The 62,061-nt window shown below is 46.6% G+C and overlaps 2 protein-coding genes across 2 annotated transcripts; one reads left to right on the forward strand and one right to left on the reverse strand.

The window, feature by feature from the left end:
- Window positions 1-15,352: 15,352 nt before the first annotated feature.
- Window positions 15,353-25,626, reverse strand: usp31 (ubiquitin specific peptidase 31). The gene is made up of 16 exons (XM_076038481.1): window positions 24,352-25,626; window positions 24,031-24,156; window positions 23,280-23,374; window positions 23,096-23,188; window positions 22,563-22,698; window positions 22,077-22,224; window positions 21,814-21,994; window positions 21,621-21,732; window positions 21,073-21,167; window positions 20,186-20,263; window positions 19,458-19,587; window positions 18,842-18,961; window positions 18,275-18,500; window positions 17,928-18,086; window positions 17,682-17,834; window positions 15,353-17,079 (listed from the first exon to the last, which is right to left on the reverse strand). Exons 1-16 carry the CDS (start codon window positions 24,874-24,876, stop codon window positions 15,605-15,607), a joined length of 3,852 nt encoding a protein of 1,283 aa, XP_075894596.1. The 5' UTR covers window positions 24,877-25,626; the 3' UTR covers window positions 15,353-15,604.
- A 5,162-nt stretch (window positions 25,627-30,788) lies between these two features.
- Window positions 30,789-59,878, forward strand: baiap3 (BAI1 associated protein 3). Its single transcript, XM_076038482.1, has 34 exons — window positions 30,789-31,006; window positions 38,697-38,839; window positions 44,918-45,005; window positions 45,845-45,928; window positions 46,336-46,443; window positions 46,888-46,947; window positions 47,414-47,480; window positions 47,674-47,887; window positions 48,020-48,064; window positions 48,781-48,858; window positions 49,015-49,120; window positions 49,203-49,310; window positions 49,384-49,476; window positions 50,487-50,590; window positions 50,700-50,817; window positions 51,092-51,216; window positions 51,646-51,736; window positions 52,205-52,261; window positions 52,355-52,452; window positions 52,555-52,606; window positions 52,700-52,851; window positions 52,955-53,078; window positions 53,604-53,744; window positions 53,861-53,956; window positions 54,521-54,736; window positions 55,155-55,223; window positions 55,339-55,418; window positions 55,870-55,978; window positions 56,284-56,355; window positions 56,460-56,543; window positions 56,855-56,975; window positions 57,215-57,338; window positions 57,425-57,630; window positions 57,840-59,878. The coding sequence occupies exons 2-34, from the start codon at window positions 38,706-38,708 to the stop codon at window positions 57,941-57,943; spliced, it is 3,528 nt and encodes a 1,175-aa protein (XP_075894597.1). The 5' UTR covers window positions 30,789-31,006; window positions 38,697-38,705; the 3' UTR covers window positions 57,944-59,878.
- The last annotated feature ends 2,183 nt before the right edge of the window (window positions 59,879-62,061 follow it).

A 62,061-nucleotide genomic window follows, 5' to 3' on the forward strand; every position in this document is an offset into this window, starting at 1 on the left:
CCACCACCACCAACCGACGGTGAGACCCGCCAGCGCAAAAATCACCGCAAAAGACGTTGAGCTACTTGATATTTTGAAGGCGTCGCTCCGAGATTTTGCGGTTTGAACCCGAGAACTCCGGCAGAACCACTCGGATCGTAGACCAGCCACCGCCTGTCTCTTTTTTTTTTTTGCGGGGAGGATCAGCCTAATAATCTTTGTCATGTTAAAAAAACACATTTGCATTCATTACTCCGCACGGGGAGAGCAGGAGTAGCAATCGGAGGTGTGGAAAAAAAGAAAAGAAAAAGGTCTCTCTGCTCCTCCCTCATGTTGGAAGAAGGTCTTTTCTTTCGCATCCCGCTTAGCGGTTTCAGCGTATTGGCGCGGCCCGTCCTCATTAGCATTCCCCCCCGGCGCCGACTGGGGGAGCTGCAGGTCATTAACGTGCCTGTCGGTAAATCCCGCACATTGTGTTCCTTAACCGCATTTAAATAAATAAATTGCCGCAATTAAACAGAAACACCGGTTTCGACTTCAGCCGGCGCTCCCGGAGACATATTTCACGCTCCATTCATCTGTTTGAACCTGTGCGTGAACAGAAAATAGATACTGTATTAAAAACCCCGCACTGGCTTTGTGTAAATGAGAGGGTTTATACTTCTCGCGCATGCTGCTGCTGCTTATCGTCATGAGGTGCTTTGACTTCGGCCTCGTTTTTATCACGATGCCAGCATTCTGTTCCTGTTGGCTCAGTCGGAACGCTTCCTGAATTTATTTCACAAATTCATCCTGGGAGGTGAAAGAAGAGGCAAAGGGAGGCGCTGGGATGATTGGACGCTGTTGCTGTTAGCCGCTACGTGCTGCAGTGCTCAAGCTTTAGTTCAATTTTGGAGTTTTCTCAAAACCCACTGGCCAGCAGTCAAGCGAAATAAAAATAAAAAGTCTGCACAGCAGTTTGTTGTTCTTTTATTGTGGAAAATCCAACCTGATTGTGATAAAATGGACACTACTGCAGCACAGGCTAATGTCTTTAGCAGCAGCTAGGCACACAAGTAGCTTCCTGTTCCTACTCTGTTGCCTTTCCATGTGGCCTTTTAGAAGAAACGGAAATGGAATCTGAGACCAATTAGAAAGACTTTGCGGTTAGAAGAAAAAAGGTTCACGATGGAAGGTGCCTGATTTGGTTGCTGCGCAGGCTTAAAAAAAAAATTAAAAAAAATCGCACAATGTTCTGATGAAAAAAAATTATAATTATTTGGCCTAACAATTCAACAAAATGAGCATGGCACAATTGTAAAAGGGTGTATAAGACTAAAAAAGTATGTGGTGGTTGTCTGGAGGACAGTTAGAACACTATCTTCGGCTAGCATAAGCTAATGTTGTCACGCACAAAAAAAGCCCTTCCAAATAATCAAAACTTTTCTCTTATGTGTTTGTCCCGCTTTTCTCTATGAAACCAGACCAAACGACCAGCCTGTCAGCCTGGCACTTCTCTCCTCTGCCACTCGTGAAAAAAAAAAACAAAAAAAACATTAAGATTAATTACACAACAGCCAGTATGCCGAAATGGGAAATTATATGCTCGCAAGAACAGCGCGCTGCGGATGCTCTGTCTCAGTTAGCAGGACAGCTTTTAAATTGCACCGCACACGTATTGAAGTGCTGAGCGCAGCAGACAAGGGATTGACCGTCTGGCTGAATAATACCTGACTGAGGGGTCCGGGATATGATGAGACTGATTAAAGTCACATTTGTCGCATGTCAGGCAGCAGTTGGGGTTTTTCCCATCTCTCAGATCGGTCACGTTATCCCAGCGAGCGGGAAAACACACCAACGCCAATCTCTGCAAGTTTAAGTAGTGACATGACAAACTCTGGCATTCCTGAGCATATCTGAACTACTTACAAGAGTTGGGAGAGTATTACACTTCTACAGGGTATTGTCTTTCATTTTATAACTATTATGTGAAATATTTTGAACCAGATAAATGACAGAGCCGCCTCCTAGCTTATGTTGTCGTCGTTCCACCCATCCCAAATGATGTGGCCAAAACCCCGCTCCATCTGCCGGCTCTGCCTGCCGTACACTCATCGCAGTGTCAGCATCACAGACGCTGCATGTATTAGAGCAAGTGCACGCACGTACACGCGTACACACACACACACACACACTCCCGCTGCGAACATCACCGCAGACAAATTCACGCTGAGGAACACCACGGGGACGGTAGAGGAAGGAGAAGCACCTGGTGTGTTATGTAATAAACAGGGCGCTATTGTTCAGCGTGCAGCTCCGGGTGTTGCTCCTCATTGGGTGTGAAGCGACTGTGCTGCACCGCCTCACCAAGGACAGATGACGGGCAGCTCGTGGCGGCGGCAGTGCTCTCCTCCAATCTTTGTTTTTCTCACTCAAATGCAGATCAGATTGGAATGCATTCGAATACTAAAGAAAGTCATTTGCTGCACAGTTTTAATCTCTGCAGGCACTGCACTGGGAAGGCTGTTAGTCTGGGGAGAGGTTCAATGAGTGATCCTACACTTGGTGGTGCTGATGAGTGGTGTTGTAGTCAAGGCCGCGCCAACTGGGACCAAGACTTTATCAAGACCTGAGAGTATCGAGATGGAGACAAGACCGAGTCCACCCAGTCAGACGTGTTCTCCACCAAGTATAATCATTGGTGCTGTATCTAATTCCTCTTTGAAGACTCTTATTCTAACACTAATATTCTCAGCAGCAGCCTCTGTTTGCACCTCATAGCGTCACCTCCTCAGCAAGCTGGCCTGCTTTGGAATCCTTGGAAATTTTCGGAGAGTGATTGAAAAAGGTCTCTGCTGGAGCTCGCCAAGACAGATGAGGGAGATTTCAGCGTTAGAAATCTGAGGGATGGAGCCGTCGCACAAGGCTGCAGTAATAAGGGTGACACTGGAAAGTTGAAGGGCTCACACCTCCGCACAATCGTATTTCCTGACAAATGGCGCTTTACAATATTCCTGCCCTTCACCGTCAATATTTCCCAGACTCGATAGGTCAATATCGCGCATCTGGCCAATAATCAGCAACATAACCTCATCCACGCCTCACCTCGCCTCGCCGCATGTTGCCGCAGCACAAAGAAGGATGACCCGGGTGTCAGAGCCAGATATAAGTATCAATCATCTGATGATGAACGAGGCAGCGGAGGGAAACTGAAAGGGCTCTGCTTCTGTGTAAGCGCTGATAACTCTCTCCCAACACACCTCGTCCTTCACCGGAATGTCAGAGCGAGGCTGCTTCAGAGACAAAGGAACGGCGGTGATTAAATTCCTGCCTTCAGCCACTTCAGGAACTCGGGCGCTGGGGAGGACGACGCCAGCCAAGGTCGGCCGCGTTTGGCATTCCGAAATGCGGCTCGCCACTCAGGTGCGATTCCGCCTGGGGGTCCTTGTTTTTTTGTTGGTTTTCTTTTTTTCCCTTCGATCACACGCCGGGGAGAGAGAAAAATATGGATTCTTGGACGTGGGAATGGGGAAGGAACTACGGAGGAGGAGGAGGAGGAGGTTTTGGCCCTGCGACTGTAATCTGTTACGATGACAATGCAGAAGATCAAAAGCAATGAGTTTGCCGACTGCTCGACAAAGTGCGGGCCGGCGCTGCGGCGAGGCTTTAACTATGATTCATTACTGTCACCGGATCCTCTATGAAAATAGAGGAGGTTGCCCAAAGGGGCCCTCGCTGGAATCCGGCCACGCTAAATTGCAGTAAATTGCCTCGCCGCCACATGTAAAGACTTTTTGTGGAGCGAACTTTGCCCGTGTTTTCTCCCCTCGTCCCTTTATTTTAGTGCCTATTAAAAATGGATGAAAATGAGTTTTTAAGATCTCTGCATTTTTATTTTTTATTTTTTTATTCCATGGGCGATCTGCGAGTTTACACACTCAAGGCACAGCGTGATATTTTATTCATCGGCGTGTTTCCTTACATCGTAATTATGGACTCCGACTGCCTCGCCTCAAGGTCACAGCTGACATTTCTTGTTTTTATGATGAAGCTATGTGCTCTGAATGCTCTCCAGCTCTGCGGGGGCTTCATCTCGTCCCCAGCACAAAGGGCCAAATGAACTCCTTCAGACACTCGGGCTTTCTAAAGAAGATAATAGTCGTTCGACCGCAGGCTGGAGTTTTTTTCGAGGGGGATACTTTGAATGTGAGTTTCCCCATCTGTCTTCAGCCATGTGTTCACTGCGATGCATCGTGCAATTTGCACTCAGGGATCAACTGTGTGAACTGATCCTACGGTGTTCAGCTTGACAAATGTCCTCGTGGTGCAGCTGGGGTTTAAAATGTTCAGCAGTTTCGCCCGGACAGTCACAGAGCAGAACCGAGGTAAAGCTTAAAGAAAGTGACCTGAGTCCATCACTTTCAGGCAAACCAGTCAGGGTTTGTTACTGTTGGAGGTTGGCGGGATGGACAAGCAGGTGCAGAGTTTAACCTGAATGAACCAGGTCGTCAGTTGTGTTGCTACTGTTCGGTTGACCTCGTCTTCCTCACGCTGTTGCGACTTCCTCCCTTCCCTCGGTCCCAACTCTCGGCACCACCTGCGAAACCCAGGCGTCCAATTTGTATTTCCACTTGTGCACAATTCCATAACAATGATTCGTTAACTGTCTTCAGCTTCCAAATGCGTTTCATGTGCACTTTTTCTGTGATCGGGGTAACAGCGTCACGCTGGTGAAAGTGAAAACCTCGGCTGACTCATTACTCACGACTCGGTGCTGTGCGACCGCCCATTAGTCCATCTCTGGGTACCGGCGGCCAGGAAAGGAAGAAAAAAAAAAAAAAAACGGCCTAAAAGCTTCATTTAAGTGGTAACCAAAAATTCACAGTGCACAAAAAAGTGCACGTATGATTCTTTAGAGTCCAGGGGTATGTATAATTAACTGAGCTGGGCTTCATTGTTATTCTCAGTGGTGAACAGGGGGCTCTGGGGGATGTCATCGGTTTCTTCCTCTTCTTCTTCTTCTCCTTCCTGTTCATTAGGCGAGCAGAGTGCATGGGTTTTTTTTCTTGCCGAGAACATGTCACAGGGCCATTAGGTGACTGGGAAAATGTCCATGTCACTGAAATACAGTACGTGGTCGGCCTCTCATTTAGCACTCAGCCTGGGTGTTTTGCATGTCAGTGGCATTTGAAAGGACAATGTGGGCATGACGGCGTTGAATGTTTGGCTCCGCCCTTTTTTTTTCCCATGTGTGGCCATCCACAGTGCAGTGGTCGAAGCGGCTCAAAATGGATCGGAGCCCAATAAGACTGGTTATGTCTTCCTTAGCAGGAGGACGACCTGAGCATGTAGCTTGGATGGTCCTTGCACCCTCTTGTTATATGTAAATATTAAATTATGCAAAAAGGTGGAAATACCATGCACAAACCAAGACAACAAATCAATACCAGCCACAGTGTTTTTAAAAGAGTCCAACTGAAACGGGGCGTGGTGTGAACCCACATGCAGCACATGCAGCGTAGTAGAGATTGCAATGAGGGGGAAGGTGTTGGTTCAGGAGCAGGCCCGGACCAACAAGGACCAGGGAACAGGCAGACAGACACCAGAGACGCAGAGGCTGTAGACGTGGTCGGGGACTGAAGGCTGGTCGGGTTGCTGGGGGGGCAGGACGTCAGGGAAAAACGGAGTCGGAACCGAGAAGGCAGGAGGCGGATTACCAAGAGCGGAAGCAGGCAGGTCAGAACACCAGGGAAATCCAAGCAGGATCGGGTCAGGGACAGGCTCGGTCGGCACCGGGTGGTCAGGCAGAGAACCGCTGGAAGGTCTTGCACGAGGACAAAGAACAATCTGGCAAAGAATGGGTGTGGAGCAGGAGCATATATACTGAGCTGATTGCAGATGAAGAGCAGCTGTGAGCACAGGTGAGTGGAGTGGCTGATGAGGTGGGCGTGGCTGGCATGCTGAGTGGAAAAGTACTGTGACCCACTAACAGAAGTGTGACACCAACATCATTAAAACATGCAATGTAAGCAAGCATCAACATTCGTCATTAGGCCGCCTTCATGTGACTGGTGATTTATCTGTGTGTGTGTGTGTGTGTGTGTGTGTGTGTGTGTGTGTGTGTGTGTGTAAAACAACTCCCGGTCCTTAAGTGTGACCCTGCACTTGAACACAAGTAGGCGGGGCGTCAAGTGAAAGGCCACTGAGGCTCATCATTATTTTTGTGCTGCAATATTTAAGCGAGGAGCTTTATGTCGTGTACATTGAAGTCAACCATTTCTGCATTTGTCAAAACAGACACTGGTGATATTGTATTAAAAATGGAGCCTCTTCTAATGGCGCCTCTCTGTCAGCCAGCCACGTCTGTCCAGAAACAAACAGTCTGAAAAACAGAAAAAATAATGAGAAATCCTTCTGCCCCGGAAAACACATAGCATCAGTTCCATCCGCTTTTGTTGTCTTGCTTTATATCTCTGATGTAAATATGCGGATGTGCAGAGACGTCACATTTACATAAGGGTACCTCAAAATAAATAAATAAACAAGTTGAAAAAAAAAGATGCTTTCATGTCACGTCGCTCCATTATTATTAAGCCACTTGCATCTTTGGAGACAGATCTGGCAGATTTGGCAGCCGTTGCCTCCTTCAGCGCTGCAATGAATAACATTTTGTGCCCTTGACAAGTGCCGTTTCTATTTCCGTCCCTTGTAATGCAGGTAACGATAATGAAAAAAACATTTCTCGTGGACCCCGGCGCCCATGCACGACTCGAGCGCGCCTGATGCCAGCCTCTAGCGTTTACTTTTTTCCTTTATTTTTTTCAGTTTCCAAATCTGAAGACGACTCTTGCGTGCGCGTTGTTCGTGTGCGGCAGGTGGAAGCAGGACAAAAGGAAATGAAAGTGCATGATGAAGTGTTGCCCTCCCAGACGTGACAGGTAATAAAGAATCCCGGGCCGAGCTTAACAAATACACCATTTCCCTAAGCCCAGAGACATATTAGCGCAGTTGGAGAATATTCATTCATAAATAAATAATGGTGAAACTGCTTATGGGAGCATCTGGCTTTACATTCGTATTAGGGCGCCGCACTCGCGAAAATCATGTATCACGATGAAGAGGATTTGCAAGCGCTCCTTCAAGCCTTTTGTTGCCGTGCAGGGGCGGAACACAGAGTGCCATGCATTGTTTATTTTCACAATCTCTTTATCTCGACGTGTTTGTTTTTTTTTTTTTCTTTTGCGAAATGTAAATGTGCATTTACGTCTCACGGGCCTCATGCACAGGGGTCAAGAAACTGCGAAAGGTGCGCAGCGTATTGGTTTTCACGTTGGAAAAGTTGCATCAGGACGAGGAGGAGGAGGGTTGAAGAGGTGGAGGAGGAGAAGGAGCAGGAGGGGAAGAGGAAGGAGTGGAGGAGGAAGAAGAGGAGGAGGGCTGGTCTTGTGCGGCTCCCCTCATGTTTGCATTTGTATAATATGCATATGCAAATACTGCTGCTGACCTGTTTGCTGACGGGTTCAGGCCTCTTATCTCCGGCCTTGATGGAGAAAAAGTGGGACAAACGCTGAGAGCAGGACGAAGGACGCATAAAAACATGCTCATTAAATTAAGAGGAAATAGATCCCAACTCTGAGATTCTTCATTAAGTTTGCCACTGTCGTCCAAGTCATGCTGGCACATCAGCTGATTACTGCTAAATGCAGTTAATGTCTCCGTAACAATGAACGTCAACAACACATTTCTTTGCCTGCTGGAGAAAGTTTGAAGGATATTTTTTTTTTTTATGTGAACCAACCATTATAAATCTAAACAGTACTTCTTACGTCAAACTGGGAGCACGACCCAGTCACGCAAAAAACACAATCACTACGGCGACATTAACAAAGTGTTTCCTGCGAGCGTGTTTTTCATAAGAGCAGGCCAAATCTATTCAAGAGCATAACACCGCTGTGATTGGATGAACCAGTGTGCATGTGTGCACGTGTGTGTGTGTGTGTGTGTGTGTGTGTGTGTTTGTGTACGTGCGCTTGCATCTATATTAAAATCAACTCACCGTTTGGGTGACTCTGATGGAAATCAGGGAGAGTGACGATCTCTCTTGGCACTAATCCGGGTGCTTTGGCTTTTGTGTGAGACACACGAGATAAAGACGGAAGGAGGTGACTCACAGGAATAATGTCAAATAATAGTAATGATAATGATAACATTTTTTTTTATATTTTTCTAAAATATTGTTTAAAAATCCAGGGGGGGCTCACCAGAGGAACCCAGGCAGAGGTTTCCAGGTTTGAGGAGAGGAAGGTGAGTCAAAGACTGGCATGGTCGGCAGGGGGAAGTTAGTTTAGGAACAGCCTGGAGGCTCAGGACGACCCGGCACATGGGTGAGTGTGGAGCTGGAGCCTGATTGCTGGAGATGGGCAGCGGGTGAGTTTGAGTTTGAGTGAAGGCAGATGTGCTTAGTTGGCAAGACGAGGTGGAGCGGTGGAGTCGTGACTCAACTGTGGAAAAAAATCCAACAAATCTGTTTGAATTTTTGTGTTTTTGAGGGATTTCAGTTCTTCAGTGTCACGTTATTGACTGCGATTCAGCAACACAAATATAAGAGGATGTCCCACACACACACACACACACACACACACACACACACACTTGGAGTTGAGAGTCGATCCACATCTGCAGCCTCTCCGCCTCCCCCCATCCCTCTGCTGATGACTTGGATCACTGCTCGTGCTGTCCGATGCTGTGCTGTCAATCTCCAGGCTGTCAGCTGCACTGACCCACCAGAACCCCCTCCCCTCTACCCCCCCTTCGCCCCTGCACCAGCCGTGCAACAAGAATCAAAAGCTTCTGCACCACCACTTCTCCTCCTCCTCCTCCTCCTGCTGCTGCTGCTGCTGCTGCTGCTTCTCCTTCTCTGTAGTGCGCTTCTGTTGCTCCCTTGTCCTGCTTTCAACATTATCCGGTGACGGCTGACTGAGAGGACGGCGGAGGAGGAGGAGGAGGAGGAGGAGGCGAGGAGAAAGGAGAAGTAGCTAACAAACAGGCGGTGTGAAAGTGAATGTGAAACGAAGCACGGCTTTGGCGGAGAAAAACAGGCGGCTAATTGGCCGCTACAAGAAAGAACATGACATATTAATGGTGAGAGTGAGAGTGGGCCGGCCAGAGCCTCGGTTTGGCGCGGCAGCTCGCCGGTTCGCTCAGATTTCTCTTCTCTGAAATCTTGATTGTCCATCTTGCCAGCCTCCGTCAGAGAGTCTTTCCAATTACAGTCTCAGACTGGAACTCGGGTTCTCGTTTGCAATCAGCATCATTTCAGTCGAGACCAAACCAGGAAGCATCTGTGGGAGCACCAGAGGGGGGAGAAAACAGGAAGTGAACGGGAGCCTTGCTGGTGCTACGGACATTAGCGCAGTATAGATGTTGCAGCTGGTGGCTGTTTCTTTCGTTTTGTTTTTTTTTCTTTCATGAAACTCGCCGCTATTCTTCGCCCCTGTACGGTTACAGAATAGTACGGTTGCCTGTGCTGCTGGTGTTCATGCATATCTTGGTTGGGCCCACGCCGCTGACCTTTGACATCAGCAGGGTATTTCCAGGATACATTTTCAGTGTATTTGAGCGCACGCGTCGATAAATGCCGCCCTGTGGGAGGAGCCGACACCGTTGCCCTCCTACAGCTCCGGTGCTGCAGCCATTATTCTTATCTCACGTGTGAGAGCTGCGAGGCCGAGACACTCCATAATCCGCAGTTACAGAGTGGTTCGCGTCGGCGACCTTTAGCTGTGCCAGCACGTGCGTATACACTTGAGGGGCTCGCGCCACTCGGCGAGTACCTCTCCGTCTCTGTCTCACCCCCCTGGTTCTTCCCCTTGAATTCCAACCGCCTTCTCCTGCCGCCCAAAAAAATCAATTGCTATTGATTTTTTTTCCTCTCCCTCTGTGGACTCTGAGGTGAAGTCAAAAGAGGGGACAAAAGGAGATAAAAGCACAAAGTAACTCCACTGTACTGAGAGGTGTGGAGTGATGGTGCACTGTAGGTACCGGGGGCATGTGGTGATCACTACTGCTGCTGCTGCCTCAGTAAATTTCAATTGACTTACAGAAGGGAGCTGCTGGTGAGCCGGCTACGATGCTCTGTGACATGAGTTTCCATGCAGATGACAGTTTGGATGAAGGCGACGGTGGCAGGCAACATTCTTTTGCTGCTGCTCACTCAATATGCTGATGACAAACACGGGTACGTCAATACTACCGGTCAAAAGTTTGGACACACCTTCTCATGTACATCCACTTCCTGTCTCAAGCTGACATGCATCACAGAACAGCATCCGAGACAATGAACCCGCTTCTGCGTGCGTAGGCCGAGGCCCGACGGGGTGTGCACGACGGATCAAAATGTCGACGTCTCCAGACATTAAAAATGAAATCATCTCCCTCAGAACGTGCGTCCCGCTGACACTGCGCACAAGATCTTTGGTGGAGATGCAGTAGCAGCAGCAGCAGCAGCAGCAGCCGCGGACGTGAAGATGCGGAAGATGCTGCTGAGCCGCAGCTCTCATTGATGTCTCGCCCAGCGGGAGCAGGAGGCTCCGCAGGCGTTAATCCATCTGCAGCTTTCCCCAAATAGCGATAAACAAAATGTTGTGCAGCGCTGCCGCTCATGTTGCTTTTCACTTATTTTCATTTTTTTCTTAATGATGCATCAGTGAGCCTCTGTGACAGCAAAGAGCTGCACGCTGCGCACACTCCCGCCGCTTGATTATTCATTACATGAAGGCTCCCTCTAGTGTCGGAACCACCACACTCACGCAGCAACACAACACTCCACTGGACACTTTCAGGAGTTTTCTTTTTCTTTTTAATCAGACTTTCCAGTTTGCATTTGCATGAGTAAAACCAACAAAGTATATACACACTTGTCCTTTTGCAGAAATAACCATTTAAAAAAAGTGCATACATGATGAACAAAATGAGAAATAAATTAACACCAAAGACTTTGACAATAAGAGAATTTGGTCAAAAGAAACCACTGAATGTCAGAACGCTCAACATAGATACATTTTCAAACAGAGACATGTGATGGAGGAGAGTGACCCTTATGAGAAATAAAACCTTAGAAAATAGTCAAGATGTTAAACGCAATGTTTTCCAAGAAAGAACTCAAAATTATGAAAAAAAAGGATGCAAAAATATGAACTACAACATAAAAAACACAGGTAAAAGACAAACACTGGACACTTGGTATGTATTAAGTCATGTTGTGTTCCTGTGCAGCTTCAGACACAGATCCACCACAGTCATCTGGTCACTGCAAAGCTCCTCGAAGCTAAGACAGAATCTGTTACAATTTCATCGTTACTTGTTTTTTTTTTGTTTTTTTAAGGCTTGACAAAAGTCCCGTCTGTCTGTTTAGTAGTGCTTCCGTCTAAATAAAAAAAATACAAAGACAAACAAAACAACAACAAAAATAAAAAAGAAACGTCCCTACGATTCGTTAATATGTGCCCGACGAAGTGGCGCTGGACTGGAAACTGGTGAAGCTGCTGCATGGACATGCAGCAGTGTCACTGTGGTGCTACAGCGTCAGCGGAGCAGAGCGACTTCCAGTTTGCTCGTTATTGCAGCCGTGCTACAGCGGCAGAATGTGGCAAAGAAAAGGCGGAATTTTAAAACGACTTCACCTCGCAGAAAACGGCCAGCGTCACGGGAGCCGCCGATGACGTGACCCGCCATCAGGAAACAAGGTGTAATTTATGCAACAACAAAAAAAAAAAAAAAAATGGAGCGGATGTTACTGTACACACTGCGATATAAAACTACAGCTCTGTCATCTTCCCATATTGCGTTTAGCTACATATCGTGACTTGAAGTGCCTTCGCACGAGGCTTCGTCAGCACTTTTGAACGTGGATGTTTTTCGAAGGCTTTTCTTCTCCTCCCTCCCTCCAGCACACACGCGCACACACACACACACACACTCACACACACACACGCACACACGCACACACACACAGATGATGAGGCTATATAATACGATGCCCGGAAACTTATCACATTGATAGTGTTAGTTTGTCTCTGCTGGTGTACAACAAGAAATCCTTAAAACAACGTGTCCCTCCCGTCCCCAAAGAGAGAAATGTATGAAATTAAAGACGGCAATCTACCACTTTGGTAGGAGCACCCAGAGAGCACAGAACAGCAGAGTTACAAAAAAGGAGGAGGAATGTGTGATACAAACATTGGATGCTGAAAGCAATCAGTAAATATATTTTTTTCATATATATATATATATATACTGTATTTCAACTGTACAGGAACAAGATGATGAAACATGATGTGCAAATGAAGCCAGGGGAAGAAAAAAAAAAGACCCAGCCATGCTCTGCCTCTTATACACAGCTGAAGGAAAGACTTTTGCATAGTTAATGAAATACATGCATTAGTGTTGACATGCCGCGCTGCATTCTTTTATCATTCTTACATCTGTACACTGGCCAGAAATTGTTAAAAAGGAGAAGAAAAAAAAATAGAGAGAGAGATTTTCTACATCCTCCATCAGCAGGACTGGACCTGAACGCATTATTGTCATACACTTGTGTGGAGTCCAGTACAGCACAGGAAGATCTTTGTTGGTATTTTGGAGCTCCGAAAAATTCTGCCACACGACACAGTTCATGTGACACCAAAAAAACCGATGAGCCATCCAGGAAGTGATTCAAACATCAACCTATTGCTAAGAGTAATAACTGGGACGGGCAGCCAAGCGGGGAAGACGCAGTGCAGGTGCACAGTGAGAACGCAGCCGCTGAAATCGGAGCAAAACACCAAAATAAGACGATTCTGTGTTTGAGATTATCCACTTTAGTGCATTGGGACCAAGCCTTACGATGCATAGACCAAAAAATATATATAAAATAAAATAAAAAAATAAAAATCGCACAAAGTGCCAGGCGTGAGAGGCCTCACGTCCTGGCGCACCAAGTTTTTTTTTGTTTTGGCTGAATCCAATAAAGGTTTTCTTTTGCTGACCGGCAGGTTGCTGAAGTCTGTGTGAGAACAGTGGTCCAGTTCTAAAGTGCACGACAGCCTCTGTGGGGGTCAAAGGGTTTGAGATCTCTGCCGGCTTGCGATCCAAAGTGACATGCAAAGATTCCTGACAGGAAGCGGAGAGGAGCCGCTGACGCTGGAGAGACTCGCTGCGACGACGGTGTCAGATTTTCGGTTGAATGGAACAAAAGACAGATTTTGCTGCTGTTAATCTAAATCTGAAGATTTAGATTACTCGTGTAAAAAAAAACAAAAAAAAAAACAAACGCTGTCCTGTGATCTTGTCAATAGTTCAATAAAGAAATGAAAAGTCCCAGACCATCTGTCACAGCTCTGGAAGAAAAGAAATATACCCCTTGTGATGTCACAAGGGGCAAGGACACCCGTCTCAAAAGAGCAATAAGACTCCTAATCACTTGGAAGATCGAACAAGACGCTTATTACCTTTTTTTTTTTTCCTTTTTTTTTTGCAGAAGGCTGTAACCACAGGGCTAAACATGCTTTTTTTTCTGGAGACCCAGAGAGTCTCTTTGGATTCTTCATCATTGGGAGGCTGCTGCAGCAGAGTTCAGGATGAACGAAGATGTGAGAATAATGTGGGACCTTTAAAAGCTGCTGATCAGCCCAAAATCTTGAAAACAGGCTCAACGTGTGCAGTATCAACTCCAAATGTGATTGTGATGCCACTGAGAAACATTTCAGCCGTTTAAAAGTTACACAAAGAACTGTGTCAAGTAAGTAAAAAAAAAAAAAAGAAGATCCACTTGCATTCACTGAAAACACACCTGCTGGTGTCGACTGTACGGTGGCTGCGACTTCAGGCTACTTTAAGAATCAGATCGGCTGTGATCGCAGTGCCACAGTGGGGGTCTCCTCGACTCTGACTGCTCCACATCTGCACATCAGCCACGCTCGGTGCCAGGGGAGCAGTGGGACCCGCTGCAGCACCAGGTGTGGAAAACAAACGTACCCTTTACCTACAGCTGATACTGTGATATGTCTCCAACGAAGAAATACTACATTAAAAATGTAATTACTGCGATGCTAAGTTGGCGTGTATCTATATTCATATATGTGCATATGTATGTATATATATATATATTCCTGACTATTCTAATGAAAGGAGTCTAGTTTAACTCTACAAAGTGCGTACAATACAACATTCCTACTCAGTGATGCATACAGTAGTAGACTACTATGTTGCCAAAGGCTATTATTAGTTTTCCATGTACAGCATTGAAAGGCGCTTAAGATCATTAAGATGCTCATGATGAAGGAAGGAAGCGAGTTCACTGGGTTCTTTCTCATCAGTATGTGTTCACACGTCACACTAAATATATGCATACGTTCGTTTCGTTGTTTTTTTTTTTTTAAGGGTTTCATTCCAAAGCAATGCAATCCCTTTCAGAATAAAAGTCCCTACTGTGACAAAATACATTTCTAGTGAAAAGCACTGATATAAAACAAAATAAAGTTGTTTTCTTAATATATTTATACATATAATTCAGGGGAGAAAAGTTCCAAATTCTTTTTCATCTCAGTTTGACTGTCATGACCTCTCAATGGGATTTTTCCTTTTCCTTTTGCATGCATGTGTATTGATGCCTACTTTGTTTATTCATTTGTGTCTGAGGTTCATTCATTAAGTGTTTTGAACAGACTGCAGGATTGGACGACCAGGTAGAATTGTCACAGTTATTGGGAATGTGGCCGGCCCTGCTGCGGCTGCGTATTCTGTATTTCCCCAGCGGTTTGGTTTTGGTCATACATTTTTTTTGTTTCTTGGACGAATATTAGACGAGGTTCAAAATGTGGCGAGCCAGCTCAGCTCATTCGCGTGTGAAATTTTTAAAAAAATAAAAAGAAGAAGAAAGAAAAACACCACTTTACAAATCTCTACGAGGCAAATTATGCATCGTTTGGGCATAAAAGGTTAAAAATATTGGTTTTCCCTTTAATGTCTCCCTTTTTTTTTGTTTTTTTAGGTACAAGCTGCTGCTGTTTGAATGACTTTTTTTTTTTTATCAGCCGGATAAATTTCAGCAAAACTGAATTTACAGTTTGCGGCGATACGGGGCAGAATAAAACGCGGCTCGCGTCGCGATAAGTGGATTACCTGACAGCCGGCGCTGTCGGCCCTCGCATCTATCTCCCTCTGCGGCGCCGAGCTCAATGCCGGTGATTCACTGCTGCTACGTCCTCCACGCCAGAGACGTGACGAGGTGCGCTGATAACCCTGAGCCACCTTCCCTGCTTTAACGCTCCGAGAGGTTCTTGGTGGCATCGCACAAACAAATAAAAAGCCAGAGCTGGCGACTTACCATCCCGATGATGTGCAGCTTTAAAAAAAATGAAAAAAAATAAAAAAATAAAAAAGGGCTAAAAATACTCGACGTCAGTTGCCAAAGTTAAATCCTCGGAGCCGGTTTTTGATGCCGGTGTGAGAAAAATAACATCCAAAAAAATAAAGAGAAAACAATCTCTTCACGAAAGTGTTTGGTGCTCGCCTAGACGGAGACGAGAGGCACAAAGAAAAGTAGCTGCGTTATGGAAGCGAGTCGGAGGTCGGGGGACAGGGGTCGGAGGTCAGGGGTCGGAGGTCACTGCGGCCGTGGCGCTGTCCGTGCCGGCGACGACAGCTTGCGGGACGAGACCACCCGGTCCAGTGGCCTCTTCCCGCTGGCGGCCGACTTGACTCCGCCCTCGGCGGTGGAAGACTTGGACTTGGCGACGGCCAGCAGGCTGCGGCCCAGAGAGCCGGCCGGCCTGGACGTCGCCTTCACCTCCGGCTTTGTCTCGTCCACCGACGTGGACGTGGACGTGGACGGTGGGGGGGAGGAGCCGTTTCCCGCCTTCCCCTTTTCGCCGCCGCCCGCCGCCGGCGCCTCCCTGGCTCCGTTCTGCTTGCTGGTCCTCTCCGAGCTCTTCTTGGCCAGCAGGCTGCTCTTGCCCAGGTCGGCCGAGCGCCGGCTCTCCCGCTGGCGCAGGGCGTTCTTGAAGAAGGACAGGCCCTTCTCCTCGGGCTTGCTGCCCCTGGTGGCCACGCTGGGCGAGCGCAGGCTGGTGACGGACGAGCTGCTGCTGGAGCTCCTGATGAGGCGGCGAGCGCCGCTCTCGCTGCTGCCCTTGGGGGCGGGCGAGCGGGTGAGCGGGCTGCCTCGGAGGGCGCTGCCCGCCGCCAGGTTGGAGTGCATGGAGTCCCTGCTGCAGCTCCTCTCCACCAGCCTCCTGCGGCTGCCGCCGGAGCCTTTGTCGATGGCGGTGGCGGCGGCGGCGGCGGCGCTCTTGTTGGCGGGGGGCGAGGGCGAAGCCGACGACAGCGGCGTGGAGCAGCCGCACGAGCGCTGCAGCGGCGTCGCTTCTGGGGGCGGCTCCTTCTTCTTGGCGGGGGTCCCGCTGGGCGTCGCGGAGCTCTTCTTGGCGCCCGCGCTCTTCTCCTTGGCGCCGCTCGCCTTCTTGCCTTTGCCCGGCGTCTCGGGGGTCTTGAGGGTGGAGCACAGCCGCTTCTTGGAGGTCTTCTCCTGCTCCGCCTTGCCGCAGCTCTTGGCCGAGGCCGCGCTCTCCAGCTTGGAGGCGAAGCCGCCGACGCTGCTCTTGCGCTTCGGCTCCTTGGTGGGCGTGGCTTGAGCCGAGACGATGTTCTGGTCCACGGCCGTGATCTGGTTGTTGTTTTCCGTCGAGTCGCTCTTGCCGCCCTTCCTGTCCACCGGCGTGGGGGCGCGGCAGTACACCATGTCCAGGAAGCGCTTGCCGCCGTCCTGCTCGCTCGCGTTGCTCTCCATGGAGGACAGCGGCGAGCGGCTGCCGAAGTAGCGCTCGTGCCGGCTGTAGCTGCCGAAGCAGGAGGTGGAGACCTTGTCGTCGCCCGCCTCCCCGATCCTCTCCAGCGGAGGGGAGCAGCGGGAGTCCAGGGAGAGCCGCGAGGGGGAGTTGGATCTCATGTGCAGCTTGGCCGAGAGGGACCAGGAGGGCTTGACGCCGCTGTCGCTCAGGGCCAGGGGGCTCGCCACCGAGGAGCGTGAGGACTGGCTCTGGCGCTGGATGCTCCTCACGAAGGGCCGCACGGAGAATCCTCCTGAAGAAAAAAAACAGGAAGCACGTGGAGAGGAAGTCAAGAGCTGCCATCCACCTTTTACATTTTATTTATAAACCGCTTTTCAAAGTCCTCAAAGACATTTTACAAAAAAGTAAAGGTTAAAACACATCAGAATAAAGTTTGCAGTTGATATACCAACATATAAATCAAGAACGTGGTGTAAAATAAGAGAAAACAGAAAGGTGAGAATCAATCAAACAGTAATAAAGCATTAAAAGCAGTATGGAAAAGGTGTGTTTTGAGTAGTGATGGCAGGTCAGTGCAGACACAGATTGAAGTTGTGAGTGAGTTCCAGAGGGCGGAGGCAGCAGGAGTCACCTGAATACTGACTGCAGAGGATTAAAAAGCTTGTGTTAAAAAAATGAACGTGTTGTTCTCATGATAGTTGTGCCGCATGTGAGACAGGGGAGAGGCTAAGTAACTAGTGACACCCAGTGGTGAAAGAAAGAATTGTTTTTTTTAAGGCAGGACAAAAATTTGAAAGACCTGAAAAATCTGTTTTTTTTAAGAACATGCCTTGTGCCAGAAAGACGCCTTTAAATAAAATGTATGATTATTGTTATAAAAATGTGCGACGGTACCGTCGTCTTCATTGCGCTCAGGTGGGAACTCCACAGACTCGGCCAGCGACGCCAGCGAGGTTCGTCTGGACGAGGCTCCGGAGGCCAAGCTGGCAGGCCGACTGCCAGGCAGCCGGTTGATCCAGTGATCGCACAGGGACGAACTGGTAGAACCTGCAGGAAGGAAGACAATAAGTAATTAAGCAAGGAAGCAATCGTCCATCTCCTGCAATGCTGCAACACTTTTGCTAAAGGCAAGATCCCAACCTGCCACGGAGCTGTTGGCCGACCAGGAGGGGATGGCCGTCCTCCGCTGGTAGAAGAGGATGTAGGCCGTCTGCTGGCACACGTCCTCGTCAGCCACGGGCGACACCTCGCTGTCGTCGAAGCAGTACCACTGGCCGTCGATGGAGTTCTTACAGTAGGCTGAGCAGAAGAGGCAAAGAATGCAGTGGCTTTCATATGATAAGAAACACACAAGCCGCATTTCCATTTGCATACCATTGTCGAAATTTTTAGAAAGTTAGTGACCGTGTGATCTGAGCCTTTATCTCAGTGAGTCTGACCACCAAACTCCATTCACTCCAACATGACCCACAGCCAGTGGTGCTTACCGGTGTAGTGGCCTCCGTGCATGTTGCCGTGGTGGTTGCACACGGCGTACAGGTCGTACAAGAAGTCATCCGGGTTCCTGCCCAGGCCGTAGGGCCGTCTCCACGGCGACCAGTGGGAGGGCAAGCTCCAGCTGCTCTGGCTCCTCTTGACCACGTGAGGCGCCATGTCCATGCCCATCAGCGGGAAGCGCACCATGTTCTGCATCTTCACCCTGCGGTCGCCCTCCTGAGGACAGGCAGGCCAGCGTTTGGGAAGGAAAACACATTCCACTGTACGCTGTATGAATACGAGACTGTCAAAGTGTCTGCGGATTCATGTTTGCCCTTTGTGATGTCACAGACACCTCTACAGAGATATTCAAAACATCCACAGTTAAAAGAAAAAAAACCCTCTAGGTTTCTGCTAAGGGCTGCAGACAGGAGGTTGACTGAGCCGTTTTCTGAGGTTTCTCCGCCAATACCATGAGATCTGAAATAAGTAACTTGTAAGAAATCGCTAAATTACAAAAGTATCTGTAACTCAGTGGTTATGACAAGCGCAGACAGGATTGTGTGAAGGTGAGATACCTGTCTGAACCTCTTGAGGTGCAGTATGAGCACATCTGGCAGCGTCCACAGGCTGAGCTTAATGCGGCCCTGCTGGAGCTGCTTGCAGTGGGGGCAGCGCCAGGCATCGTCTGGGGCCAGCTGGAACACACACACACACACACACACACACACACACACACACACACACACACACACACACACACACACACACACACACAGAAAGAGAGCACCAATCAGGAACAACCCCCTCCAACCACAGTGGGTATAAAACAGCCCTGGAAGTTCTTTCCTCTCCCTTCTCGCTCTCGTACGCCAGCGGAGAATCACACGCACTTCAAACCACAATGCATGCGTGGGGACTGTTCTCAAGAGCGTTCCAAACATAGCACGAGGAGTCAAATAACGCAGTAAAACCCTCAGACAGCGCGAGGCCTTTCGGAGCCTCGGCAGTAGCAGAGGAGTAAATCAACGGCGAAGACGAAACGGGGACGTTGTAATTAAAATAAACTCAACGCCGACGGCGTGCCCGAAGAAAATCCAGGATTTAATTGCTCCGAGTCGAAACCACTGACGCGGCAGTATGCAAGTGTGTGTGCGGTTCAGTCCGTGTGCGCGGCGGCGACTGCTGTGATACCTGCTCCTCCTTGGTGTAGAGCTGGAAGCACTGGGCGAGCGTGCAGGCCTGCGGCTGATGGTGCTGCTCCCGGTGCAGGTACACGCTCTCGGCGTCAGGGATGTACTCCTCCTCGGTGTGTCCGAACAGACTGCAGGGGGCGACAGAGGGGCAGAAACAGAGGCCAGTTCATGGGACAGCGAAGACGTTATCTGATCAGACTTGACACAAACTGGCTTCTGTCAATGAAATCTATTTCCAGGACTTGAGCTTGCAGAGTTGATCGGGTTGACAAATGATGATTGATTCAAATTTGATCCCATGCGCCAGAAGATTGGGCGGCTTTAAATAAATGATGAATAGCAGAGAAAACAGGGAAGGGCACCGCAATAGAGAGTCTCAAAATATATTCTGCTGAAAAAAAGCCCCCTTTTGTTTTGGCTAAAATAAACTGCTTAAGTCGAATGAAGTGTGTTTTCTTCAGAAACGCTGCACAATGAGAGTGCCATCATCAATTTCCCTTTCGCCGCTCCTACTTTAAACTGCCGCACCGACACGGATACGAGCGCAGCAGTTTTTCCCCAACGCTGTGTTTAATCCGATACTTGACATAAACCAGACGCTGAGATCACTCTGGCATGAGAGCAAAACACAAGAAAAATGAATCGGCTTCCTTTCTTTTTTTTTCCGCACAGCGCAAACGTAAATCAAAACACACGCCCATATCAAACAGGAATCCTTTCACTCACTAGTCCTTGGTCTCTTTGTCCCACTCCACCACGATCTTGACATGAGGAGGCCCTCCTTGTCCGCAGGACTTGTACGCTCTGCGGCAGGGGAAAAACAAACAACGCAAAAATACAGACGCTTAAACGGCTGTCATTTATAAATAGCTGCTCATTCTTCTCAAGCTCCTCATTCACGGAAACCTTTTGTGAGGGAAATCACTGCGCACAACTACATCAGCAAGCATTTACTTGCTGTTGGAGGTCAGCGTGAACAGGAGAGCTCCTCCAGAGAAAAATGAAATGTGAAGAATGAATGTCCAAAAGGTTTCAGATTATGTTTTTTTCTTTTTATCCATGTTTTCTTGCAACGATCTGTGTCTGCAAACGCTCCACTACAATCATCTGGAAACTGGATTTTGAAATAATAACATTAATAATAAAAAGCTGTTAAAATGGGAATACTGTTGGAGGAAAAGAAATAACTGATTTTTGATTTTTTTTTCCTCCGTTTGCAGCACTTGTGTCGTGACTTGTTTTACTGTTGGGAACTCGAGAGATTAACGAGCCAAACGTGCTAAACTGGTGGGTTCACCACGCAGCCGTTGTCGTGTCCAGACTTGCAACAGCTGCAGGACTCTGAGAGGAACACGGCTGGCTTGGCCAGAGTGTCACCGCAAGATTAAAGAACAAGGAGTTTGCAATCTGGAGATTAAGTCAGAGTCCCAAGAACAGACCTGTCTTCACCTCGCTGCACTCATGCACGCTTTGCTTTCGGCTTAACTCGCATTCACCGTTTCCCTGCAAATTAGTCTTAACGGCTCTTAATGCAGCTTTTACTTAGCTGCAAAAAGAAAAAAAACACACTGGACTGTTATGACTGGGCCGTAACACTGTTCTGAAAGTCTGACCTGTCAACAGTCGGGTGACACAGTGGTCTCTCATCTTGAGGAAGGAGGTAGGTGATGCCAACCACACCCACCACCCGAAGACTGAAAGGTCCAACCTGAAAAAGACAAAAAAAAATACAATCAAAACATACATGTGATGTAACATTTGGTTAACCGGTGTTTAAAAAAACTATTTGTGTCTCTGTCCTGTCAGCCAACTCAGCAGAAATAATATATGCTGCTGCTTGCTCTGCTTTTCACATTGTGATATCACAAAGGGAACCTAACGAGGTGTCGGTTTGATCTTTGCCAACCACCAAGCAGTTGCTCGCTTTTGTCCACTTCTAAACGTGTCAATTAAGCATTTTTTTGTGTGAGCCTGTAAGCAGGGGGTTAAACATGTTGTTTTCCAGAGATCTAAAGAGTTTTTTTTTCATGAATTCATCACTCAACAAGAGTCTAGAATAAAAAAAACAAAATTTAAACTGGGTTTATTGCGGAACCTTAGCTGTGGGGAGATGGAAAGATATGAAAAAAGAAAAGAATCCTGCTGCTTCACCCTCCTGTACCTGAATGTAGACCCCAGGCCTCAGGAGATGCCGCATTTTCTCCAGAATCTCTTTCTGTAGAGCATCCCAGGTCACAGTGCGCTCCATGTACAGCACAAAAGGGAGTCCGAACCTAAAAAATAGGAATAGTCATTTCTGCAAACACCAAAAACTGTTCAAGTTGGAAATTTTTGAATTTATATTTTAGTTATACCTCTTTCCTTGATGGCCACTACACGCTCTGTTACACACCAGAAGGATAATTTTTTCAGGTCCCAGGTTTTTATTTGGCGATGCAGTTAAGGGAGTCATGGCCCCCTGCATAAAAGACGGCGTCCTGCTGATCTCCGGCCCGTACTTCAAGTGGTTGTGATTCAGGTTCGCCAGAAGACTCCCTGTCAACCAGATACGGTAGTTAATTAAGAAACGACTCATGATAAGAAAACAGAGATTTGGAGGGGAAAAAAAGAGGTGCACCTCTTTTTGTGCGTAGATTTTCCAGTTTGAAGGTCTCCGGTGTCTCGAAGGCAAATATGGAGTCGCTCTCCTGGATGATGTTGAGATCATCATCGTCGTCGCAGAACGAGCGGTGGAAGCCATCGTAGTACATTTCAGTCAAAACAAACTGGAAGAGGGAAGAAAAAAAAACATTTCATTTAGTTTTATACAACATTATTGTCCTGAAGTTCCATTGCAACATTCCTCCTCATGCAACAACTCTGGCCCTCATCAATATTTAGTGTGACACATTTTCAGCTCCAGTCAGCAGCACTGAGCAGTTGCTGCAGCGCAACTTAAGTGTGTTGAAACATGTCTCATTGTGTGACTGCTTATCCGGGGGGGGGGGAATGGGTTACACGCTGCTCCTCCAGGGTAGAACGGTGTCCTACAGTAACACTGAGCTGCAGTGACGCAGCCCCACAGTGTGTCAGACGCTGAGTCGCTGAGAGACGGGAATAGCACCTGGTCCATGGGGATCTTGGTCTCGCGTGAGACGGCATCTCTGAGGCGATAGACGGTGCTGTTGAGGGGGACGGCCACCCCGATCCTCATGCAGTGGGAGTACTTCCCCTGGTAGACCACCGTCACATACAGGGGTCTGAGGGAGAGAAAAAAAAAAACAGTTTCAGCTTCTGCAGAAAAGAAGAAAAAAAAAAAAAAAACGCCTGCAGCTGCTTCAGTGCAACGTTGACTGCAGAGACCCCCAAAACAAAAGGGCCACTGTTTTGTTTTGAATCTGGGAGCCGTGCACGCTCCTCCCACACCTGTTTGCCGCCCACGCGAAATCCTACCGAACCAGGCCACATTCCTGCTCCTCGAGAACTGATCCTTGCTTCAGATTCCCAGGAACTGCACCGCCTCGCACACTTTTCACGCCAAACAACAAAACGTTTGCATCAACACGCACAGTTGTGCAGCCGCAATTGCTGTACGGTGGCGACCAGTTCCGTACGTGTCAATCGATGGCGGTGTAGCGAGGCGTGGGAGAAACGCACCGTGTGTGTGGCAGCGGGATTGGCAGCGAGATGCACAGGAAGGGATCGAAGGTGTTGCTCTGCTTTTGGCAATGTGGGCAGGTGAGAGAGGACCTGGCAGGACAAAGATCACATCATTAGAACACAAACAGAACATTTGGCAAAACTGAGGGAGGGAGAAAATCTATTGGAGAACTTAGTTTACCTGTACTGAGCCTGGAAGAGTTCCTGTACAAACGAGCCGGCAGAGAGCGGAGGAGACGGGCCTTCAAGGCTCTGGTCATCTTCTTCAATAGGTGGCTGAACACATACAGTTTGCAAGTCAGATTTGGATGTCTAAATTATTAATAATGCCAGGTTATTGGGTTACAGGCTGTATTTTTTTGTGACATTGCAAAAACAGCAGAAAAGCAGAACAAGCAAAAGTAGAAAATTATGGATTTTCTTTCTGGAAGCAAACGTTCTGAGGAGTTTGTTGACAGACTAGAAACACAGATTACGGTTAGAAAACATAAGCAAAGTTATTTTTGCATCACATGGAACCATTTAGTCAACTATGGCCATTTAAAATTAAACGAACACTGGGTTTAGAGAATGTTCCAACTACTCAAATACAAAGTTTGCATTGCTGCTACAAACCTTCCAGCTTTAGTGTACAATTAGGATCTTACAGCGATAGAGTAAAATACTTTTGGCACTGCAGATTGTCTGGCAGCCAATCCCGATCATCTATCAAACACCAATAAAGACCTGCGTCGTGCATCTGACACTAATAACAGGACCGTCTTCCTCTCAGGCTGTGCAAACCCTCACACTTGTGACAACACGTTTGGCCTCTTTTGTTTTCGAGTATCTTGGCCTCACACAGGTGCAGCAGCCTGACCTCGCACTGACACAACTGCAGCCGGGCAAGTGTTACGACTCCACAGAACCATCCAGCCATCTCAGCGGCTCACCTTGATGGCGGGCCGGCTGTTGGTGTGGAGGTCCTCGTGAACTCTGTCAAGCAGCCACAGCAGAAACTCCTGTGCGTCGTGCTGAGCGTTGCCTTTAAACTGGGTGGCGTTTTTGGACACGGCGTTCTGCAAGACAAAGTGCAACAACACTGATTGCGGAGCCCGGTGGAGGTCAAGGCATGGCTTCCCATTAAGGTTCATTAGCTGCACATCCTCATCGGCATTTCTGTTGGGAGTGTTGCTCCTTTTTGCAGACGTCTGCATAAAGAAAGATGACCAAGGCAAGAGCAAGAGTGGGATGCATGCAGACAGTGGCTTTACCTTAAACTCCCTGCTATGCTGTGGCGTGTACTCAAACGTCCAGAGAGCCCGCACCAGCCCGGACAGCTGCTCCGTCACCTCTCCTTTCGCAAGCGAGCCCTTCTTCTGCAGGTGTATGCCGTTCGTCCTGGGCCTGTCCTCCTCCAGCTCCGAATCCTTGTAGTGCTCCAGAACCAGGTACTCGGCGAAGAGTTCGGTGTTGCTCAGACACTGCAGGATGGCGTTCATGAAGCACGTGTTGCCGTGGTTCTTGAGACCCGACACCCCGGGGACCCTCTCCCCACACAGGAAGCCCCCTAGGTCGCCATCGTCCATGGGGACGTCCTTGCTCCCGGACTTGTAGGTGGAGAAGCCTCCGTCATCCTTGTCGTCCTCGGTCTGCACCTCCGATCCGAAGTGAGACAGGGCTGTCAGCGTCCGCAGGACCCTGCTCATGAAGCTGCCCACCGAGCGCACCGAGCCTCGGCGGAACAGCTTCTTGCCGAAGCTTGACTTCTTGTCTTTGGCCGCGGCTTTGCACGACATGATTGCTGCTGCTGCTGCTGCTGCTGCTGCTGCTCACCCTTCACTCCTTTTCACAGTCCCACAACTTGGGCAGAGATGCCGCGAAGGGTGCCCTCACTGCGCGCTGGCAGCGGCTCCTGCATGTGTATGCAGACAGCGACAGCGCCGGGCTGCTAACAAGTCTGTGAGGTCGCAAACCTCGGCGAATAGCTCCATCCTTTACTAGGGTGTTCGTTTTACTCACCCACTCCGCCACCAAAAACACACAGTTGCACTTCGAGGCGCTTGTCAACAACGTTAGGCAAACCGCTCGCAACCTTGCCCCAAACACTGGCAGGGACCGGTTGCGTAACCAGTTACGACTCCTAACATAAACATTGCTCGGGTTAGTTGGCGTGGACTTGCAGCAGGCTCCGGGGTTACCTTGGCGTTACGGTGAACCTCCCCGCTGCGGTGAAACAACATCGGTTACGCCGGAGAGCGACTACGGGGAGTGTTAGCTACATTAGCTCCACTGGCGCTAGCTGCTACCACAACAACAACAACAACAGTAAGCCCAGCAGCAGGACCAGGCAGCTCGGTGCTGGTCGGCGGTCTGTCCGCGTCCCAAAGAAAACGGTATTCCGCCATGTCGTGCAAGTTCAGGTCACCCCAGGAAAGAATGCGTCCAAAATGCGGTTGACCTATCATTTGTCATCTCTGGAAGCGAGTGAATCTATCACACAGGAGGATCGTTTTACTTCTTCTTCCTCGCCGTCTTTCAGTTTTTTGTTCGCGTTGGCATTTGCGATGCTGGTTCAGAAGGACGTTGTCGCCTCCTTCTGGTCCGGAGTCAGAGTAGCAGCCAGTTCTAAACCAGTCTTCTGTTTCTGTTAGATTCTAATTATCAGGGCTTTTTTTTATACATAGATTTTTATTTTTATTTTTTGGTGAAATTTAACACACAAATGCCTATATTCTGACAAGATACTGGTGCGTGTAAATACAAGAAAGAAGCATAAGTACTTGCTCAATTGTACATGTTGTGGCCTTGCAATAACTTGACCTTTTGTATCCAAAAACACAGTGAGTTTCAATAATGTTAAACCAGCTTCCCATAAAGCATTGACTAGATGACTGGAAGCATATTTGTTATGTCTTGTTTTTATATTTATAAATGAACCAGAACGTGTTTACAAAACACAGCCAATGCCTTTTTAATATTTCCTGTCATTTTACATATGGTTGTAAAAAAGAACTGGTTTCAAGGAACTCTAGGAAGAATAATATGTCAGACTTTAAAAATATATTTAAGAAAGTTAAACACAATAGTAAGGACGACAGTTCATTATCCTGCCTGAGGGAGGCACAATGAGCAAGGGATTTAAAGAAGTGTGTCTTCAGAGAAAAATAATACAGTAATTAATTGGGTGTAATTAAATTAGCTGAACTGAAGTGAAAACGCTTGCAAATTGACGTCCAGTCAAAATTGACGTCAGTGTAAAACAGGCAAGAGATAAAGACTCTACATTCTTGCACAACGTGTTTCCATGATGCAGAGACACTTATCACACTTATCACCAATGAATGTCGGCAGTTTTCTGAATGCTGTAAGGAAAAAAGGCCATAAGGACTGTTGCAATTGAGATGCATTTCCCTTCCAAAGCATTATTACAACTGCGGGTGGGTGGTTGTTGTAGTAAAACACCTGTGAGACAGAAGCGCACATCTGTGCTTTCCAGCCGGGGGGATCAGAGTGCAGAGGAACACATTATATCAATACGTCAAGCGGCTAAATCAGACGTTTTGTTGTGACGAGTCAGGTCCCTCATGCCACCATATCTCATATTTTGCTGCCACAGAGCCTCGGCGTGATTGAAAGTGTTTTTTTTTGTTTGTTTTTTTACTTTCGCTTTGATAACTAGAGACTGTGATTTTAAATGATCTGGTTACTAGCTGTTTGATTTCGTTTATACAGAGTATAAGGGCCTCCAAAACCACTCATAAATACACTACCAGTCAAAGGTTTGGACACATCCTATGACTTGAATGTATTTTCTTTCATTCTCATGACTATTGACATTGCAGTTTCTCACTCAAGGCATCAAAACAACGTATAAACACACATGGAATTATGTAAGAAACAATAAAACATATATCTTGGTCATATATGTGATGTCTTTAGTGTCTATTTGCAGTGTAGAAAGTTGTAAAGATATATATATATATATATATATATATATATATATATATATATATATATATATATATATATATATATATATATATATATATATATATACATATATACACATATATATACATACATATATATATATATATGTATATATATATATGAATATATATGCATGCAAAAATTGCATGAGAAGGTGTGTCCAAATGTTTGGCTGGTAGTGTTTAATTTTCTCTGAGAAAAATCTTCTGTCTGTCTGAGCACGACTGTCCAGTCTGACTCTCTGTCGCTCCGAAAGTGAGTCAAAACTGTGCCGTGTTTGTAAAAGCTGTCAGCAGTTGTCGGAATCCAGTGTTTACAACCAGAACACTGTAAACATTCCTCTATCCTCAAAGACTTTGAGAGGCTGAAGTCTGAGAGTCCGTATTGACAGGCTCTCTGTTTGCAGGCGATTTGAAAAAATTGTTCTTTCTTTTTTTCCCCCCCTTTTTTGTTTTTTGTTCTTGTTTGTTTACACTCCTACCCCTTTCAAATAATTACCAAGTCTACTGCAAAACAATGCAACAAAAACAAGAACTGGGTTAACGGGAAACAGCAAAACAACACAGCCCCTCCTTTTTATCTCACAGAATAAAATGCCATGACTCATTAAGTTGCCGAGTGGAAGAAAAGGGAAGGTGAAAAGAACGCAGAGCATCTTCAGAACTCTCAGCATCGCGAATCAAGTGTCTGAGTGACCTTTGAGTGACTCAGACAATGGGAGCCGTGAGTGCAATTCGATGGTAATAAAGAGTGGTGACTACTGTGACACTGATTGCTGCTGCTGCTGCTGCTGCTGCTGCAGTCATGAGGGTTCAGTGCATCACAGACGTTACACTCGGATGTGTAGTAACGACTGTTACCTTGATTGTTCGAGGAAATGAAAAAAAAAAAAAACATCTGTGCATGTTTCAAGTTATCTGAATTTTTTCCTGTGACAGCTCGTCGCCCAGAATGAGGCTCTGTTCAGGGTTTGGTCCTTTTATTCTTTTATGCCAAAGCCATGACAACATTGTATACAGGCACTACATGAATAGCCACAGAGTGGGTGTGGGTGGTGATTTTTTTTATTGTATAAGTGTGCACTGATCGTGTCGACTTGTTTCAGGGAGATGTTTTTAAAAATAGAATTTGCTTTATTCATCCATTATTGTTTTTTCATTGTGTCCTGCACCTATAAAGACTGCATTTTCAATTCAACTGTACTCATACAACGGCAACAAAGGCCTATTCTCCATCACGGCTGGTGTGAGAAAGGTGTGAAATCAGGTGAAACGTCAGAAAAACAGAGATTAACATCAGGGTGGCCTTTCCCAGGCGCAATTTAAGAGAAAAATGTTTCCAGAATGACGCCGGGGAGGCCTGACTGACATGTAATTCAACGGACTCGCAGCTCTAAACCCGCACATATCGACTTGTTGTGCACTATTTGACTCCTTGCCACCAGAGGCAACTAAACCTTCCAGACTGCGCCTTCCAAAAGAAGAAGTTAATTTCTGTTTCCTCGTCTGTTTCCTCATCTACGGTCGTCTCTCAGCTTGCGCCTCGCCTGAACCGAGTCCTTCGCTCGCCGTTTGCCGCCGACACTCCAAGCAGTCGGGGGGCAGCCTGGGGAAAATCTCTAACGACGTGTCCATGGAAACAAGGCAGAGGGGGGGTCACATGTGTCTTATCACTCAACACATGTAAAGCCTTCTGTTCAATTTTCGCCAAGAGAAGATTTTTTTTCCCCCTGAGACAACGTCGAAGCCTATCAGCGTCAGGCGGGAGCGAGCCTGGTGTTTGTCCCTTCGTCAGTGAGTCGGGGAGCGTCTCTGATCAAATCAACAGGAGGTTGAAAGATGCTTCTTCAAACCTTCTGCTTCCCTGCCAGCCACAAGTGAACATTTCCTCTGTTCATGGATGAGGAAAACACAACTACAGGTTGGAAGCAACCATAAGGACCCAACTGAGAATGGATCATAACCATTTTTCAACACAGCAGAAGTAGGATTCCCTGTGAAGTCTCAAGCAGTTATTCCCATAATGTTTTTTGTGTTTTGGAGTCAAAAGAAGCGAGTAAATGAGAGACGGCCTGCATTATCACAACATGTCCAATTGATTTGATCTGATGCAGCGCGGGCCAATCAAACCCTCGGAAACGCCTCTTATGTAGATCACTGAAGGTAAACGGCGAGGAGGAAACATCCCAGCAGCGGCGATGCTGATAAGCCTGCTGATGAGGGGTTCTATTTGTGAGTCGTCAGTGATGATGGCGCTTGATGGCAGCCCCTCTTATAATTGCCAAGTGTGAAATAATTCCTGTGCTTATAGAGCGGCCACCTTTTCCTTCACCGCGTCAAAGCGTATAATTAACGTCGCTATGGCTATTTAAAGATTTTATTTTTTTTTTGCTGCGCATGCCCCTCTGCCCACAGGCGGGCAAGACGTCTGCTCGCCACTTGTGCTCCACCTGATTTGCATGTGTTGCAAATATGACAAGTATAGGCGTGCCTAAACATGGAAGAGGGCAGCGAGCAGCCTGTCAAAGTGGGTGGCAGGGATCGCAGAGAGTTCAAACGTCAGGAGGGAAACTGTACTTGCCTCCATAATGAGGACTTTGATCCTGTCACATGCATGCTTCTGCAAATTACAATTTAAAGACCCAGTGTGGAGCATTTACAGAGGCGTGGAATGGAATAAAAAAAAATGCAAGTACATGCTTTTCAATCGATAAAGTCACTTAAAAAAGGAAAAAAAAACCTGATTATTTCTGAATAATCAGCTTTTGTGATTTATTGACAAGCTTCGTCTTTTTCCGTCTCACTGTATTCCGTTTTAAAATAAATGGCAAATCAGGTTTTGCCAGGATTTATGACGGCTGTCAAGTCCACAAGTGAAAAAACATTCTGGATATGGTTCCTAGAGTATAAATGTATAATGGCGTGTGTTATTAGAGGTGGCTGGGCTTTTTCCTCTCTATTCCTGCCTCCCTGCTGTACAGGATGGGATGTGGTGGTCACATCATTAGTCCCTCCAAGGTGCGTTTAGATGCAATCCAATTAAAGCTGTTGATGAGCTCATTAGTCACAACAAAGTAAAGGTGGGATGAATCCCGCTTTGATTGGCAGCCCAACCTCCGCCCCGCAGGTTGAGAGGGAGAAAAACGTCTCGGCGCATCCCTCAGCAACAGTCAAATGATGCCTTCAGGTGCACGCCGTAAATGTGCACCTTTCATCTTGTTACGCAATTGCCCGGGGCGCGGAAGCGCCTGAACCCCCGAATGGTGCTACTGTTACAGGGTAGCTTGTCTGTTTAGTGGATGACCCATACAGCCAATATTCAATTTTAGGAAGAACACATTTCCTATATGTTTTCATGTTTGGCTTTAATTTAGAAGTTGGGAGTTGTTGTTGTTGCTTTTTTTTTTGTTGTTTTTTTAATGCATTTCTCAGTGTTTTCCATATACTTAACGGCGTCATTTTTGCGTTAAAATTTTTTTTGTCTTCTCTACAGATCCAAGTTCAGTCTTCTTTAGGAATCCTTCGTTTCCCCCTCCATTCACATTTGCCACTTGTTACTCGTTACTATACGAGTTGCGTCGTATGCTCGTCGATTCCCAAACGGGCAGGGCATCCGGATTCCCGACAGCGAACAGGGTCAGTGAAGAGGCGCGGCGCTTCCTTTGGCCATATTTGGGTCAGCATCGGCGGTGCGCGCGCCCAGAAGAGCATTTCCCAGGACCAAAAATGATCTGTTGTCTGCCGTCTATGACAAGAAAAATCTCCGAGCGCCGCCAACACCGTAGTTGATTGCATCAAGCCGGGCTGAGGGGGGAAAAAACAAAACCGGCGCACAAGAGAGAGAGAACTGATTCACAGGAAGTGTGACACGCGCAGCAGACAATTAAGAAAAAGAAAAAAAAAAATTCTCACACTGGAAAACTGTCGGCAGACCCAGGTAACATTTTCTTTTCCTTCTAAAAATTTAATTCAAAATGTTTTTCTTTGATTGAGCTGCTGCAGTTGTTAACTTGCATCAGCTTCCAAACAATGTTGCTCATTTTATGAAGGAGGTTGCTTGACTGACACCTGTTGAGCTGATTTTTTTTTTTTCTCTCTTTAATGCAGAAATTTCACATTAGACTTTTTTGAGGACGAGTGGCAAAGTTGTGTACGTACCTGCTTGTTTTTATGCGTCATGATGGACAAATAATAATGCAGCTGGGAACTTGTCAGTCAAATCTATTTTACTCTGATTCTTGTGTGTGACCAAAAAAAAAAAAAAAAAGTTCTGATCAAATAGTCATTTTGGTGACACAGTGCAGGAGGGGTGGAAAGACCAGGCTGCCACTCGCTCCCTCTCTCTTCTTATGAAACACATCATTTCAGATAAATGCTTGATTGACAGGTGGTTGTCTGCACGACTTGATGCAATTCAATTCATTGTTTACCTTTTTTTTTTTGGGGGGGGCGAATTTATTGCCTGTAAAAAAAGAAGAAGAAAAAGACAGAATAATCAAAAGCAAGGAAAAATATAGACAAACACATGTCAATATGCACATATATGGGTTCATTATAACCAGACAGGGGGCATGAATTTACATTTGACCTTATGACATTTTTTCCCGCCTTTAAATGCACCTCTCTCGGGTGCATCCTGAGGCTGACGCCAGGGGAGCCCCTTCACCCCTTTCACTTCCCGACCTCCACCTGTCAGACTGAAACCTCTCCGTCTCGTTACCATTGCAGCCTCTCTCACGGCAGCGTGCCGATTTTCAACTGCCGAGCCGACAGGCATTTAACACTGCAAATTAAATAGGAGTGACTAGAAAATCCGACAGGGGGTTTGGGGCTGACGGTGGTTGCGCCCCTGTGAGTAAACTGCAAAAATGACAGGCCTGCGTGATCTCCCACTCCCCAATCACCCTTTTGGCCCAATAATTATGAGCTCATTAGGCGTTAATTAATCATCTGCACTGATTATTATACAGCAAATCGGTGGTCATTACTTCTGAAGCTCCCCCAGTGTTTAGCCTTTGCCGCCAGTCACACAGACATGAAAAGGTTTGCACAGATATAGTGTTCTGTGCTGTTGTGCCACACTAATTATGGTTTGTTTGTGTGTGTGCGTGCATCTGCGTGTGTGTGTGTGTGTGTGTGTGTGCGCTCGCATGACTTCACAGCACCACTCATTGTAAAACAGAGGCATGCAGACTGCAGGTTGATGTTTGTCTCTCTGTGGAGGAGACATTGTTGGCTGGCTGCTGTTCCTCTTGCCTGATCCCTGACTCACTGGCTGCTTCTGGAGTGTTTTCAGTGTAAGAGAGGGTGCACAAAACCCGCCACCGTAATAAACCAGGCTCGTGCAATTGTTTAAGTTTTACATTTGCTCCCGTTCGGCTGCAGCGGGTGATTTTCCGCTGCCTGGCTGTCTGCTCCCAGACAGGATTTCACTCCAGCAGATCAATTCCCGAGCCAGAGAGCTTGTCGTGCCGCGACAACAGGTTTTGGGAGTAGACGGCTGGATGTGCCTCCCCCCCCCCCCCCTCCCTCTCCTGAGAGCTCCGGAGCCTGCTTGACTATGGATTCGATGTTATCTTGCAAGTGCATACAGTTATGGATCGGTGGGGTCGTGGACGCTGCCAAGGCTCGTTAAAGAACTGCCAAGGTTGATCCGTTTAGCTGATCTGGCCCTCGCAGCGGAGGTGGCGGGGTGGAAGTAGAGGGGTGGGGTGGGGGGGAGGCAGGAGGCCGCTCACATAATATCGTTGATGGCCGATGATGAGGCTCTTTGTCTCTGTCGGTTGTGATTGTCATGCTTTTAAACACGGGCGACACTCCAGAATAATCCACTTACAGCTATCACACGAGCACGTCGGCGCTCGGGCTGCAGCTGATCGAATTAGGAGCGGAAAGAGCGCGGGGGTCAAAAAATGTGCACATCCGACTTGATTTGATTTCACAAAGCGTCAAGGAGGCCGTCGGCACGCACATTTGTTTAATTGACTGCGAGACGAGAGATGAAATGTGCAAAAAGAAAAAAGGGTGAAGGATCCTAATCCACCCTGATGCCCTTCCTTCAAGTTTTACCCCGTACACACCCACCTGATCGACATATGGAACGCACTGGACAAGACTGGCTGTCACACCTGCTCAAACACTTTGTGTAGCTCCACGACAAGAAGGAGCTAATGACTTGGAAAAGGTCTCTCGCTTCGGCTGGACGTGGGGATGAAAATGAGGGAGAAACGTTTGAGGGTCGACACTGCTGGTTTAAACACTGAGTGAGACTCCAAGAATTCAAACATAGTTTGACACAAGGGGTCACTTCTCTGCATTGCCCTCCTCGTGGTTGCAGCCTGCTGCGACGGCTGTGTGTCAGTCTTGTGCTTGGTTGCATTGACGCTTTCCAAAAAATCTGGTGCCACAAGAATACTTTGTGTGCTATTTTAAACAATAAGTTATTTTTTTCTGATGCACTAAAAGGTTGAATGTTTTCTTTTTTTGGCTTTTGATTTGTGTTTGTGTTTTTTTTGGTGTTTTTATTTTTATTTGTCTATTTATGTATTTAATATTTTATTTTTATTTCGTTTTGTTTTGAATGGGTTGTCTCTTTTGGCTTGGTTTTGATATTGTGTTGTTGTTCATTATTATATTTTTTTAGTTCATTTAATTCTTTGTTTAATCATTTATTTAGGTGCATAAGTTTTTAGCCTTTATTTTGTAAATAAATGTGATTGTAAAAATCAAAAAATCTTCTTCTTCTTCTTCTTCTTCTTCTTCTTCTTCTTCTTCTCCTTCTTCTCCTGCTCCTCCTCCTCCCGCTCTTTGTAAAATATCATTTACCTGTGTTTACCAGCTCCCTTCCCTCTGCCGTTACCATAGAGACACTCCATCCCTATCAGTAAGGGGTCTTTGGCTGCCAGGCTCATTGGCTCTCAGTGGGGAGAGACGCTGGCGTGCAAGTGCTTCCCTGGCACGACTTCCTCGCGCCCCGTGTTGCGGCGAAAGGCATTTGCTTGGTGCCGCCGGCGGTGCTGGCACCCCCTCTCTCCTCCTACCCCCCCCACCCCCCCAACCCCCCCACCTCACCCCTCGCCTGGCAGCCCAGCACCGGTGGCACGTCCACCCAGTTTTGTCAGCGCGGCTTGACGGCTGTGGCGGAAGCGAGATCCAGCAGGGAGAGTTTCACCGCCGTAATTGAATGGCGCTCACCTGGGAGACAGCTGCTCTGTGATGCCTGTTAGCTGTCAGCAGCTCCCCCGGTTGGCATGCTGCAGGATATCATGTGATTCCTGCTGGGGCTTTATTTTCTTTTTTTTCTTTCTTTTTTCTCCATCTTCTTTTGGTGCTTTTTGCCAGTGTGACACGGTGTTTAAAAACGTTTTTCCTGTTTGCAGCAGCCAGACACACGATCCCTCGTGGCTCTTCAGCCGCCACCGCCTTTTACACGTTGCTCGTGTAGGAAAAAAAAAAAACATCAGTGTCTCCAAGCGAGTGGAGCTTTGGCCTCTGGAGTCAACCAGCCTGAGGTGAAAAGCTCTTTTTCAGTCATTTCAAACAGCCTTTTACTGAGAAAGTGCCAAATATGACTCAGTTGGATTGTATCATTCTTTTCAATGGGAAAGCCTTTCTTTCCGTCGTTCCCCAATTCCTTTCACAGGTCCCATATGAATATCCAATATTCTTGCCAAGTCAATCGGATAATTTGTGTCTTTAGCTGTTGTTTTTAATATGTTCATCTTTGGTTTGTAGTATCTGCACATCTGTGAAGTTAAAGTGTTTTTTTTGTCGGCGTCACTCAAATGAAGATAAATTACTTTTCCGGTCTCTTGTTAATTCTCTCATTTTGTTTTGCTGTTAATTGATTTCACTCGTTCGCACCTGATGCATGACACTGTTTTTGGTTACAATAGTCATCTAATATTTGACAGTCTTGCATGTGCGCCCTGCATCAGCCGTAAACAGGCTTCCGTGTCTTTTATTAAGCTCTGATTGCATCCTCGTGATACAGCTGATGGCCTTGTTTACCCGCAGATCGTGATTCATCGCTCGCTTGACTTTTAGGCCTTCACGACTCGTCATCTGAACTCTTCCATCTTTCCTTTTAAACTGCAAAGTCCCAACCCAACTGAGGAGTTGTGAATTTCCCCACAGTCCCATCTTAAGAACCAAAGCCTGAGAGAGGGAAAGAGAGATGCAGTACCTGGCTGCCACTCGGATTACTTCTCACAGCTCTGACAGCTGATGGTTGCTTTATTAAATAGGGAGAACTGACAGACACTGTGGGTCTGAGACTTCTTTTTTTTTTTTTTTTAAATGTTGCCCATTCAAAGCACATTTCCTCCCGCCTGGCCGTGAAATGTCGCCATGGAGACATAGAAAATGTTTTCTTGTTGAACCAAAAATATATCAAGAGCTCAGAAATCTTGCCACCTGGGGTGATGCACTCTCAGCTCCGTAGCCGAGATCAAAAAAAGGTCTCGGTTATTCCTGATGTCCCCAAGGACGTTTTTTTCACTTTGACATCAGCTTCCTTTCACCACAATTACATCAACTCCTCTTTCACTCCTCTTTCACGCCTTTTCAGCTACAAGCTTGAATGGCACAGACCCTGAATTCAATAATAATTTGGTCGATATGAATCAATACTTTGGTACTGCCTGCTGATACTGTGCTTATTTGCGACAGGTGTCTTGTTGACATCAATGTGTGTTTTGGTTGTTGTCGTTGTTCACTGTTGTCGTCGTTTAATTAGTTTACGGTTGTAAATGGAGATTAACTGCATGTGTGCGGAGATTGGGAGCTGTCTGTGGTGCTGAAGTGGCTGGTCGCCGACACGGACTGACTCCGTCCATTTGTTCAGTGACGACTGAGTCTTCTTTCTTCTTCTTTAGTTGTCCTTCATGTGAAAGGCAAAACTGTGATGGCAGGAATTTTTCCAATAAAATTGAAATATAAAAAAGGCCTCAAGTGGCTACAGATATTTTACTGACTTATAATCCGATATTTATTTGTGTAGACTTTTTCTCTGGCTTTTCTTCTTCATGGCCAACGTTTCTCCTCCAGAAAATGTGTCAGTGGTAGGAGCACTTTTCCACCTCAGTGACTCATAAAAAAAAGTCAGAAATCTTCATTTTAGGTAGAAAAACAATTATTTCAGTAGTAATGTTCCAAATAAAGGATATACTTTGATATCAAGCTCACAATTGTCCTCCTAAAACTATCAAATGTGATGAAATTTGCATGTTTGGCTGAAGGTTTTTACACAACATGAATGAAGAAAAGGGTCGAATTTGCATCCAGTGCTTAATCCCCTGGGGGAGGGATTACAACAGGAAACAGGAAAGTCCATCAGTCTTCAGGCGAAGTGACACATTGATGACCTCTGATGGAGTGGAAGCATCGACACATCGTTCCGAGAGTAAAGAGCGTCCAGTCAAAGTGGATAACAGGTGTCAGCCTCCCGGATCAATAGTGAGCTCTCCTTTTGTGCAGTCAATGGTGCGTCTTGTGCCATGAAATTGGTGCTTGCAGCAGAAAAGCTGCTGCAAACTGCTCTCTGGGCAGAAGAGTGATGACTTTCCCCAGGGGCACAACAATATCTTCACTTCCTCTAACCGTCAAAGTGAACGATAAAAAAAACAACACACCATGCACTAAACATATGTCCACGAGCTCAGCGCTCTAATCATCCTTAATTACATTGTGGTAACAGTGACTATTGTGTCTCCTGTTGTAGTCGTAGAGGCTGAACGAGCAGCCCCACCCACCACACGTCGCCTCTGTTCCACACAGAAGCGGCTGTCAGTGGCTGAAAAGAGAGTCTGAGTGCCTGATAATGTCCGACTGTCTTCTGAAACAACTTCTCCATCCATCAAACCCTCTCTCTCTCTCTCTCTCTCTCTCTGTCTCTCTCTCTCTCATGTATGTGTCATCCCTCTGCGGCTGCTGCTGCTGCTGCTCATCAGCACGGCGGAGGTGCTGGAGGTGCACAAACGGGTGGAGCCCTTGTGCGAGTCTCACGTCACGCTCTAAAGTAGATTAAGGGAGAGAAAAGTAATTGGATGCCGTCGTTTGACTGCACGTTTCCATCTTCCTCTTCTCGGAGAGATTCTTCGGAGGCTTCAGCGACTATTCTGACGTTCCCCGCAATTATTGACGCCGCACTTGTTTCCGGATTAATTTGGTTTCAAGAAACAAAAACACAAGGGCCGCGCACAAGTGTGACGCCGGGCTTGGAAAAAAACGCAGCGGCCGATAAATGTATTCTGTTCCTCTGAGGTCGACTTTAATATAAAACCGCTGGTATTTATAGGCAGCCAGACTTGAGTCAAGATTGAGAGATTAAGCTGCAATAAAGGGTTGATATGCTGCAGATACTGAGCAAAATACACTTTCTGGGTCACACAGAAGCATCTTTGTTGGAATGCAGTGTAAGTCCACCTCTTCACTCCCCGACCCCGTCTAGAAAAGGACCTTTAATATTACAGATTCCACAGATCCACACAATTCCATATTTGATGTGTAAACCTCAGCTTACAATTAAAAATGACAATTTAAAGGCAGAATTCCAATTCTTTCAGTATTAGAAGTAGATTTGAGTCACTCATGGTTTCATTTCTGACAGGTAAAACTTTTCTACTACTTGGAAGCTCACTGACAGTCTAGAGGCGATATGGTCAATATTCTAATATCATTTCGAAAGTGTAGAAATCAATTGGCCACCGGCTAAATAGTGTGTCAAGGGCCAAAGTCGACTTCATTGGTCTGAGGCTTTTCCCCACTCAACTCACTTCCTCATTCGGCTTTTTATTTTTTTTTAGCTATATGTCAGATGAGAGTCCACTCTAATCCCACTAAGTTCCAGCCCATCGCTTAGCAACAGCTGACCGACGGGCTCAATTTCAACGTTTATATTTCATATTTATATTAACGTCTCTCTCATATGTCAATTTAACCTTAATAACACCGACGCAGCTGTCACATTCAACATGCAAAATGATAAATTGCTTTAATAAATGGGAAGCCAAGTCTATGTGACATGTGGGCCTGATGGAAAAGTGAACTGGGAATTCTTGCAATGCTCCACGCTGATGCCAGCGTTTTGTTTTCAAATTGTGGATGGAAACACAATTAATACAATTTACAATTAATACATTTCCGGCAACAAATTTTTTTTCCACTCATGTACTTTTACATCTGTTGAGCAGCAAAATGCGCTACTACCTCTTGTCTCTTCCTTCTTTCTATACAGCTTTTACTTACCACCATCGGGCTTTCATTCGAATCTGCCATATTTTTGGATCCTGTGACAGTTTGGTTTCTCTAACTGAGACGTTCAGGATTTCTTTGTTCTGCTCTTATGGCTCCTCATTTGCATAATGTGATCCCAAAAATACATTTAAATTGGCTCCAAACTGACCTGAAGGTGAAAGATGAATTCTTCCCCCGCAGCGGCAGTCAGGCATAAATAGAAACGCACCTTCTTTCTAGGGCACGTATAATGATGTTCGGAAGGACCAGAGGGAAGGTGGTGCTGCTTAGACGTGAAGAATCCCCTGCCAGAAGTAGCCAGGGCTCCATTTAAAGAAAAAGCTGAAATAGAATTAAAACTGTGACTGTCTTTTCTCTTTGTGTTGTGACAGTGAAAAATCATGACGACCCTGCTGGACCTGAAGAGTAGTGTGCTGAGGCAGGTTCAGAGGAGCCAGTCTCTGAGGACCCGGAGGGAGTCGCCACCGACTCCCAGCAGCCCTCTGACACACCGACCCGAACCATTATCTCGAAGGTGAGTTTTCTAAATCCTCTCATAGTTCATTTCCAGGTCTTTCTTAATGACACCCAGCCTCACAGGGTCACAAACACTTCAGATCTCCGGAACGTTTTATGTTTAGCCCTCAGTTAACAGCCTCCTGCAAAAATGTTGCTTTTTAGCCTCCCTGCTGACACTTTGTTGGACCTCTGCTCCTTCAGGGGATGATGGGTCAAATGCGGAGGACAAATTTCCTCTCCTTACATGTGACAATCTCTGGGACTTTAGAAATTCTGGTCCCCCCAAAAAACAGATTCCTTAGACCTTCAAACTACGAGAAGTCCATGACTGGGGATGTTTCTTACTAGGGAAGAGACACCAATGCCTTTTATGAAATCACAGAAAGCTTTCTTTTAGAATTTGAGGCTTAAGCACAAACGTCCTGTAGCGTGAGCAAGCATATAAAGCAAAGGATGAAGTGTTTTTATCCCTGGCTCACTCACTCAGAGTCTAGAGACACATATTACCGTCAGGCAACATTCAATCAAGCAAAGTGCACAACATGGGAGTTTTAATAGCTGCGGTTGGGCCAATGCTATAATCAAGTTGACACAGTTAAATTGTGTGTGAACAGCTAAATCAGTCTTGAGTGCTCTCGCTGAGAAGCCCGAGGGCCCATCAGCGCTGGTTTGGGAGGAGGGAGATTCAATTGAGAAAGTGATGTGTGGAGTTCCCCAAGGCTGTGTCTTGGGGGCCCTCACTCATTACTGCCATGTCGCACAGCATGAGTCCGCAGATTTGAGAGTATGTGTTTGTGTATGTGTGTGAATTTTTGTTTATATGTTTAATGACCAAGAAACGACAAGTCGGAAGTTATTTTCAGTGTTTTTTTGTGTCGTTTACATTGTGTCTCCAATGAATGAAATTCCTTAAGAACATTTTTGTTCTTAAATTCCTCCCGACTTCTCCAGCATCAGTTGGACTCTGACAAATTAAACTCTGCGTGTGTTTCAGCAAAAATCAGGTGGTCGGTGCTCCTCCTTTATTAAAAACCTTTCCAGAGGCACCATTTCCGGGTACAGTTAATACTGCCGCTGTTTCAAACAAGTAATAACCATTCATAATGAGAGTCTTCTATATTTCATTGAATTGCTGCCAGTCCAGCGTCGAGAGATAATGACGGCCTTATTCTCTGAAACGGGCAGCAGAAGCTCCGAAGCCGACGTTATTCCCCTTGTTTCCGATGTCAGTCATCCGGTGTTGTCGACAGAGTCCTTAATGCGGTCGCCCATTCATTACGGAGTTTCTGTGAGCTTTTGCACCCCCACCCCCTGAACACATCGACTGCACAGTCAGACTCTGACGGAGAACTGAAACGCTGCCATCTTGTAAATCTGTTTTCACCACAAGCTCCTGATGTCCACACCAGTTTCTCAGCACTGCCGAGTAGCGCAGCGCTCTTCCCTTCCCTTACGAGTGATGAGCTCATATTTTTGGCATTAGGAACCATTAGAAATCACCTAATATTGAAAGACAGAAAGAAATAAAGAAAGTAAAGCAAAGCTTCACATGTATTTCTGGATGCAGCAATGCTCCTTTTGATTCAACATCGTGGTTTGAGGTTTTTGCTATGTTGGTTCAATAATTGGGACAATCTTCCCTATTTTATCTCCTGAATAAATATATTAACCTCTTATTACTTAAAATCATGCTGTTTTGGAACAGTTTATCTGCAATTTATTTTTAAGAAAATAAGTTAACATCTACCATATTTTGTGTTTAACAGAATTTTGTGTAGGTCTTTATTTCCCCTGTGTTGACATTTGGTTTTTGCCAGTTAAACTTATTTGTCAATCATTGTTTAACCCCCTCGTGCGTTACTGCAACAAGTAAAGTGGCAGTGGGGGTGAAAGCCCCACATTCTATTTGTTTTTTCTTTTGTTTTTTATCTTAATCCCCGCTGTGTTCTGAAGCCTAACTAGTATGAACCTCAGGTTTCTATGGCAACCCGAGTGGGGCTTGTTGTCATGATGTGAACTTATATGTGTAATGACGTCCGTGTCTATTTTTACCGAGCGGGGTGATAACGTCGGATGCCAAGTTCCGATCAGTTTCAGGTGCGAACGCCAAAGGAGACTTTTCTGTAGAGCCACGAGGCTCATCCTGCTTTCAACTGCACACGTGTTTGTTGGTCTGTTGAAGGAAGTTTCGCTGAAAATGTATCAATCACACGAGTGCTTAGTCGGAAATAGGTTGGAGGGACTCTCACCCCTCTTCTCCTCCTCCTACTTCTCCTCCTCCTCCTCTTCCCTTCCAGCTGATGCCCTGAGTCCCAGCCATGCTCACACACCCAGGGCGCTCATCATTAGAGGCGGGCTGCTGATCTTTGTTACATATTCAGGCTGCCGCTGGCCTGCCTGCTCTCCAGCTTTAATTGAGAATTTGCAAATGAAGCCGGGTTCGGGCTGCTCCGACCCAGCGGAGCAGTCCACTGGGTCGGAGCAGTGCAGAACATTGGAGGTGGCTTGTTTTTTTAGTGTGTATTTTTTTTCAATATAGCCCCAGCAAATTATGCTTTCACGTCACGTGCAAAAGATGCTTTTGAAGACTGAAGGGGAAGAGATGAGACTGACGGTGTGCTATTCAGAAAGCAATATCCAGGTTCATTTTATTTAATTTTTTTTATATTGGGCTAGGTTTGTTGTTGTTGTTGTTCTCGTTGTTGTGTGCTTAGATTTGATTTGTTCCAGCAGCGGTCGCACTTGTTTGTTTGGTGCTTTCATTTGCGAGGTCGCTACCGTCTCCTTAATGAATTTCTCTCCCCGCCGACTCTGCCTCACTCACTTCCTCTCTTTCTTTTTTTTTTAGTTCATGCAAGACAAGAGATTCAGCTTCAAGATGACATTAAACAAAGACCTGTAGTAGCAGTATAATTACAATTATTACACACGGACACTGAGTCCCATTTGCAAATTACAGACCGATTAACAGCCGCTGGATGCTGGTCAGACACACACATGCACTTGTGGTCATGCGTGACGAGCATGACTATATTTAACCAAAACCAAAAAATGCTAATTTAAGACTTATTTGTCAAATTTACCAGAAGCACATTTAGCAAAGTCTGTCTGGTTTTTGAAGACTCACTGTTAAGAACTAAACTATTTTAAAGGTTACCCTATCTTTGCCCTATGACAGCTGGGATAGGCTCCAGCAGAACCCCTCCACCCCAACCCAACCATGAGTTCAGGATGAAGCGGGTATTGAGAGTGGATGGAATGATGGATTTTAAAGGTTCAACAAATGAGTCATTCCAAGTTTTTTATTGCGCTATTTAGGTTTTGCGCAATTCTAGGGGTGATGGAAACGCAGCCTCTGACCAACTGGCAGCGGCTGGATGATCACACCAGGTTTAAATACAGGTGCAGGTCAGCGGAAGGCAATCAGGTGAATCAGTGGCAGGTGAGCTGTGGAAGCAGGTGTAGCTGATAACGCTGATGATCCCTCCCACGCCAGCCGCCAGCAGGGGAGACAGGAGACAAGACAGAGGAAGGGGGAGGATGAACAGGAAAACTCAACTGCAGAAAGCAACACTCAGAAACAGTTCTTTGCTTAATGATCTGAGTGGGAAGCGTGTTTTTGGTGATCCTCACCTCTGACATTACACACTGCCAACTGCGATGATTCAGGCCGACAATGTGCTCTCTTTTCATGGGAAGGCGGTCTGCCGTCACAGGGTCTTTCACGCTGGCCACGAACGTGCTGCCATGTTGCATTTAAGTATGAGCTTGCTGCCGCCACTGCAGTCGCCGCTGCCGCCACTGTAATCGCCGCCGCGGTCGCCGCCATCTATGCTTTCAAACGGCTTGCCCCTGACAAGTTAAGCGTCCTGGTGTTTTGTTTAAGTTTTTTCTTTGGACCTACTTTCTCCCAGCAGGAACATGTAATTGTGACCTCTGAAAATAAATTAGAATGAAATGACAGTTTGATAAAGGACCTGTTACCTAGCAACATCAAATCTGTTTGTTACTCTGGTGGCCTGTGCGTGCTCCGGTGTGTGTGTGTGTGTGTGTGTGTGTGTGTGTGTGTGTGTGTGTGTGTGTGTGTGTGTGTGTGTGTGTGTGTGTGTGTAAGGGAGAGGGAAAGGAACCAGTTGAAATATATCAGCCTCCCTTTTATTTGTGTGTGTGTGTGTGTGTGTGTGTTTGTGTGTTTGATGTATCAAATCAGAATTGTCTTGATTTGGCTGTTATTTACACTCCTTTTTTCACCTACTCCTTCTCACCGTACTTTTTTCTCCCCCAATAGATAGAGACAGAAAAAAGATCCCAGTCTGCAGGGATGAAAGCCTCTAGCTTTTTAAATGACAGATGATGGGCACAGATTTCTGTTTGGGAGGGGGAAAAAAACCCTGGAGTACCGAGAGTGGACGTGTTATGAATTGACTGCATCACAATCAAATGAAGCTTATTAGTGCTGTCTGTGTTCCAAAAGGAGAGAAAGAAAAACCCCAAACAAACAAAAACGGCGTGCGCGTCTGTGTGTGTGTGTGTGTGTGTGTGTGTGTGTGTGTGTGTGTGTTTGCTTGAGAGAGGGATTGTTGACTTTGTCTGATGGTTATGAGCGCTTTGAACGCTGAATGACGAGTTCCTCAACAAAATACCAAGGGGTTTTTTGAACATTGTGAAATCAGCAGTGCCAGCCTGGCAGAAACTTGCCGGCCGGGCAGCTTCAACTCTTCTATCCTGACGAGTTAAACCTGCTGAAAGTCGCTTTTGAAAGAAAGACAAGAAATTAGCCTCAAATTACTTTCTTTTCCTCGGTAATACCGATGGCGCTACAGACAGCATTGTTAAGCTGATGATCAAAGAAACTATGGCCAAGTGGTTATGTAATACAACGACGTACTGAAAATGAATTAGCAAGGAGGGAGCTTGATCCATCATCCATCTCCCAAGGAGGGAGATGGATTTTGCTCAGAAATTGTTTAAATTTTTTTTTCTATCGATGTGCGACATTATTTCCCATTTCAAACAACATTTTTGTAAGACACGTTCTTTTGTGTGCTCGTCTGTGTGTGTGTTTCTGCTCGGGGAATGGGTGGGTTGGGTTCTCGGGGCGATAAACACCGTTTGAGGTGAGTGCACCAGTAAGACGACTGCACGACACCCGCCCAGCCCTTCCAGCTTGGCGGCCATTACGGCCGTCATCAGCGGCTTCCGAGGTTCTGCCGTTCGCGGCTCCTGCCGTGGGGTCCGGGCCAGCGGGTGCCGGGATGGGCTGCCACATGCCCGCTGTGAGGCGGCGGCGCTAATAAAGATGTGCGACGGGGCTCCTCTGCGTGATGTGCTTCTGTGAGACTGATCTGCGTAGATCCGCCGGAGGGAAGAAGATGAAGAAACAGAAGAATTTTCCATAAACAAAATGGAAATGACGCACATTTTTCACAAAGACATACATTTATGGAATGAAGAAGAAGAAGAAGAAGAAGACGAAGAAGAAGAAGAAGAAGAAGACGAAGAAGAAGAAGAAGAAGAAGAAGAAGGAGGAGGAGGAAGGGAGGGAGGTTTTGGTGGTGGGGGGATTCCTAAGGTGTTCAGCCAGCCAAACCCCACCCCCACCCCTCCCCTCGCCCAACCCCTCCCTGAATGTGCGGGCATCACCATGACAACAGGGGCCGGCAGGCTGGTGCCAGGGGATTCACTCACACCTGGAGGAAGCAGGGAGGGGGGGAAAAAAAAAAAAAGAACATCATTTGCATTTTGCACACAGCCATGTCATCCTCATCATAGCACATTAGTTCATGCACATCACTTTGTTGTTGTTTTTAATTTTTGATTATTCACAATGTGAGATAAGAGAGCTCAACTGCAGGTTATTCACAGGCCGGCGCTGCACAAAGAGGCCGCCTCGGTTCGTGTTTGCTGTCTGATTGCGCCTTTGTCTCTGATTCTCGCATGTTTTTTTTGTTTTTTTTTTCATAAACACAGATGTGAAAAAAGTGTTTCATGCTCAACAATCAAACGCACCCCGCTCAAGACAACATGCCTTCCCGCCGTTTAATCTCCGGGCCGAGATGAATCGCCGTCAATCTGTTTCTGCTCGTCTTGGCAGGGTCTCCGAGGAGAGCGCCGAGTTCTTTGAGCGCGTCAACGCCATCCTTCAGAAGCAGGAGAACATGTTGCGGGCTGCCCAGGCTGAGGTAACGCCGAGCCGCCTTCCACCTTTCCATCTGCTCGTCATCTGAGGCGCGGAGGCTTGGGCCCCCCCGGCCAACCAGCCGCCCTGGCGGCCAGCAGGAGTCGAGTCGACTCGAGCGGCTGAGACAACCGAGTCCTGCTGCTCCTGGTGCCACGTGCTAACAGGGCAGCGACACTGTGCTAGCTCATGTCCACGTCTTATGGCCACATCCCCGTGGCTGTAAAATCTGTGGACACCTCCAACTGTTCCCTGTAACATTTCAAAAGGGTTTTTTTTTTTGTTTTTTAATTCTTCTTCTGGCTGTTGCCGGGAGAACATCCATCCTGTAACCAGCTGCAAATTAAGCCAGCATGTTCTGTTCTGCCTTCACTAAAGGTCACTGGAATAGCTACGTCATTCAACCAGAAGATTTTTAAATCCCTTTCGATTTATATCATATATGCATCTACAGAGCCTCTTTAGCCCGAGCTAAACATAGAAGGTGATTGGATCAACTTTCTGATGGACCAACTGCACGCTGCATAGATCTCACTGACCACGCTTTGGTGCTTATTAGGTATTTAGGTACAGAAAATACATAATTTGGGACATGTTTGTTTGGGGATCTCAATGCTTAAACAGACTAAAAACATTTTCTATTGGAGGTTGGCCTGATGGATGAGTGAGAAGTTCTTATATATTCCAATTTTTATTATTTTATGAGCTGAAAAATGCTTATCTCACCGCTGGAAGGCAAACCTAAGGCAAATTGTTGGGAAGATTTTTTATTTTATATATTTTTTTAACCAGCCAGACATAAGTGTGTTTTCTCAGCTTGTGACTGTTATGTCGTCCTGACAGTGCCAAAGAGGCGCCTGCACGGTGCCGCCACCCCAGGAGCAGGTGGACCAGTCCTTTATTGCCGACAGAATCAGCCGGGCGGAGGTGAGACTTTTTCCTCGCCTACTTCCATCTTTTATTGCATCTCAGAGAAAATGGGCTGCACTCGCGCGACTCGTTCTCTGGTCTCCGCCGACCACTCAAGGCGCTTTACAACTTGCAGGCCACATTCACCCCAATCATACGCTGGCCATACACATTCGTACCAGTCATCTGGAGCAATTAGAGGTTAAGTACCTTGCCGCCGGTTACACTGACATGTGGACTGGATCAAATCGCTGACCTTCTGATTAATAGGCCACATGCTCTACTCTACCTCCTCCTATGCTCTAACTCCTGCAGCCCCTGCAACAAAAAGCAATTTGAGATGAAAACACTTTGAGTAGCTTTTTATCTTAACTGCAGTTTTTTTTTCTCCAGACCTTATCTTTATTTTTTTCTTCCACCTGCAGCTGGATCAGCTTTACAAGGAGGCTGTTTACACGGTGGTCAACCGGGTGGGAGTGCCCTCATCCGAGCACGTGAAAAGTGACGAAGAGCTGTTTGCCTACCTCCTCAAGGTACTGACCCATCCATCCATCCATCCATCCATCCATCCATCCATCCGTCCCTCCACACCCTTGAAGAACTCTATTAAATCTCTGTTGTTAATACAGGCGCGAGCCTCTCAGGAAGTGTTTTTTGTTGTCGGCGGACTGAGCAGATGCTCTCGGTTCTAAGACCTGATTAAACATCAAAGGCCCGTCACGCCGCGTGCTGATATTCAGCCGCCCATATCAAGTCCAATTCAGATGAGGAGAATCGAGGCGTCTTTTCATGTCTGCAGCGGTGCATTTTTTCCCTCTTGCTTTTTGGTTACTTTTTTTTTTTTGCACCCTCTCCTCCCCCCCAGAGGCTCAGGTGCTGAAAGGAATCCTTTCGCTTATCAAAGAATTTCATCGGTCTCAGCGTGTCTGTGATGCTCAGCTCCTTTCTCTAACTGTCTGGCCGTCTCTTTCTCCAAGGTGTTTGATATGGCTGAAGAGGAACATGAGATCATTCTCCAGAAAGTGCAGGAATCAAAGGTGAGACACTGGCTGCCTCCTCAGATCTACTTTTCTTCCGTCATTGTCCACTGTCTGAGTGGAAGGACAGCGGGGGTTTTAGCTGCATTTGTCTAATTGTCTAATTTGCCTATCCTGAGGCAGAACCTCACATTTGTTTGACTTGCACAATGCATTAACATGCAAAAAAAATGCTTTTCCGGGGGAAACGGCTTCAACAACACAAAATGTTACGATGCAGAGCCACAGTTTGGAACTGGAACTGATTCCCCCCTCGTGTGCTGTCTTGAATTCATTTAATCATTTTCCTATGATCGCCTGAGACATTTCAGATTTGCTCTGATAAAAGAAATGACCTCTTTTTCACTGTTTTGTGCACATCAAACAAAGCCACAGAGTGAAAGAAAGAAGAGGGTGCATTGTGTTGTGCACAATGCGAGACCTTAAATCTGGCGCTTTGACAGCTTGTTTCCTTTCACTTTTGCAGCGGCCAAGTTTTTCTCTGAGGGTTTCTGTTATGAAAGCCAGGAATATGATGGCCAAGGATGCAAACGGTGAGAACATCCATCATTCATCTCATACTAAACTAAACTGCACTGCAGCAATCCATCCATGGAACAAATGAACGAGGAATGTGCACAAACCTGCACAAATCAATTTTCAATCTGCAGTTTTCCAAAACCGAGTCACTGACAAACACCAGATTACTGACCTTTCCCGGTGTGTCACCATGCTGTCGCCCGCCAGGGTACAGCGACCCCTACTGCATGCTGGGAATCCTGGTGGGCCAGAGCCCGCGGGAGGTGGAGGAGAAGAAGGAGCGCAAGTTCAGTTTCAGGAAGCGGAAGGAGAAGCTGGAGAAGCGTTCCAGCACCAAGGAGGTGTTGCCTGCCAGGTGCATCCAGGTGACTGAGGTCAAGCCCGAGACGCTGAACCCGGTGTGGGACGAGCACTTTGTCTTGTGAGTACAGCACTTAGTGGCGATGTGTGCGAGGGACAAGGTCAGTGATTCACTGCGCAGGCTCCGGTCGGCCAGTGATGAACTTTATTATTGTACCAGGAAACTGACTTTTTTTTTTTGCCTGTCTGACAGTGAAGTAGATGATGTCTACAATGACCTCCTGCATCTTGACATATGGTAAGACGAGGAAGTTTAATAAAGATTTCCGTAATTATGTATTTATATAAGGGGTCCCATATTGTGAACATTCTCAAATCTGCAAGTGTTCTGCATAATTACTAGTAATAAGAATAAAAAATCTCTATAGATCTCCATTTAGCAGCATGCTTAGCCCTCTGTTTACAGCGATAATGCTGGGTTTTAGCTTCCTGTCAAAAGTGATGTTCTCTTAGTGAGGTATCAGAGGGCAGAGCCAACATCTGGCTGGGGGTGTGGTCACTAACCTGGGAGAGGTTCACCCGTGTGACACCATGAGGATAATATGCATTGTATGGGACATTTAATATCAGCAGTTGTGAAGGGTAGTTTGGCTTTGGAACGAAAAAGAATATGAGCAGTTCAATTTAGGAATTTAAGTCTTAAGAGGTTTTGACTGCGTGTTTTAAACTACTCAATAAAACTGGTATTAGCAGCAATCACAGTCAATTGCCCTTCAGTGGAAATTAGCCAAATGCGTCAGACAAACAACCTTTTGAGAATTGAAGCTCCTCCCTCCCTCCCCCAGTGCTGCGTGCAGGTCAGAGTTGACTATTGACCGCGCTGAGTGTCAGAACGAGGGCCCTTGACAGTAATCTGCAGTCGATAGCTGTGAAAGGCTGCCGAGGACGGAGGGGGAGGAGGTGGAGGAGAGAACGAGGTCGTAATAACCTGTCAGCTGCGCTCCTGCTCTTTAGGGACCACGACGATGACGTGTCGGTCGCCGAGGCCTGCAAGAAGCTCAACGAGGTCAGCGGGCTGCGTGGAATGGGAAGGTACGGGGAAAGTCCCACACATCACCTCACGAAGATCAAGACCCGTATGAATAGGCACAATATTTATCACTTCAAAGCATTCAGCTGGATAAGCTGAACACACACACACACACACACATACACACATCTTCTCTGCGCTTCACTTGCCCTGCCCAGGTATTTCAAGCAGATAGCAAAGTCTCTGCGATCCAACGGCTCGGCGTCATCAGGCTCGGAGGAGAGCGCCGACGACTTCCTGGGTTGCATCAACATCCCTCTGAACGTGAGTGAGACGCTGTGTTTTTGTTGTTCCATATCACCACCCAGCAGGGGTTCCCTCTAACCGGCTCCTCACCCTCCCGCAGGAGATCCCAGTCACCGGCTACGACACCTGGTTCAAGCTGGAGCCCCGGTCCAGCACGTCCAAGGTGCAGGGCGACTGTCACCTCATCCTCAAGCTGTTCACCAGCCAGGTGCGTTTTCCGCTCTACTGGAACCTGTGAGGCGTCGCCGGCTCGTGAAGCCATTTCTGTGTTTCCTTCTCAGAGAGACACGGACATGTCGCAGAGAGAACCGCACATCTCTGTCCACAAGAAGCTGCTGAGTCAGATCGTGGACTATGAGCACAACCATGTGAAGGTGAGGTGATTTTTTTTTTTTTTTTTTTTTTCTTTCAATTCAGACTGGACTAGAACTGCACCGAAAAGCACAGCTAAAAAAAAAAAAAAAAAACTTCAAGTCAAAGTATTTATTATAAAAAGTCCAAACAGAAAATCACTCTTAGGAGGCAAAACCATAAATCACACCGACTGACTAAAGTACAAACAAAAGCTCTCCGAAGAGGAAACACATAATCAAAAGTTCTAAAAAGAAAATTCAATCACTCGAGGAAAAACACAACAAAACAAAAACTGGACCATGAAAATACGAGACCTAAAAACTACGAGTCGTGGCTCTTTGTGAAAACACCTGACACACTGGCACAGGACAAAGGCCAATGCAGACTATAAATACACACGCTAATGGGAAACAGGTGTACACAATCAGTAGGGGAAGACTAATTAGACATGGCGCGAAAACACACAAGGGAAGGGCAAGCTGCTGACACATGAGGGAAACAGTTTCAAAATAAAACAGGAAATGATGAGATCGTGAACAGATATGTAACTAAAAACACCTAACTTGTCATGAATTGACATTGATTGTAACCAAAGCAGGAGTCTTCACACTATCTGTACAATCGTTTCATACAGCTACTGACATGGTTATTACATTGAATAAAAACAACAATCTCAGCTTCTTCATATTAGTTCCAAGAAGAAGGACGTTAACATTTTTTCCGAGCCTGAAGCTTTTATTCCATCTTCTCTCTAAAAAGTTGACTCGCTCTGCAGCAATTCCTTTATTTTTTGAGAGAAATTTAAACCCCACTCAGTGCAACCACTTTCATTTTCTTTTCCAAAGAAGCTGATTGGTCCAGAGGCCTGCAATTGTTATTTTGTTAGTTTTTTGTGAAGAAAAATAAAACAAAAAAAATTGAAAAATTTACTTTTTCAAGATGGACGAGCAAGTTTTTCAACATTAGCTTTCTTAGACGTTCTGATGCTCGCGCAACACAAAAATTAAATCTGGCCCCAATCCAATTGTAGCGGGAGCCCTACAACTGGAATGGCCAGGTGTGCCCGGCGGCTTGGACCATACTGACTCACCATGCTGTGCAAACTGATCTCTCACCTCTCCAGCAGGCCATTATGTGAGTATAAAGTGGGTGAATCGCATTGATCAAACCAAGCGTGAAAGGCTCGGCGTCTTTTATTCTCTTCTTTTTTTTTTATTTACCCACAATCCTGCCCCACCGCCAGTCGCTGGCAGTGCTACAGCAGCCACCACCGCAGTCAGAGGGTGTGCTACTCCCTGCTGCTCCGCCTCCTGAGGACTATCGACGCCGACTGGGACCCCGCCGCCGTGAGGGGCGACCTGGTAGGTTATGGCTGCTGCTGCGCCGTCTGGGGGAGCAAATGAAAAAAACGAACCTTTCATCATGTGGAAACGACGAGTCACCTCATTAGCTCGGCTCTCTTTCTCTCTCTCTCGCTGACATTCATCAAGGTTTTTGGTTCAGCCAAAAATGTCCCACAGCACGAGGAGAAAAAGCACACACACACACACACACACACACACACACACACACACACAAAAAAAAACAACAAAAGGTGTACTGGAAGCTATAACTGCGGGCCCTTCCTGTGTCCAGGAGAGGCAGCTGTCAGACAGCTTCAGGCTGCACACAGAGCACTGCCTGTGTCTGATGAAGAACATGCGTCAGGTTTTCCCCTGCACCAGCGCCGCTGCCATTACACGCTACGAGCTCATGCTGAGGTAAAGTCACACCGCCATTGGCATCACGTCACGCACGGCCACCCCGGCCCACCCCGAGAGACACGCAAACACGTCAGCGGTTTACTCTTTTTATATCTCCCCCATTGCTCATTGCTCATTCCAGTTACTAACCATTTCTCTCCTCTGATTCCCCCAATTTTTCTGCCACATTACAACTCTGAAATTGGGTTGCATCTCACTGTACAGCCAGAGAATGACATGTCTCAACACATGTATTATTATGGAACACGCCACCCATCTCACCGGATTAACTCCAGCCATTAGCCGTTTCTGCTCCTCTCGGGAACACAATCGCCCGGTTGATAATGTTTTCCGCCTCCTCCGGTGACGGTTCGGAGGGAAAAAAAGTGGGGAAAATTTCCTTTGTGAACATGATTGAGTGTAATTCACACCCGTCTCCTCCGTCAGGGGCATTGGCTACATGCAAAACATGAGGGCCTTCAAGACGGTGTGTCCTCTACGAAATCAGCTGCATCTGGACATCACCACTGCAATCAAGGTACAAAAGACAGAGGAGCTCATTCTTTCTTCCTTCACTGCTGATCCTGAATCAGCAGTTTAAAAGATACAGGGAGCTTTATCCGGTACGCCTTGCTGATTGAATCGTCTATGTCGATGACTGCGGTGGCTCTTCCGGTGCCATAAAGCCATTTTTATCTACACGAAACCAGAGGTCAAAGTATCTTTGAGACACAGTGACTCAACGTGATGGGAGTTGCCAAGACAGAACGCTCTCATGAGGTCATAAAGGGATGGACATGGTCCTTTTGATGCTCGGTTTGACCTTCAGCGGGTCGCCTTGACCATGCTTGAAGTCTCTGCCGTGTGACTGATGCAGATATTTGAGTTAATGTTCAGTCAAACGGGCGTATGGGATAAAGTGGCCAGTAATCTTAATAAGATAAGCATCGAGTTTGAGAGCAATTGTGGTCAAAGTTTAAGCCATTTGTTGATTATGTCTACGCAGAAGGGAAGTGCTGAGTGGTACGAGAGCTTGATTGCGCGATACAAACCAGAGGACGGGGCAAGTACACGACGATTCATCTCCCCCTTCAATTGGCTGAAGTGTGATGTTTGATTCTCGTTTGATTATTTGTTTCTTTTGTTGGTCTCGCAGACTCTGGAGGATCAGCTGAAGAAGCTGGTTCAGATCGTCGACTGCGTTTGTGCCGATGTGCACAGAGCCCAAAACATCTACAACAAGCTCTTCTACAGGTGAATATCTGCCTCTCTCACGATGAGTACAGTCCAAGTCTGTGTGTTTATCTTCTTTCAAGAACCAATTGTCTTATGTTGCGTCGCATTTATCTCTTGCAGCGCGGTGAAGGTGGATTTCCTCAGCATATCGTACAGGCAGTTGGAAAAGCAAGTACGTGATGGAAAGTCAAGTTGAAAAAAAGAAGACTATTTGTTGAGGTCATTTTTCTGAGTTTGATCCTGTTGGCGTCTTTGTCCTTGCCAGGTCGCCGATGACGTGAACGTTGCCATGGAGCGGGTGTGTGGAACCCTGGAGCAGGAGAGCTCCAGACTGACCCAGACGATGGGAGAGACCGTCTTTGAGCTTTACACCTCCCTGAAGATCCTCAAAGGCTTCCGGGAGTTCCTCCCTCTCAAGTTGGTGTTACGGGGTTTCGACCATCGGTCGGGTCACTCAGTCCGTTCGGCCTGTTTGATGACTCAGACTCACCATTGCAAGAATCTCTCTGCTCCTCCACAGGGACGCTAAGATGTTGGCCCTGACGGGTTTTCATAACTGGTTCAAATCCTCCATCCATCAGTGGCTGCAGATTGTTCACGAGCGGTCGTGCGACAGGATCCGTAAAGCTGTGGAAGCAGATAAGGTGAGAGCGAGATTTAAAGTCTGCATATGTTCAAATATAAGTTTTCAGGGCGGTCATTCAGCAGCTGGAAAACATCGTAATAGTGGTAAATTGATTTTATTGTTAAATTTCTTCGTCATTCAGTCACTCCAACTCTGACACCGTTAGTTGCCTTACCTGACCTTGATGAACAATGACTGGATTCTTATGCTACGACCAAGCACTTTTCTGTTAAACAGTGTTTTAAATGAGAGTACTCCATTCATTTTTCATGAGTGTGAAAGCAACTGTGTTGATTCCCTACATTAAAAAAATCAACATTTTCAAAAACCGTGCTTGCAACTGTCTGTCACCTCCAGTGGCACTCAGACATTTTATCAATATTCTATGTCATTTATATGAGGTTGTATTTACAAACTACTTTGTTGCAAAAATCGGAAGATCATTTGCTGTGTGAAAAGTGTGGTCCATGGTCACCTAGCAAAACCATAAGTGCGGTAGGTTACCAATAAAAAGGCTTTCTTGCTGGTGCGCTTTGTGGCGTAGCTGGAGCCGCTGCACCAGGCCAAACACAGCTCGTCTGCGGTGGAGGTGGCGACGTGTCTCAGCCAGGTACGTGAGATCTGGCTCCAGCTGGCCTGGCCAGACTCTGCGGGGGCCTTCATCTTCATCACACGCCTGACAGACGTAAGTGGCCAATCTTGCCTTCACACATTGGTGCACATACGCACATTTGGCTCCTAGTGCTAAAACTACCCAGTAGAGATTTCAGTGCTCCTTTCCTGTTTGTGTTCCCGTCAAAGAACTTCTGCAGCGAGGCCGTCTGCTACTCAGAGTTGGTGACCCGCAAGATTGAGAGGAACCAGGTGGGCCGAGACTACAAGAGCTTCGCTTTGCAGGTAAAGCACAAAGGGCCTCGGCGGTAGGGCAGACGTGCACGCTCGCGGCGGGGGGCGGGGGCATTATCCTGACCCACTCACCTCCTACCACACCCCCAGACTCCAAGATGGCGGCCCATTTGCCCAGTTGCTCACCCAGCACAGATGCCGAAAACATTTTTGACTTCCACATTAATAGGCACATAGAGCATTGCGCAGTAGTGTCACTTCCCATCATGCCTCTGTAACTCACATGATATATTTGGCCAATCAGAACGAACCTGGAGAATAGCACTGGCAGACATGTCAGGACGCAGCCAATCAGAACGAGATGAAACACAGCTGCACGTACGACATTGTGACGTCACCCATGGGATTTTCTTTTTGCTGCAGTACCCCAGTGGCCACTGGGAAACATCGGCGGGCTGCCATGTTGCCAGTCCGATACCCAGTTCTCATGATACATCCATGCCCCGTACGCTTCTCTGTAGCCTTCTTCTTCCCTCTTGCTGTCTCCGCCTCCTCCACCCTCTTTTTCTCCTCTTCTTTCTGCTCCTCCTCCTTTTCCACTTTTCCTGCGTTCAGCTCTGCGTGGCCCTGAACAGCACGGAGCACGTACGGGTCTTCCTGAGCCGCCTGCCCCGCGATCTGGACTGGCCCGGAGTGGAGCGGGCCATGGAGGAGTCGTGCGGCGCCGAGGGGAAGGAGCAGGTGTACAAGGCGCTCAACGGCCAGCTGTTCAACATGGACCTGGACCTGCAGCGGGAGGCCAAGAGACTCATCACGCTGCTGACCGACAAGGTCCAACACACGAACACACTCAACCTCAGTGATGAAGGGAGGTTTTGCTCCAAGTTTAATGGAAAGGAAAGGAATTCTCGCCAGTGGAAGCCACTTTGTGGCCCAGGGGTCTCTGTTGTGTACATACCACTAAAGTCCAAGAGCAACTGCAGTCCAATTAGCAAATTGGACTGCAGTGAAACCAAGCAGTGTTTTAGCCAGAATTTCCAAGTCCAGGGAGCATGAAAACAAACCTGCCACTGGAATTGTGGATATTTTGACTAAAAAAAAAAAATGTGAATGTTATGTTAGTAATTAGACTGTGGTGTATTCTGGACACTTGGATGATACCAAAGAGGCTTTATTGTGTTTTGTTTGTCTGGGGTATTTGACTCCTTGTCTTCGTACCTTCACTTATCAGGCGCGTGTTTCTGTGCAGATGCAGCCTGAGTTGCGGCGATACATCCAGCACATCAGCCTGTCTCCAGACTCCATCAACAACGACGATGTAGGCAGTTTCTATTTATTTAAACACTTGCTTATTATTTTTTTTATTTTGTCCGGTGCTAGCTCCTGCATGCAGCTTTTCCCATGTGCACCCTGTCGATGTGACTCTCCTTCAGGCCGTCGCCCCACTAATGAAGTACTTACAAGACACGATGGTCATCCTCACCGACAACCTTGTGAAGGAGAACCTGACGAGGTAATTACTTCCCCCCCGGCGCTCTCCTCGCTATGAAAATTGCCTTATTTTTTTTTTTTTCTATTTACGGGAACATGCACACGCGTCTGGTTTACCACCAGCCATGTCTGTGTCTGTGCTGATAAAGGCTTGAAGAAAAAAAAATTGTTTCATTAGAAACCAAAACAAAATGAGGCAAAATTCACAATGCAGCCCCACAAAAGCTACCCAGTGCGTGCAGTCCAGGATTATTTTTTTTTTTTGCAGATACATAAATAAGTCGAACCCTATTACATCTAAGCACACTCAGCCACCAGCTACCTCCAACCAACTGCTGGTGTTGTCCCTTTCTCTTTAAGACTGAGTTTACATTTTAGCTTGGAATTTGCTTGTTATTAGAGGTCGGTCAGGAGTCAAGTAGCACTTGAAGCCACGTGCTGAAATGAGAAACGCAACATCCCTGCCCACACAGAGTTCTCCAGAGCCTGTGGGAGCTGCTCCTCCGTATGATCCTGGACGCCGTCGCCGAGAACCGGGGCGTGCAGGTGGAGTTCTACAACCGCTTCCAGTACACGGTGGAGGTCAGTCGTCGCAGCGTGCGTTTTCCCCGCAGGGAGGACGGCCCTCTGAAGGCCTCCTGACTGCTCCTCCATCTTCTTCTTCTTCTTCTTCGCCGTCCTCTTAATTAATTGAGCCTGTGTTCTTGCTGTCATGCAAACATTGCATATCGTCATAAGGTCACAGGTCATCAAAGAAATGTTCCAGCAGGATTGACCCTGTGGGAGCTTGCTAGATGTCATAGCTGCAAGACGTGGTGTTTATATCTTTTTTATTTTTTAATATATATGTGTTTTTGTCTGTGTGGGTTGCTCAACCTTGAACGCAGACCCTTGTGCAGTTCTTCCACGCAAAGGGAGAGGGTCTCTCTGTGGATGACATGAAGAGCGGAGACTACAAGGTATGATTACAACATCATCCCTGTCCGTCCATCGTTTAACACCATCCATCTCTTTAATAACCATTTAACAGATTGATTGTGAACGTCTCCTTTTGCTCTTGCAGCTGCTGGACGAGGAGCTCAGGCTGAACAAATGCTCCTCCTTTGAGCTGATTGAACAGTACTATCTGGAGAAGATTTCCCACCAGGTGTGTTCCGCCAGAGCGGGCTGACAATTTAATTTAGCCCTAAAGCGAGCAGACTGGTATTGATTGAGCAGAGCAACACTCTGTCCTCTGTTCTCTCGCGTCTGATGGAAAGCCCGTCTGCTCCCTGAACCCTCAGAGGGGGAAAAAATAAAAAATAAAAATAAATGAAAGACGACAACGGCGAAGAAGCTTTTAAGCTCATGCAAACCTGTGTCTGGCGCAGCCCTCTGTCTCTTTCTCTGGCGGTGTGGCCTTTGCACACGTGCAACGCTCATCCTTATTGATCAAAAAACCTCTCTTGGATGTTTCAGAAAACACTCAAGCACACAAGATTCGGCCGGATCAGCGTGAAGTGCTACTATGACGCATCGGAGCAACGGCTGACAGTGGAGATCCTGCATGCCGCGGACATCATCGCGCTGGATGCCAACGGTAAAGATGAAAGGGCCAATCAGCTGCATGCGACCGATGAACAGTCATCCCCAGCATCACCACGCACACACCTGCTGTTTTTGGCAACAATCACAAGGTAGTAATTACGCACAGCGTCCACGCCGTGTTCTGTAGATGACTCATGCGAAGAAACGTGACTTTTGGTAGAAAAACACGGTTGAGATCCACGTGGGGGGGGGGGCTTTTCTGTTCCTCTCACTTCTCTCGTTGCTTCCAAGGTCTGAGTGACCCTTTTGTCATCGTGGAGCTGTGCCCCCACCACCTCTTCCCCCTGGCCAAGAGCCAGCGCACTCAAGTCAAGCTGAAGACTCTGCACCCAGTGTTCGACGAGCTCTTTTACTTGTGGGTAGTGATTTTCATCATCGCCTGTTTTTCCAGGTGTTTGAAGACAATGGTGAAAGTAACTAACTCCTCCTGCTACCTTGCAGCCACGTCAGCCCCGAGCACTACCGACACAGGTTCGCCTGCCTGACCTTCACTGTGATGGACTACGACTGGCTCTCCACCAACGACTTTGCCGGCGAGGCCGTGGCCCCTCTCAGCGACTTCTGCTGGCCGGGCCGACCCAACGCCTCTCCGGCCGGCAAGAGCGTCCAGCCCATAATCCTCCACCTGTCCCGCAGTAAACCCAGCGGTAGGCGGAGCTCCAGGAGCTCTCTTGGTCTTCTGGTGATTGGGAACTCATCAGGAGGCCACAGGGCGTCCTGTTACTTTCCCCAGAATGCAGCAAGAAAAATCTACTCGATCTGGAGATTTGTGTTGTGTGCAAGTGGCGCCATCTGCTTCTCTCTCTCTTTCTCTCCCCCCCCCCCTCTCTCTCTCTTTCTCCCTCGCTCTCTGCAGAGAAGCCAATCATGAGGATGCTGGACGCCCGCGTCGGCGACAGGGAGGCTCAGGAGTTTGTCCGTAGGCTGAAGGAGATTGAGAAGTCGATGGAGGAGGAGTAGAAGCTGTCAAGTGCCGCCCGTGTTGGTGTCTGTCTGCCGCGTCTTGCGACATGTGCTCTTTTTTTTTTTTGTACCAGTACAATGTTTACACTCTTGGACCTTTCTCTTTTTTTGTTCTTTTTGGTTTGTTCTGTAATTATATCCAAATGAAAAACAGAAAAGAAGGCGAGAGAAAAAACAACAAAAAAAACTAAACAGTGAAGCCGACTGGGAGACGAACATCCTGTCACTGTGCAACCCAACGCTGTCTCACTGCGACTCTATTTTAGAACTGAATGGATAGTTGATCCTAAATGTTACTAGTCTATATTTTTTGTAAGAGGTGACCGTCATCTTTGTTGTACTCTTTGATATGATAGATCTAACACTATTTTGTGCAAGTAGCTTATATAGTCGACATTTCTCTGTCTTAAAGTCTAAATCTATACCTCAGATATGCTTAGTAGTGGCCACGGGAAAGGGAGGGGGGTTCCTGCAGAGTTTTGGTTTGCATGAAGCCAGTAGAACGTAGCTGAAAACCCACACGTAACATTTGTTTAGTCGTTGATAATGTGGTAGTAGCCAAATCATGAGGAATCAGGCAGCGAAGGGCAGTCTGGCTCAGGGCCTCTGGGCTTCTTACCCTCCACTAGTCAACGCTTTCACAGGCGGATTGATCGGGGACATTGATAAAAAAAAAAAAATAAAAAATCAAGCTGATTGGGACTCATGTAACAATCGCAACAATCGGCACCAACAAAATCAACGTTGTCTCAAAGATTTGTTCTCGGGCCAATTCCATCGAAATATGTCTGCTTTGGGAACAGAAATAACCAAGATGTGTTCTACCCAGCAACCGCTACCCAAGGTTTACTTGCAATCAGCACAAATGAGACACGTGGAAGCAGTGGGGGAACCCTGCGAGGACTGGCGGTGTGTCCCACTTTACAGAATAGGAACACCGATTTGTCCCAGGATCCGGGAGTGAAAGCACCCCAAGTCTTAAATTCTTGCTGCCGAAGAGCCAATCATCTTCCTCTTCATCAAGCTCCTTTCCCAGTTCGACGCTGGTGAGTCTAAATCGGACATCTCTGCGGATCTTTTGCACAAATTCTAAGTTGTTTTCCTGACCGTGACTCGGGTTGGGAACCGGATTGCGGTATGAAACAAGTGTCAAGGCGTCACCAAAGCAAGCAGAACCGCACAGTAGCAGAACACACACACATACACACACACACACACACACACACATATGTATATGTATATGTATATGTATATGTATATATATATATACATATATACATAAACACTTGGAACTTTGTGTTTGGTTGATCTTAAATCCCACTTATATTTATGTTGAGCACCTGGTACCAGTGGAAATCTTGTTCTTCTTAACAGTGGATCAGCATCAATCAGCAGGTGGGTGTTGCTAATCAGCTGCTAATTAGCCACTACCATCCCCCTGCAACAACAAACTGCAATGCCAATACCAACAAACTTTGTCTTATCATCATTATCTGTTTTTTTTGTTTTTTGTTTTCTTGGCAAGAGGAATAAAAAAGCTCCTCTTATCCTCATCGTATCTCTGCCAGCAGAGGCGTCTGCCAGCAGAGATACGATGAACCAAACACAAAGTTCCAAATGTGGACGATTGTATTTTCAAAAAAGCAACAAGCATTGTTTCAGGGAGTACATCTGGAATCTGAGTGTACTCAAGGGTAAATGAACAACCTCTTATTAAAGCTGCGCTCATTGTAGCCGTGGGAGATAAATAATAGTATTACTGGAGGAGGAAAAAGAGAAAGAAATTGCACAAAGGGTCTGGGCAGCGCATTTTCTAGTGGAAAGCACAGGGTCTTGTTTGGGAACATTAAATGTGCCGTGTGTTTCCACTCACTGTCCCCTTGCAGAACTGTTATTAAGCTGTCTCTGAAAAGAAAAGTTGAGAGTGCGGAACACAGGGTCAACAATGCTAATCAGAGCGGATTTTTAGTATTTTGTTGGGTTTTTTTTTTCCCAATAGGAAAATGGTCTTTTATGCTGCCACAAATGTAGCTCGAGTTTTAAAGTTGGTTTGGAGGAAATATCAATGCAATAGGTTGCATCTGGAGGCAGTTTACACCCAGCATGTGGAAAAAAACAGCTAGGTTTCTTCCGCCTTGCTCACCGAAATCTTTCTTGTGTTCTTTAAAAAAGGTTGGTGGGGGGGTCGAGGCCTTAGGACGAGTATTTGCCAGCCTGGCTTGACGACGAAAAGAACACAAAGACAGCGAGTACGTTTGTAGCAACCAGCCGAGAGTCCAGCACCAAAATCGTTCATGCCGACAGCGTTTGGATAGTGATGTACCTTTTACCGTAGCTGCTTGTGTAGTGCTTTGTCGTTACTCTGTGGAACTGTGAGGATGAAGCACGCAAACAAAAAACAAAACAAAATGAAAAGCAACAGCAAATGGACAAACCACATGTATGTATGGAGCCAGAAACTTAATTTACATAAGGTTTGGTTCATCAATAAAGCAATCTGCCGCTCAGTTGAAGTTTAATTTTGCATAATTGCACAAAAAAATTGGAAAGACAGATTTTACATGCAGTTAAGTGGTAACTAGAAATGTTCTCCGATCTTAAGTGTCGCAGTTATGGTGCGATTTTACTTCAAAAGCAGGCATCACAGTCAAATATTACAAATAAAAACATTGAATGCATAATCTAGTCATATTAAAGAAAGGAATAATCTGTATAAACTTGAATCATACTCCCGGGTAAGAGATAACTGATGCCATTACTAGTTAGCAGATGACAAAAGAGGTTTATGCACACGAAACACAAAAAAGAAATTTCAAAAGTCAAATGTGATCATTCCAATGAAGAAACAATTTTTCCGTACGTGACAGAAACACAGCGGCTCATCCAGTCGACATCCACGTCTCGTCACAGTATCGTAGGTGTCTCTATAAGGAGTCTGATCAGTAGCAGTTGAGTAAATTGATTTTAGTCTGGTGAAAACTATTTATAAAACTATGAGGAAAAAATAAATCCTGTTCCGTGAACTTGTCAGTATCGTCGCAGTATTACTTTTCCACAAATGCGTTTTATATGAACAAACTAAGCAAAAGACCTCTGTGTCGGGTCTGGAGCGTTCAAGGGGAATCAGACTGTGAAGCAGCAAAACATCACTTGGATTTTATCACTGTCGGTGGTGACCAATTTTATTTAGAAGTATTGGTATGAAATAAAACCGGTTTGTCCATGTGAGACGATACTTCACGAGGCAAAAAAAAAACACCTTGAGTTTGTTATTGTAACAGTGGATTAATTGTCCTTGAAACTGTAAATGCCTGTGTTGCTGTTTAATATTTGGGAGATGTCTATGAGCTTGAATAAAGATTGTATTTAACTTTGAACCTGCTGCCGGTCAGGTACGTGCTTGGTTTTGGGTTTTTTTTTCAAGGCTGTGCTGGTGTGAAAACAAAGTTGATTCCTTAGTTGCTTCATTGCCATCTGGAATAAGAGTTCCTGGAAAGGCCCCTGTGGTAGAAAGGGGCCTGAAATCCTCACCCCAAAAACAGACTGCAGCAGAAGGGAAAACATCTTGACCACAATATTCTGAGAGCAATTTGAACTCCTGCTCCTGGCTCCGTCATTGTCATTATTACTCATATATACACACATTATTACCAGACTGATCCATCACAAGAAATACTCAGTCTTGATCATTACACCCGGTGTGACGACCGCTCCTGCGGCAGGTTCGACAAGCGCCTCTCGCTTTCAGCTGCAGCTTCTGGAAGGCTGCAGCTGAAAAAACTGCTCTGTATATTTTTAAATTGACAGGCTCGCAGATGAGTAAAGGGGCTGAAGGCTCAGGTGTTGAGGGGCGGGCGGCTCATCGTCTGCTGTGTGCCTGGTGCCCTCCAGTCCGGACCTGCAGACACTGCACCCATCAGTGCAGCTGACAGCTCCCTGTGTCGTCTTTAATGTCAGTGTGCAGCTGAAAAGCCTTCATACAAATTATTAATGGCCCCACTTTGATATATACATTATTTATAATGTGTGCATTTGAAGAGGGAAAATGCCAAATCTGAGTTTGCAGGTCTTTTAATTCCAACCACTAGAGGTCCTCGTTATTTAACATATAATGA

This window comes from Nelusetta ayraudi, unplaced genomic scaffold (genome assembly GCF_046127955.1).
Source record: "Nelusetta ayraudi isolate G7.1 ecotype Tasmania unplaced genomic scaffold, CSIRO-AGI_Nayr_v1 ptg000057l, whole genome shotgun sequence".
Taxonomy (NCBI): domain Eukaryota; kingdom Metazoa; phylum Chordata; class Actinopteri; order Tetraodontiformes; family Monacanthidae; genus Nelusetta; species Nelusetta ayraudi.

Excerpts from the sequence above, each read along its gene's own strand:
- usp31 (XM_076038481.1), bottom strand. The coding sequence starts at position 24,876 with ATGTCGTGCAAAGCCGCGGCCAAAGACAAGAAGTCAAGCTTCGGCAAG. Across the intron at positions 23,189-23,279 it reads CTCTTCCAGGCTCAGTACAG|GTCCTCTCTCACCTGCCCAC; the intron begins GTAAACTAAGTT and ends TTGTCCTGCCAG. Across the intron at positions 18,501-18,841 it reads ACCTCAAGAGGTTCAGACAG|GAGGGCGACCGCAGGGTGAA; the intron begins GTATCTCACCTT and ends GCCTGTCCTCAG.
- baiap3 (XM_076038482.1), top strand. The coding sequence starts at position 38,706 with ATGACGACCCTGCTGGACCTGAAGAGTAGTGTGCTGAGGCAGGTTCAG. Across the intron at positions 45,929-46,335 it reads ACAGAATCAGCCGGGCGGAG|CTGGATCAGCTTTACAAGGA; the intron begins GTGAGACTTTTT and ends TTCCACCTGCAG. Across the intron at positions 50,591-50,699 it reads CCTCTCCAGCAGGCCATTAT|TCGCTGGCAGTGCTACAGCA; the intron begins GTGAGTATAAAG and ends CCCCACCGCCAG.